Raw genomic sequence first — 72,089 nt, 5'->3', positions numbered from 1 at the left:
TTGTGGCAGATCACCCAATTTTTAGGTGAGCAAGAATATAGGATATAGTCTTAAAGTAAATAATACTTAATATTTGGTTACATATCCCTTGCTTGCAATAACTGCATCAAGCCAATGACCCACTGACATCACCAAACTGATAACACGTGTCATATTCCTCTTTTGATGTCAAATCCAAATATCTTCAATGTATAGCGATAAAAATAGAATTGGCCTTGCTGTTTCAATACTTTCAGAGGGGACTGTATATTAGTGTTGTGATTTGATTGACTGTTAAGTCCAGCTTCATTCTCTGTGCAATACTGGGAGGCCTGAAAAAGGTTCTGCAATGTTTATGCTGAGTGCAGGAAGAAGTGGTTACTCATATTATAATGTCAGCAGGGGAATCCAATCACTACTAAACCTCTTCCTGAAATGGTGGTGTGAGGAATAAATGGGAGAGAAAAAACAAAAACAGACAAAGAGAGGTTTAAGAGGCTAATTTAAAAAATGAATCAACCTTTAAAGGCCAGCCAATGCAGTCAAATGGAAATAATGCTCACCGCAGCAACAGGCAATTAATTGCTATGCAAATTTTGAGCACACTGGGGTACAACATCACCCAGAGCATGAAATAATACCAATGAAAAGAAAAACATATGTATTTGTAAAATACAAACATTTATCATTTACATTGATATGACATCTGTTTTAATGTGTAATGTTCAAAATATAGATCTAATAATAAAATATGAGAGGAGAATAATTAACTGGTGACTAAATGATAGGGCTAATATAGAGTGGAATCAGTGAAATCAATTGAATAACAATGAATGCTAAGGTCAAGCAAGTCTGTGCTTTTATTTGTCTCCAAATAAACAAGACAACATTCTCTTGTTGGCAGAGTGAAATTGTAAATGTGCATTTAATGCCATGCAGATGCCACTAACTAAATTACTAGGTATTGAGTATAGTACAGGCTAAAGTAAGTAGACAGCCAGTAATAAGTCTTTTCTAAAACTCTGCATTACCCTTTAAGCTTGATGAATAATCATATCCTTGACATGCTGAATGTCAAGGTTCAAAATTATTCTTATTAGCTTATCATTCAGTTGTTCATCTTTAAGGATACTATCTAATAACAGCTATAAATTATTCATTAAGTACAGTATAGGAAAGATATATACTTAGATATAAGATTTAGGAAAGTAAGTCTGGTCCTGGTGATGGGTCCTGGCTGTTTTAATAGTCACTCATATTAAGTTCAGAAAGAACACTCCAGTCTTTATCTTCAAATGGAGAAAATGCTGAATGTGTACTGCAGGTCTGCAACTTTTCCACTAATCTCGGATCACAAGCAAGCATTCAGATACCAGAGCACCTGTTTATGAGTGATGCATTACTGTAGCTAAATTTTACTATATCTCCACCTAAACCAAATTCTAGCCTAAAACTTAGTGCTTACAATGATTTTTTTTTTAGCATAGTCCAATATACATATAAATCCAGAGCCATCTATATCCTGTGTCTGTTTCCCATTGCATTATGATGTGTAAAACTAGGAGGAGTTATCTGGAGGTTGAGGAAGGTGTGACTAATATGGCAGGTTGTGGGGTTATGAACATTTTTTCATGTAAAAAAAAAAAGGCATAAAGCATAGCATATGTTTGGTGCTGATTGATTCTATCATTGGGAACCTATAATAATTGAGACACAGAGAGTTTGGTGTAATGCCAATTAACACCAAACAAAGGTGAGTGTTCCAGGAGCTGAAAATAAGTGGAAATAAGTACAAAATTCATGAGACAACTTTGTCACAAGCATTCCACAACAGCATTATATTATAACTTGGCTATCCAGGGAAATTGAAGCAATTGACAATTCAACTAAAATTGAAGAGAACTGATTTTTTGTGGATGTGTAGAGTAAGAAATGTGGTAAGGGTTGGGTAAAAATATGAATCTGAAACATTAAACTGTGTAAAACTTATGAAAGCTTCCAGAGAAAAAACAATTGGAAAGGAAAGTAACCTGGGTAATGAGCACGAGTACTTAGTTATGGTATGGGCCACTCGGTACCAGAAATAAAGAAACAATTGGTGATGGTTGCTTCGTTAACTTCTCTTGTGATACTGCACTGTCGAATGGAAAAGTACTATTAAAGAACTAGTAGTGCTGTGTGTTTGAGTGTTGTGTAATGCAAGAGCAACTTTTTACTTTTGTTCCACACACACACACACACACACACACACACACACACGCACACACACACACACACACACACACACACACACACACACACACACACACACACACACACACACACACACACACACACACTCCTCTCAGATATATGATCCAACAAAGAAGATTGCAGGGTTACTTTTACTTAAAAAAGCATGCATGCAATTTGTATTCAGGCACTGAATGAATATTGAGCCTCAGTCTAATTCCTCAAAGCTTCAGGAGAATGAGAATACAGGCTTTCTGCTGTGACCTACATTTACTGCTATAAGAGACTTCTGCACATTAATTGAGCTTGTGGTACAGGGGTGCTATGGCAGTTTGCTACACATAGAGCATGGTTTGTCAAAGTCGTGTGGGATGTCACTTTTGACTTTAACCTCTGTTACTAAATATAATACTAAAAGCTTTAAACTATTCACGCTGTCCTCTTGACTCATTGTCATTAGAGATGCCCAGTTCAAAAAAATAAAAATAAAACCGGAGAGCAGGTTAACAACAAGCAAGCAGTATAATTATATTGCCATTGCTTTAATATTTTATATTTAGCAAGATAAATGTTACTTTAGTAGTTTCTAAGCCTTATTCAAAAGCAAATGACTGTTGCTAAAGTGCTTAATTGTAGAAAGAGTTATCCCCTGCACTTATTACCATAGGTACTGTATTATATAATGCTAACTGTGCCAACTAAATCTGCATTAATGTAATATAAATTCAAATGGGGATTTTTAGACACTCTAAGAGCTTTTATTCCTTCAATGGTTAAATACAGAAATAATACTTTTTATCAGCTTTTTATTAGTGGACTCTGCTGCTTTCTCCAACATAGTGGCATCTGGCAAATTCCTGGATATTTTTTCAGACTTATTAATTAGCAGCCCTATGAATTTAGCCCAAAGCAATAATCCTGAGCTCTATCCTTTTGTGGTGGTGGTGCACAGCAGTCATCTCCATGCTTTGCAATCTTTCTTTGCTAATTCAAAATAAACCTTTAGAAGAGCAAAGTGACAATCCATTTGGCACAAAGCTGATTATAGAGCTTCAGAGAATATCAATAATAATTCAATAATATCAATAATATCAAAAGTAATGAGACTAAATGTTTTGAAGCTCTGACTGTTTTATTAATGCTATATTATGAACAATGGAATCAAAAGTCTTTTTATATCAGTTAATGAAGTGGTGTAATTTCTGCCATAGCAACTGTCTTTAAGAATAAATGCTTCTCTGAAGTAACTGATTGCCTCAATGAAATTATATTCTGGAAGGAATAGGATGGAGATTAGCATTCACAATTCAGTAGTGATGGACCTCCGCAGCCCCATTCAACATAATGCAGTATTCAGTGAAAGCAGGTCAAAGATTATCATTGTGTGTGATTAACAATGTTACTACTTTACTGAGGGTAGGTGGTTGCTACAGAAAACGTGCATTTTGCATTTCTAAAGTCATCTATCAGCTGTGCCCGCTATAAAAACAAACCTCTGTCTCACTATGGCTGCCTGATCTTGATCTATTGTTTAGTCTGTGACTTACTTCTTGACCCTGCTCCTATGATCTTCTACATGGTTCCTTTCCTTCTAGCAATTTTAAAAGGAAGAATATGTCCTTCGGTGCCTAATGGGAAAAACAAACCATCTGCAGATGCAGATTGCATTCATTCCACTGCTAAAGCAACATTTTGAAAAGAACATAGAGCAATGCACCATGGAAGGAATGACCACGATTATTTCCCTTCTTGCCAAACATTTTGTTTAGCATTTTCATACAGGCTGTGTAAAATGCAAATCCAGGTGACATTAGATACAACCCTACTTCAGCAACACTGTGTTTGGAAATCTAGATTAAAGTAGATGGCACTTAGACACTGTTGCTAGGTTACACTCCACGCAGAGCTGAGGGCCAATCCTTTCTTTCTTTTTTTTTTTTTTTAAATAGTGAGAAATGCCCATCTGCATTTATGTGTTAAAGGGGGTATAAAGTTCACTTTGCAGCTGTGAAAGCTTCTCAAAGCGATGATTAATAAATGGCCTTGTAGAGAAGAAAAAATATTTAAGTAGTGCATTAAACATCATGAACAATATATAGCCTACATCGAGCATATGTTATTTTTAGCATTGTTAAGGTTGCTAGTCATTAGAGAATTCATTTCTCTAACACATCAAAGACATGCCTTCTAGAGAACAAGACAAAATATGTGGATATGTGTCTAGCCTAATAATTTTTGAACATGTTTATGATAATCTGGAGATTTGTTTAGGTGCTTACATGGATATATACAGATGTGTGACAGATTAAAGTCAAATTTCAACACAGAGTGTTTAAGTAAATTGTTGGTTCACCAGAACTGCTTCACTGTGCCTTGGCATAGAATCTACAAGTCTCTCTGACTACTGGAAGGATGAACACAATTCTTCCAAAATGATATTCCCTCAATTATTGTTTTGATATTGGTGGTGGAGACTACTGTCAATTCCTCTTTTTCACAGTTTCCAACAAATAACAGACCAGAAGTTATTTGTTTTCACTGGAGAGTCACATAGAGAAGGTATACTGTAGAGGTGGACCACTGCTTGAAATCTTACTGGGGAGCATACAGTGCTCTACATGGCTTGTTAAGGATTTTTGTAGTCAAAGTGTTTTAAAGGAGTTAATTATCACTATAAATGAAAATGAATGTTCTTAATGAAACACAGATACAGCAGACACAATTACATACTTACTGAATGCAGATTTGTTGTGCCTTATGAAATACAGTACAAAGTAGGCCTACTGATATTTTATTAATTAAAATGTAAAGTAGTATTTCATGAAACATTTTCAGACATTGTTCACTTGCCAAAATATTACATACTTTAACCGATTTAGAAAAGAAAATTGCAATGGGCCATTGGTAAGCAAAAAGAGTCTGCTATTACTGATGAGCTGCACCAAATGATCTGACTCACTGAAAAGAGCTGGAATTGCCATCACTACATCACTGCTGGTGACTATCATTTTCATACTTGTAAAACATTCAGTGGGTCCTCATGCCTAGAAGACACCACACCTATCAGGATAGAAATGATTAATCGTAGGATAAAGGTGATCAGTCTGAATAGCTTTGTATTGCTTTGCAGTGACTTCCCTCTAAGAGGACAAGTGGACCCAAACCATGCACACAAACTGCCCCCACAGCACAACACAGCCACCAGTTCTTCCTTTAATTTTCTCCTGTTCTCCCACTGAAAAGACATCTGTTGATTGAAATGTTCTAAGATCTCTTTCAAAGTAAAACCACAACAACAACAACAACAACCATAACAACAACTGTGGGTAGTAACAGCAGTAAAGTAGTAAAAGCAATGCATCCTGATGCTACATAACAGTCCTAACATGTAAAGCCAAATAGTAAATGAATAGTTTCATCTTTCAAAATAACATTCAGCTGCATTCAAAAACAGAATGTGTTATTTAAGGACCATTAACATGCATTTGGTCCATATGGATCATTACATAACCGACAGCAATGACTCACAATCAAGCTAAACTCAGAGAACTGCCTATTTTGCACATGTTGAATTGCATTTCTAGGTTTTAGTGATCTTTTGCTTTCAAAATTCCTGAATCAACACAGCATTTATCTGCCAAGTCCTTCAAAAGCTGAGTCAGTGTCTGAAAAGAGAGAAAACTAAACCATGCAGTGTTGTGATCCGGCTCAATTGTGATTCGAAGCCACTGGAGTATTTCAACCTTGCTGTATCTCATAATTTGAAATTCATGTGATCATGAGGCAGTCTAAATGCAGAGCCCTGCAGAACATGGTGAGGTCTGACCCTACAGATGTGGCCATTAAAAATGCGCGTCAAAGGAAACGGGATACTACGATTTCTTGTGGCAGAATCACGCACATGCTGCAGGCACATGAAATACAAGACCAGTAGGGGGAAGAGAATGACTTAAGTCACAAAACCATCTGTACAGTGTTCATCTAGGTGTCAGCTATAAAGCACACATTTTAGATTTTTTAATATTTAATAAAATAAACTATGAAATCTGTAAAAATTTATTTTTTAAAAATTGCCATGTATTTCACTACCAAATGGGCTCGTACACAAAATATACCATAAATTAAAGCTCAATAGAATTTGAAGGGAATGACTTACAGTCAAAACCAACTGTAAAGTGTTCCTCTAGGTGTCATCTATGATGCATGTCTTTTTAGATTTTTTATATTTAATAAAATATACTGTCATATCACATGTAAAAAATTTGATGTTTTTATACCGTATAGACTCGTACACAAAATATACCATAATTTAAAGCTCAATAGAAGGGAAAGACTTACAGTCACAAAACCAACTGTAAAGTATTCATGCAGGTGTCAGCTATAATGCACACCATTCAGATTTTTTTATATTTAACCCTACAATGCATGAACCAAAAAATCTACACAAACCGATATTTTAGGTAACTGAGCGCAATTTTTTAAAAACTTTATAGGGAAATGTATACAGATGAATTTATTTATGTACATATTTAGACAGATTGTGGATGGGAGCCAAAGGTATTCAAAATTATTTACATAGGCAGCACTTCCAGGCAACCTTTTGAGCCCTGTTGAACTGCTTCTCTGACATAAAAAAGGCATGCCACATGAAACCACCTGCAGCGGTGACTGTCATATCACAGCAAACCAGTGACTACATTTTCCATCCTGCACTGCAGTCTACAAACATGTCTGTAATGGACCACAATTCTCACCTTCATTCTAATCACGCAAACCTGTAATTCACAGTACATTCACAACCACAGCTTAAAAGGACTTTCTATGCATTCACTCTTTGCGAAGTATACGCTCAGTTGCGTTCTGTCTCTGTCATCACCAAGCCTTGTCACCAAGCCTTGTCACTAATCCTTGTCACCATGTTTGTTTATCCTGGTTTTGACCTTGTTCTCGTTTATGACCTTGTCTTTTTGCCTTGCCTAGTTTGGACTGTTTGCCTTATCGATTGACCCTTGCCTGTCTATGTACCTTGATTTCTGCCTGATCCTTTGAACTTATTGGACTTATTGTTGTTTCATTAAACTGCCATACCTGCATTTGCTTCTGTCTGTGTCTCCAGTATGTGACAGAATACTTCACCGATAACATGGAAGCAGCTGGAAAGTGAAGGAGACATCATGCCAAGGTAATTAGGAACACCATAAGCAGACTCAACTCTGTCAAGCTTCCTCAATGGGTTGCCATGGATCCCCCAGAGCCTTACGATGGATTTTTTTGGCTACCGTGAGTATTATCTGTTTGGCAATTAAATTTTTTGAGCCTGGCGCACCCCAAGCCTGACCAGAGGCAGTGGCTGGGGTTCATACTCTCCCGGCTCATTGGCCAAGACTGCCAGTGGGCGGAGCATCTGGCTTGTATGGAATCCAAGGTTCTTCATAATGTAACTCAGTTTTTGGGACTATTGATAATGGCATTTGGGAGTCCAGAGTACACTGCCAACTTGGATGAGTTTTTGGGGAGGGCCAGTCACATGAATGAACCTGCGAGCACCTACTACTAGATGACCTCATTCCCAGAGCTCCAACCTGAGACCCACGAGGTGGTCTCACCTGCAGAGCTCCTGCCGGAGGTCAACCTGGCGACCTCATCTCCAGAGCTAGATCCTAAGGTCCACGAGGTGGTCTCCACTACAGAGCCCCTGCCAAAGGTCAATGTGGTGACCTCTGCTCCAGAGCTACAGTCTGAGATCCACGAGGTGGTCTCCACTGCAGAGCCCCAGTCGGAGGTCAACATGACGACCTCCACCCCAGAGCTCCAGCACGAGACCCTTGAGGTTGTCTCATCTCCAGAGGTCCAACATAAAGTCAAGTTCCTGCTAGTGGTTGACGAGGTGACCTCCCAAGCCACGTTCCTGTCCGAGGTCGAAAAGGCGGCCTCTCAAGCCATGTTCCTGACTGAGGTCGAAGAGGCGGCTTCCCAAGCAACGTTCCTGACCGAGGTCAACGAGGCGACCTCCCAAGCCACGTTCCTGACCAAGGTGGACCACACCAAGTTCCAGCTAGAGGTCGACGAGGTGACCTCCCACGCTAAGTTCCAGCTAGAGGTCGACGAGACTGCCCCTCAAACCATGTTCACGTCTGCTGACACCGACAACCAAGTTCTGCTCACGCCAGAGTCTGCTGACATGGACAACCAAGTTCTCCTCATGCCTGAAGCAGATGTCATGATGAATCAAATTATGTTCTGTAAATGCTCTCAACTAACAATGTCTGTGTGACCTTAGACTGATGTATGACACTCTCAGACTTTGGTATAAATACGGTCCTTTCCTTTCTAGATCTCACACAGAAACTACAGGCTGATTTAAACTAGGAGACAGAATTTCATTGGAAGTTTAATTTCTGGCAATGTGATTCGATAAATGCGTTACGTGACCTGCTCCGCTAACATTGTTTAATTTATTTAATTATGTATTTTGTTTTACATATTTTTTTCAGTTGAATTATAATCAATGAAATCCACTGTTAAAAAGACAATAAAGAGTTTTTTTTTTAAGTTCAATAAATTATTATTATGATTAAACACGAGTAATTGTGTTTAATAATTGTGATCTCAATATTGACCAAAATAATCGTGATTATGATTTTTGCCATAATCGAGCAGCCCTACTTACTATCCACAGTCTAAGCATTCCAGAGTACCAAAGAGGCTACCACTCAGTGGTGGATCCAATGCTCATGCCATCCACTGGAAAGCCATGCCGCTACTCAATGGCGCTGGGCCGCAGTATCAAGCAGTGCCTGTGGGAGATGCTCAAATGTCCCTCCTTGATGGAGGAGGAGCAGTTACAGGGTAGTAAGCAGATACATTATACTGAGAAACTCAGAACACCAACAATGAAAAGCTCCTCACTTCAACTTGGACACCAGTCAAGAGCCCAAGCCTGTACAGCCAGAGAGGAAGTGGAAAAAGAGATAAATGAAGGCAGGAAGAGAAAAAACAGCTTTATTCTGATCCGGGTCCCGGTGGGTCCAGAGTCAATCCTGGGAATGCTGGGTACGACGCAGGGACACATCCTGTATAGGAAGCCAAAACTTTGCAGGGCACCATGCACGCACACACATTCACACACATTCACACCTAGTGGGTATTTAGGAACAAGTTTTTGGACAGTGGGAGGAAACTGGAGGGTGTAGAGGAAACCTATACAGACATGGGGAGAACAGATGAAACTCTACACAGAAAGAAACCCGAGCTCAGGGTTGAACTAGGAACCAGTGTTGCCACATCTGTCTGAAAAATCTGTCGCTAATTTACCCCTAGGTGTGAATTGGTGTATGAATGTATGTGTCTGTTGATCTGCAATGGACTGCCATCCTTTCAGAGTGAATTCTCCCGCCTTGTGCCTAGTGTTCCCAGGATAAGATCCACCAGGACCTTGAACTAGATAAAGTGCTTACTGAAGATGAATGAAGGAATATCACTCCTATTATGCCATCGATAATACCTCATGATATAATGCATTGCTCAAACTGAGTCATTTTATTATTGCCATACTGATAAATATTAGAGTTTTTTCCAGCCATCTACGTTATCACGACCAGTTGTTACTGGGCTTCTTGGTCCAGTTGGCGAAAAATTTATGTTTTGTCCCAGGCACTGGACATTTACAGTGTATTTCAGGCACTTGATTGACACATAGAAGTAACTGAATCAGTAGTATCAATCAGTAGTATCATATTTTTCACTGTACATGATATTCACATTTCAAGTGAATAACACTCCTATTTGAGTTCATTGGGATGGGGCTTTGTGTATTGATGTGCATGGATATAAAGTGGAGTCAAGTAATAGACATATCATTTCCATACTTTTGTAGCCCCCTCTGTTTTAGCTCAAAGGAGAACCAGCCTACAGAGCATACAGTTCCTCGAATCTACGTGGTGTATTTTATGTATTATGTCCTGGACTGGGAGAGGTACAGTTCAGAGGAGTGTTCCTGGACATTCTTGTTCCTTCTGTTATCACAGACTTTTACAGAGAGCCCTTGGACTGGCTTGCTCCCAGGCCAAGAGGTAGACCAAGTCAGACGGGTAGTTTGGCTTCAGGAGCTGCCCGTTGGGAGTTAGTTAATTATCTCTCTTTTTGAGCTGTACATTTACTTCTGCTGTCTGATTGGATGCTGGTGCCTGATCCTGACACAGTGATGGTCCTGCCTCTGGACCTGCCTGATTCATCCTGTTCATACTGAACACTGTTTGAATTGATTTATATTAAACAGATGTAGAAGAATAATGAGTTTTTATCTGGTGTCTCTCAGTAAAAGATACATTCCCTTTTAAGGTTGGTTTTCTACCACATCATCTCTGAGAAATTTCCTTGCCACCGTTGCCTCTGACATTTTCACACTTTGCCCAAATACTTGAGTCTGCACAAAGAACCGTGTGTATTATTCAAGAAACAAAAAATAAATAAATAAAACAAAACAAGCTATACAAATAAAATCTGAATAAGTTGTGTTGTTCCTGTTTCTTTACTCATTAGCACTTCCTGGTCAAAGACATATACTGTATCTCCATACTACATTTAAACAGTTGAAGGGCTGAAGTATAATCTGAATGGGCTTTATTTATATTTAATAGACATCTCACCATGGAATAAAGTTTACATTTTTGTACCAACCACCAGTTTTGTTGTCACTTTGGTGTCACAACCATTTGGTCTCTTTTCAATCAAATTTGGTCTTTCCAATCACCTTCCATGTGTGAAACAGTAATAAATAAACTAAAAAAAAACCTGCAATAGAAGTTTTACTCCGAAGGGACTATGACATGGTGAGATGAAAATGGGAAATATGTAAGATATTTCACGGTCAAATGCAAATGCACCTTTCTTGTCATGAAGTGAGGCTAGATAATATTCCTCTATCAGAGACATATCCCTGTCATACTAATCAAGGAATGAATTACTGTGTTATCAGGTCTATCCAGTCCTTCTAATCTCAGATCCCTATTGAGAATATGTCAGGAATATGAGATAAAATATTGAACAGAACCTCTATTATGCTCATTCAATGACTCAATAGAGTCCAAATATCACAGTGACTTTGAGACTTAAGATTGAACTGAAGATTGAATTCATCTCCCCTGTCTCTCTGGTTACACATATCCATGAACGTCGATCAATTTTGTTACATTGATAGTAATCAGCAAAGGACACAAAGGAATTGGATTTTAATGTGATTTAGTGCAGCAAAATGACTAGTTATTCTTCAGCACCTCTCTGAAAATACAAACTGTTCTAGCACATCTTGCTCATGTTATAACTCTCATTCAAATGTTTACCCAAACAAACTATTATATGTATTAAGAACAGCAAATAAACAGACTGCAGGCATTATAGTGAAGTCTCAAGGTCAGCTGGGATGGATGTGACTTTATCCATTACAACTAATGTATTCAAAAGATTATTTATTATAGAGTGCTTCAGTTAGTCCCACTAAGGGTACCATTAAACATGTAGAATACCAGACCTACCTTTTATAAAAGGTTCCAGGCCAAAGAACTGCTAAATATACAAAGAACTCTTGTGGAACCCTTTTTCTATTAGTATAATTCCCTAATTAAGCAATATTTAGAGAAGCATCTTCTCATTTAAGAGCTGAGAATCTTTTCTTTGAAACAATAACAAAGTTGATAAACTGATATACTGATAAAACCATTATATTATACACAGAAACTCTAGATGTTATGTATACGGCCTCCTGTGAAACCTGATCATAGATAAACTAGATAACCTTGCAGACTGTAGAAAAATCAAGTTTTATTAAACCAATTTGCAGACTTTGTTTTTGCTTAAATACTTGACAATTTAATCAGAGAGAAAGTTTGGCCTTTGAGGTATGCTTGTGAAAATGCAAGGCTCCTGGTTCAACATCATTTGCTTGAACATGCAAGCACAATAGACAACTGTGGAACAGATGCTTTTACAGAGCTCTTACAGTCTAATAATTGTTGCTGTCGGATTGTGTATTATGGGTTTCAATGTTTTAGTCCTATTAAAAATTCTGCTTACTTGTAATTTAAATGACAGATGGTCTAAAGGGATGGGCATTATATTCTGCACAGAAAAAATATGTGAATTCATGTTCATCTGGGAATGAAAAAAATCTAATTAACAATTTGTGTTACTCAATTTATTCTCTTAAAAGGGGATTTTCAAAGGTATTCACAGGCAGTGAATCAAGAGAAAGTAACAGTATAATAGCACAATTTAAATATATTTTGATCAACAAGCAACACAATAACTTTCTTCTATTCTGTACTATATTCACTAACATCACAATATTGCAGTATCTTGGGTGTTTTCACATACTCAGTCCTGTTAAAGTGGACCAGAAAGAGATGGCCTCAGTGCTTTGGGTGTTCACACGATGCCCTTAGATTGATCTTATGGCCTGAGCAGATCAATCTTATGGCCCGACGATTTCCATACCAATCCTTTCAAAGGGAACCTCAATTAATGGGAGTGGGTGCAATGGCAATTTTTGGGGTGGCTGATGGGTTCATCAGCAGGCCAATAAAAGCAAGCCATGAGCCAGTCCAGTGTTTTCCCTCGCCATTGGATTATGGTGAGCAGATTGAAATAATAATTCTAAACGGCTCCTTGGAACCAACAACTGCATTACTTCTTCATGAGTATGATTGTCCTGCATCACTTGATATAACTTATCCTTAATAATCGAAAAATAGGAGTGGGAGAGTGCAACGATGGGCTGGATAGGCTGACCATTGATTACTCTCACTTCGTTGAAGGCATGACTAAGGGTCTCATCGTGCGACTGATCCAAGGGAAAATTCCCAAGGGGAATCCCTGCCAAGAGGGGAGGAGTGAACCTCCACCCTCTCTCGATGTCTCCCTGACATGGAGCTGTTGACAATGGCTCTAGCACCGCCTGTCCTGCCAATTCCATACTTTTTTTCACTAATGCAGGACCCATCCACAAACATTTCTTTAGCTAAAGCTTGAAACCCAGACCAATTTGTCCTAAAAATTATTGGATGGGTGAGGCAAGGTCTAACTGCTGCCTCCACTATGTATTTTCACCCCTGAAATTTGATGACAGTGGGCACTATTGGGTACACGTGAACATCCCTGTGCACACACCAATGCCTCCCCTTGAGCCTTGGTAAATTGAGGTCTGGTTAGAGCCTGAATCCACCAATGTATGGTGTGTACCCGCCTGAACAATCATAGGAGTGCAGTACTTCCCAGCTTGATCAGGGGCAGCCTGCGGTGCATCGGGGAGCCGGACCACTACTCCCACCTCCATCACGTGGCACTGGTCCTGGAAATTCCCAGGCTTTCCGCACCACCAGCACACTGACCCAGGCATTACTCCTGCACCTACGGCCCCAGATTCACCCACTTCGGGAAAAGAGGAAACACAAGGGGGGGGGGGGGGGGGGGGCACTGGGTCCGTGACTGGAATACTGGTCTATACCAGGCCCTGGAGCACCTGCCGGTCCTCTAACTGGGCGTCGAGTAGGTCTTTAATCCGGTGCTCTTGGTCGCGACACACCTGGAGGAGAGCCTGATGTTGGGTCTGGTGGAGGTTGGCGAGGGGTGTGATGAGATCCACGAGCAGTTAGGGCTCCATAATGTTGGCTTCCTTCTCTCCCGAGTTTCGGCACCAGTGTAACAACCTTTAAAGTCGGGCAAGGAGGAGGCAAGAACTGGTTGAACATCAACATAAACTTTAATAATAAACAGAACGTAAACCACAACAGAAACACACAACAAAACACAAAGTGCACGTGCATCTCTCGCTCTCTCTCTTTCACTGGTTCCTCCAGCTGCTCCATTATCACTATTTCTCCCACTGATTAGCCAAATCAGTGCCAAGTGTGCATCCTCACAACCTGGCTTCTCCGTCCTCCTCGCCACAGTCAGATTTTCCATGAGTCTTATCCCTTCCATTGAAGCATGTGCTCAAATGACACATGTCAATTGATTTGATCTAACATGGATCATCAGGTTTTAAACTAACTTGTGGAGTCTGTGTCAGCTCGAGTGCACACTGTCATTACAGCAAAAAGGGGGACGTACCAAATAATAAAATACTTTGAAATATTTCTAACATTCTACCATTCAAGTTGTTGCTGATAATATAATTTATAATGAAAAACTTTGTGTTAAATTCAGAAAGAATGCCAAACAGAAACATTTTCACTAGTGTTCTCAGACATTTGGACCCCACTGTATATAGTTCTGTATATATTGTGTATATCTCATTCTAAATGTTTTTCAGAAATTAAAACAAAATCTAAGATAAAAACAAAAGCAACCTGAGTAAACAGAAAAATACAGTTTTTAAATGATAGTTATTTATTGAAGCAAAAAAGTTATCCAATACGAACTGGGCCTGTGAAAATGTAGTTGCCCCCATAGTTACTAATTGCCCAAATCTATGAAACTGCATTCATAATGGGGTTCAGCTAGACTAGACGCAACCAGGCCTGATTACTGCAAACCCTGTTCAATCAAAACAGCACTTAAATAGAACTTTTCAACAGCATGAATTTGGTTAAAAGGTCTTACCCAGTAACACACTATGGGAAAAATTTTAAGAAATTCCAGAAATGATGAGGTGATTGAAATACATCAGTCTGGGAAGGGTTACAAAACTACTTCAAAGGCTCTGGGACTCCAGAGAACCACAGTAAGAGCCATTATCTCCAAATGGAAAAACTTGGCACAGAAGTGAACCTTCCCAGAAGTGTCTGACCTTCCAATATTCCTCCAAGAGCACAGCAACAACTCATCGAGGAAGTCACAAAATAGCCAAGGACAACATCTAAGGAACTACAGGCCTCTCTTGCATCAATAAAGGTCACTGTTCATGACTCCACTATCAGAAAGACACTGGGCAAAAATGACATCCATGGAAGAGTGGCGAGGTGAAAACCACTGCTAACCCAGAAGAACATTTAAGGCTCATCTGAAGTTTGCCAAAACACACTTGATGATCCTCAAACATTTTGGGAGAATATTCTGTGGACTGATGAGTCAAAAGTGGAACTGTTTGTAAGACAGGGGTCCAGTTACATCTGACATAATCCACACACAGAATTCCACAAAAAGAACATTATACCTACAATCAAGTATGGTGGTGGAAGTGTGATTGTGGGACGCTTTGCTGTATCAGGGCTTGGGCAACTTTCAATAATTGAGGGAAACATGAATTCTGCTCTCTATCAGAAAATCCTAAAGGAGAATGTCCGGTCTTCAGTTCCTAAATTGAAACTTAAGCGCAACTGGATTATGCAGCAAGACAATAATCCAAAGCATAGGAGTAAGTCCTAGTCCTAGTAGTAAGTGAAAGACTGATCTCCAGTTATCAGATGCGTTTGATTGCAGTTATTGCTGCTCAAGGTGGCACAACCAGATTTTAATTTTAAGGGGGCAATTACTTTTTCACATTGATGATACAGTGCCCTTCACTAATATTGGCACCCTTGATAAAAATGAGCAAAGAAGGCTGTGAAAAATTGTCTTTATTGTTTAACCTTTTGATCTTTTGTTCAAAGAATTCACAAAAAATACTCTCATGGATATCAAACAATTGCAAACAAAACACAGGTTTATCAAAAAAATGCTTTGTTAAATATAGACATGCACTATTATTGGCACCCTTTTAGTCAATACTTTGTGCTAGCTCCCTTTGCCAAGGTAACACTTCTGAGTCTTCTCCTATAATGCCTGATGAGGTTAGAGAAATAATGGCAAGGGATCTGAGACCATTCCTCCATACAGAATCTCTCCAGATGCTTCAGATTTTGAGGTTCACACTGGTGGACTCTCCTCTTCAGTTCATCCCACAGGTTTTCCATGGGTTTCAAGTCATGGGACTGGGATGGCCATGGCAGGACCTTGATTTTGTGGTCAGTAAACCATTTTCGTGTTGATTTTGATGTATGTTTTGAATCATTGTCCTGCTGACGACCTCTCAAAAAACCACCTCTGGTGTTTATTGGCAAAAAGCTCTATTTTGGTTACCATAGAACCCGATCCCATCTGAAGTTCCAGTAGTGTCTGGCAAACTGAAGATGCTTGAGTTTGTTTTTGGATGAGAGTAGAGACTTTTTTTCTTGACACCCTTCCAAACAACTTGTGGTGATGTAGGGGACTTTGGATTGTAGTTTTGGAGACTTTCTGACCCAAAGACGCAACTAACATCTGCAATTCTCCAGCTGTGATCCTTGGAGATTTTTTGGCTGCTCAAACCATCCTCTTCACAGTGAGTTGGGACAATATAGACACACCTCTAATTCCAGGTTGATTCATAACATTTCTGGTTGACTAGAACTTCTTAATTATTGTCCTGATAGTGGAAATGGGCATTTTCAATTTTTGTGCTATTTTCTTATAGCCACTATAGCTCAACAACCTTTTGCCCCACATCACAGCTATATTCCTTCCTCTTACCCATTGTTATGAGTAACTAAGGGAATTTGGCCTATGTGTTACCTCATATTTATACCCTTGTGAAACAGAAAGTCATGGTTGAACAAGTTCCTGTTCCTTGTCACCCAGGTGTACTAAATAAATGAAAATATCAAAGGGAAAATACTTCGAATAAATTTTTCTCATATGAATTCATAGGGATGCCAATAATTGTTGCACATCTATATTTAACATATATATATATATATATATATATATATATATATATATATATATATATATATATATATATATATATATATATATATAGAGAGAGAGAGAGAGAGAGAGAGAGAGATAAACCTGTGCTGTGTTCGCAATTGTTTGATAGCAGTAAGAGCAGAGTATTTTTGTGATTTTTTTAAAACAAAATATCAAAAGGTTAATCATTTTTTCACAGCCTTCTTTGCTCATATTTAGCAAGGGTGCCAGTATTAGTGGAGGGTGCTCTTGGTGTTGGATAACTTTTTTTTTTTTTGCTTCAATAAATAAATAAATAAAAAGTGTATTGTGTGTTTAGTCAGGTTGTCTTTGTTTTATGCTGTAATTCCTTTGAAGATCTAAAACTATTTAGTATGAGATATTCACAAAAACAGAAGAAATCAGGATTTCACAGCATTGTATAGATATCTATATTAGTTTATCTATATAAAGCAAAATGTGAAGCAGACTGAGACCAATTTGTTTTCACAATGCACAAATCAAGAGGACCAAATATGAACACAACAAATTCACTCAGAACCCTCTAAAGTAACCCACAAGCTAACGGTACTTAAAATACCTTCAAAGATGGTCTGAGTACAGTTCACCATGTGATCTTGTGCACAAGACACATTTTTCAGCTAACTGGCCTAAAATTTTACTATTCAGTCTTGTGTCACATGCTCATGGGCATTGCCTCCATACAGCTCTGTGAAGTGTTTAGCCAGCATGCACCATGTGATGATTACTGACAGACAGGCGCTATTAACCCAGTCTAAAACCATCCCTGTCTGACACCTATCACAGAATGTGGTATACTGCATATCCAAAAGCATTCAATACACAAGATTATACTGACCTCAGAAATTGCTTCAGCATTACAACACACTATCACCTATTTTTCTATCATATAAGCTCACAAAATAACAAAAAATGTCAGTGCTCCACAGCACGTATATAGAATATCCACCAGCACCCATTTACATTTTTGCTACTACTACTACTGCCAGTAATTATACAAAATATAATAATAAACACATTGACCTTTTATATTCATAAATATTGCTCAGAAATGTACACCATAAATGATGTGAAAACAATCCCTCTTCAGACTCATGAAACTATCGTACAATCAGAAGGAGTGAGGATTTCAGTGAGACTGATGAATCAGGCATAGAATTGTATTAGCAGCATGAGAAAAGTCAGGAAAAGTCCTAAGCAGAATCCCTACAGGTAGCCCCTTAACCATCCAAAGGACTCCTGAGAAATCAGTATAACACCACAATTTACTGCACAGGCACAAAATTTAATATAGGCACAAATTTACTAAATATACATTTAGTAGTAGTATATTTATTTGACGAGACTACACTCTCCCAGTATTTCATAGGCTTGTCCAAATGAGTTGTAGCAAACTTTAAACGAGCTTAGACGTGCCTTTTCTTTAGTAATGGAGTCTTGTGGGTTGAGCGTGAGCAGTGGAGTGCATTGCCTATTGTTTTCTTTGTGACGATGGTACCTGCTGCCTCCAAGTGTTTCTGGAGCTCTTTCTGAGTGGTCCTTGGCTCTTGGGCTTCTCTTCTGACTATTCTTCTGACTCCCTGCTCAGAAATCTTGCGAGGAGCTCCTGTGTGGGGCCGGTTGATGACGGAGGGATATTATTTCCACTTGCGGATAATGTCCCCAATGGTGTATCTGATTCCATCAACATGTTTCGCAACAATAAGGTTGGGATGGTCTTAGGAGAGATCTTTGCTTTTACCCATCATGATATGTTTCTTGTGTGACATCTTGGAAACGAAAAGCCTTTTTATAGACCATCAATTTACTAACCCAGCTGATATGAATTTGCACAGATAGGAGGTATAATTACTTTCTAACTACTTACAGATTTCAGCTGGTTCCTTGCCTTACCTTGTCTTGGAGAACTGCCTTTTCTTAGCATGTTCAATACTTTTTCCTGTGTCATTCCACTTTATTACACATAACTTAATTTATGGACTTTAATGTTGTGAATACTTTATATTTGCACTGAAAAAATGTTGATACGTTCAATACTTAGTTCAATAGTTATATGTGAATAGAACAGTCTTATTTTATATCAAAATAAGAACTCTGTCAGATTTGGTCAAGGTATGCGTGAACATTTTGATTTTTGCAAATAAAAAATTGCAGGGAAATTTCTACATTTCTGGGAATTGGGAGCTCCCCTTTTCTCTCCCTCATCTTTGTACTGATACCCTCATACTACCAATTTATGCTTGTAATAATCTTAGGACTTTATTGAGTTTTAGACTTTCTATATTTAATTATTATGACTTTATTCGGTGAGTATTAAAATGAATGAATTATTAAACGGTGCAATTAAAACAGCCTATATACAGTTTTGCATCTGTGAAATTAAAGAGTGATGCTCACATTGATCACACACATCTTTGATAAATAAGGGTCAGTGTGTATCTATGTTCTATAATAAAAGAGCTATCCACGCTGAGGCTCAAATTCAGGCTGTTACACTCATAAATACTTAAAGGACTATGAATCAAAATTCGATCTATCTATTTATCAGAAGTTTAGGAATGTAGAATATTTCTCCACAGTATGAGATGAATAAGAATTCCTTGTAATGTCAACAACTGCACTTCTGTGTCCTGAATAATTGTATTCTTTTCCACAGTCACTGCGGTTTCCTGTACTGTCTTAACACTTCCAGTGTTGTGACAGGTTGTGAGACCAAGGTTTAAATATGACATCTAATAATATCGGATCTAATAATATGCAACTGTGAGGAAAAATGTGAAACATGTGTCACATTGCAACATGTCTCTGTCTAGCCACAATTAAATTATATTTGTCATATTCATAGCAGGTAAGCTAAGAAAAACGAAAAATGATAAATAAATAACATAGAATAATATCCACACCTTAAGGCCAAGAAATATGCAATAGTGCAGTTAAAGCTAAATATATTTCCTATACAATATTTCAGTTGCAGTCTGAAAATGAAAACAACTCTTCTTCCTGACACATACATACCAATCACATACATTTGTGATTTTATGGTATTTGTGACGTCTGTTATAGTGTATGTCTGTTATAGTGAAGTATTTAAATAACAATGAGTGATACTGGTAAGAGCTACACTAAAGTATGACCTAATTGTCCTTAACAGTATTAGGATTTTGAATACTGTGCCAGGATCAGCATTAAAATGAGTATAAAAGCCCCTGAATAGGCGATGAAGCAGCTGAGAAACAACAGATGGATTTTGGTGGCAGGGGGTTCAGTGCGAATGCTCTGGTGAGCCTTGTCTTCTCTCATATGAGGACATGGCTACACGCTCTTCAGCAATGGTAATCCAATTTATGCTGAAGTGGACAGGCAGAGGTTTAATTATGACCAGACAAGAGCATGCAAGAGGAGCAAGCACATGAGGAATTGGCCATGGCTGGACACAGTTCCAACCTTTGGAAAGCAGGAAACATGACATGTTTGACAGTTAAACACTAGCTTTGCAGCTGAAATGCTAAGATTAGAGTTAAACTGGAATGCCGAATATATATATATATATATATATATATATATATATATATATATATATATATATATATATATATATATACACACACACACACATACATACCGAATATATTTTTTATATATATATATATATATATATATATATATATATATATATATATATATATATATATACACACACACACACATACATACCGAATATATTATATATATATATATATATATATATATATATATATATATATATATATATAATTTCAATCACCAGACTATCATCCCATTAAACTTTCATCACACTCATAAAACTGAGGAATGACAGCATAACTAAAATAGGATTAATACAATCTAAAGATGTTGTAATCTGAAAATGTAGCCAATACTCTCTTATTTTAGACTAAAATTATTTAACTTGTGTAAGTAAAGAACTTAAGATGTGTGTGTGAAATTTACACACAAAGCCACTGGATCTAAATTATGAATCCGAATCTATAGTTTTCACAGGCATCATTTTCTCTGCTAAATAATTGATATTTCTGTATCCAAGATCTGCCAGCAATAAAGATTACCTGACTGACACAGGAGAGTCAAACACGTTATTTCCCATGCGGCAGAAAATTACAGCGACTACACAGCGCCACCTGCCGGACACAAATGTAAATACTACAACATACAAGCGTAATGGCTGTAGGCCGTTTAATAAACCATGCTGACAAAAGATAAATAGCAACAACAATCAGTGACAGCAGAGGCGACTCAAACACGTTCACAAACACGTTCACAAACTTTCTGACTGAAAAGTAAATGACCTCAGAAAAGAAAAGAAAAGGAAAAAAAAAACTGTTATAAAGGTCATATTGCTGCTGGTTCCACAAACTTTCCCTGTGTGACTGAGGTGATTTCCAACCAGCAAGCATTTTAGAATTGTGGGAAGTTGCTTTTCTGGAGCTAACTACAGTTCTCCCCCATAGTTTCTTCACCAGCCAACTCTCTTGACTGCAACCAATGTTACAATATAATTAGAATTTAATTTATGAGAGGTTTACTTATTGGTCAGACAAGCTGTTTAGTGGAGGCTTACAGAGAGAGAGAGAGAGAGAGAGAGAGAGAGAGAGTCTACATACTCTTTGAACACAGGATGTGTGGGAAAGCACAAGGGGTCCCTTCAGAGTCTACATATTAAACTCTAGTTTCAGTCACTTCTCTAATTGATGGTCTCTGTGACGTTCACACAAATGGCAATAAAAAAAAGAATAATTAATCAGTATAGAAATGTAAACACATTACAGGTTTAGTTAAGTAATTAGCCAGGATCATTTGCATTTTTTCCCCTTTTCATAGTTGCTTTTTTTGTAGTGTAGTGAGCTGTAGTGACCATTGAAACTAATTAATATCCTGTGAGAGCTAAAACACTTAGTCTCACAGGATATTACTTAATTAAATTCACCGTTGTTTGTTGTTTAGTCTAAGTGGAACATTCTAGCCGTGGTGTGGGTAAGCCGGTTGGGGGACTGCATCAGTTATGTTAAGGTGGTTGAAGTGTTGCTCCACAGGAAGTAGCTGAGCAAAGCTGAGAGAACTTGCACAGCCATGGACGCTTGTTATCATCTGCTTCTAGTCTTTCTACTGGCTGGGTTTTGTTCATCTGGTAAGAAATACATAAATATACTGCAGCCTTTTCATTATTGAGTTTATTATGAGTTTTTATGATTAAGAGCCTATAATATTGAAACAGCCCTGCTTTGCCTTTGAAAGCTGTATTGTCTGCTTTTCAACAAAGCTAGTAAGCATCAAGAACTTGCCTGTAAAGTGTTCCACTGTAAAATCTATGCCTTTAAAAGCATGTGTATTTGATGCTTTACACCAGTGGTCTTCAACCTTTTTGAGCACAAGCTCACTCTGGACTTTGGAAGTCAAAATTTGAACAAGATTTACCACACTACATGGTGCCAAAAGAAACAAAATACCAACAGGATTATATAATCTATAGTCCCACTATCTATAGTAACACAGGCACCTGTGCAGCTTGTACCTTAGACAATTTCTGTCTTCTTGATAAAATGACAGGGTGTGTATTATGAGAGAGAGAGAGAGAGTGAGGTTAATATTTTTGTCTAATTTAATCACTGTGATGGCTGTACTCTCTGTCAGTACAGTGCAATGTGGAGTATAGGTTGAGAATAATGCAGTTGTTCAGGTGTCATATGTGTGAGTTACTTAGGGTTAGAAAATGCATGTGTAAATCTTTTGAGAATCTGATCAGAAATGTCCTCAGATAACAAATCTACTCTTCTCTTTACCGTTGCTGGACCAAGAAGCACACTGTTAATTGCCATTTTGTATGTCTTTGTTTTTAAAGTGCATGAATGGGGTCAGTAAGCAGTGACTGTCAACACTTTAAAAAAAACAAAAACCAAAAAACCTCACCATCATGAAAGGGGCTTGTTGTGCTTCATCAGGAAATACAATGGTGCTTGAATGTTTGTGAACCTTTTAGATTTGTCTATATTTCTGCATAAATATGACTTAAAACATCATCAGATTTTCAATCCTGAAAGTAGACAAAGAGAACCCAATTAAACAAATGACACAAAATTATTGTACTTGGTCATTTATTTTTTGAGGAAAATAATCCAATATTATGTATCTGTGAGTGGCAAAAATATGTGAACCTTTTGCTTTCACTATCTGTTATGCAGCAATAACCACAACTGAACGTTTCCAGTATCTGTTGATTTAAGGTCAGGACTTTGACTTGGCCATTCCAAAACATCGCTGCATAGCCCACTTTCTCTTGAGATTCAATTCATGAACAGATGTTTTCCTTTAGTATTCTCTGGTATACTTCAGACTTCATTGTCCCATCAAAGATGGCAAGCCATCCTGGCCCAGATGCAGCACAACAGGTCCAAACCATGATACTTTAGCCAAAATTAGCCAGAGGTGAGAGAGGCCTTTAGTTGTTTAGAAGTTACCAAGGGTTCCTTTGTGACCTCATAGACTATTACACGTCTTGCTCTTAGAGTGATCTTTGTGGGTCAGCCACTCCTGGGGAGGGGAACAATGGTCTTGGAGTTCCTTTATTTGTACACAATCTATCTGACTGTGGATTGGTGGAGTCCAAACTCTTTAGAGATGGTTTTGTAAACTTTTCCACCCTGATGAGCATCAACAACTCTCTTTATGAGGTCCTCAAAAATCTCTCGTTCATGCCATGACTCACTTCCACGAACATATGTTATGAAGATCAGACTATGATAGATCCCTGTTCCTCAAATAAAACAGGGTGCTCACTCACACCTGATTGTCATCCCATTGATTGAAAACATCTGACTCTAATTTCACCTTCAAATTAACTGCTAAACCTACAGGTTCGTATACCTTTGCCACTCACATATGAGATATTGGATAATTCTCCTCAATAAATAAATGAATATTGTAGAATATTTGTCTCATTATTTAATTGGGCTTTGTATACTTTTTGGACTTGTAAAAATCTGATTTAGTTCATATTTATGTAAAAATTCTAACAGTTTCTTTCAAGCTCCACTGTAGATAACACAGACTGAAGAAAGCCTCAGAAGCAGCTTTAGCTCTCTTGATGAGTTTTGTGAAAAGTGATTGCTGGGCTTTTTGAACCAATTTTAACCCTTGAATACTTTTCTCTCATATATTTCACTCTTGGGTGGGAATGAATCCTTGAATTTCGGATAGTATGTGATGTCTTGGCGCTCCTGATTTACCCCTTTTCAAAAATGATGAAGCCTGGTGACAAATCAGTCTTTTCTTTCACCACTGTAAAAGCACTGTAAGTTTTCCCATTATACATGGAAATGCTATTATTTTCACCTTCTTTCATTGCTCTGCAATGGTTTCCTGAACAGAGTTTGCTCATTGACCGTACAAATATGGAGAGTAAACTTTCTATTCTATTGGAAATTAGTTGGTTTCCACTAAAAATACAATTACAAACCATCTGCTGTTAACCATTAAAACTATTATCATTACCATTGTTGGTCCTTAATGGCATCCACTAGACATAACATGCCATCAATAGAAGGCAACAAACTACCAGTAGAGGAACCATTACACTTTCCATTAAAACCAAAACAATTCCCATTAAAACCATTACAAATTCTATGAGTTTCTACTGTTTTTATTTTTCAACAGGATAATTTCATAACTGTACATTATTGAAACTCTTTCAGAAAAATCTCCAGTTCGTATCTTTGCTAATGGGCCAGCTCCAGGCAAACCACAAAATGTCAGTAAGAATGATACAGAAGTTCAAATGGCTGTCCTTACTGCAACCTACTCCTTCAACAATAAGTCCAATGATGCCTTCTTTTTTAAGGCTTCAGCCATTGATAAGGCACAAAGACAAGTAAGACCTCCAATCTACCTCTTGTATAAGTCTTCAGGTGTGAAATATACTAAAAGTAACATCACACTGCCCATACTACCCTATTTGTTTTCTTTATCACAGATTGTCAAAGGTATAAAGTACATTCTCAAAATTGAGATATCTCGGACTATGTGTAAGAAGAGAGAGGCTAATGCTGACCTTGCTAAATGTGACTTCCAGCCAAAAGATGATGCATTGCAACAGGTGAAACGTGTTTTCTGCTTAAAAATGTGTTGGAAATCAAGAGGGAAGAGTGTGAAAATATTAAATACAGTTCTAATAATTATGGCATACACAACTTGATGCCTAGATAGTCTTTGGATAGTCTTTAGATAAAGTTCACTGCAGTTCATTTCATTAAGTTTTATTCAATATTCAATCTTTTATCATTAGTATCAAATGCTGCTATTTCTAAACATATTAGGACAAACGTTTTGTGTTTATATATTTCAGACTTTTCGCTGTAACTTTGAAGTGTGGGCCATACCATGGCAGAAGACGATGAAGACCACATATTTCCTTTGCCTTCCTTCAAACAAGTATTACTAATAACTATGCATCTGAATGTGCTTTGAATTTGAGTTAATTGGCTAAGAATAAAATACTCAATTGGTATGTATAATTGAAACGTACCTTCAATGATCATGCATAATGCCTAGTTATTGTCTGTCCTGATCATATAGCTGGAATATATAGTCTGGTTGTAATCTTCTGTAAGAGAAAAGCTTATGCTAGAGCTATGTTGGGTACTACTATGTTGGGTAATAAAGATCAGTCCGTACAGTTTTTTTTTGTGATTGTTGAGGCCAAAGATGCTTGATTGTGATGTTTTTTGAAGAAAACTTCTTGAATTGGCTAAATTGCAATGGCACGAAATTGTTTTGCATGGACTTTCACAGTGATGAAATGAGAAATTTTAGCTGTATTCATGTTCGACACGTGAATTGAAGACTGCTTTTTGCTGAATGTGTGTTGTGATGGTATCACGTGGTGTCTTGGCCCAAATCTGTGGAAAATCTGCTGTAATTTTGAGAAATGACAAGCTCCCCTGAATATTGCAGAGTTTGCTTGATTTTGCGTTAATTTCTGCCATTGCAAAAGTCCTGGAGGGACTGAAAGAGGTTGCTTTAAGATTCAGTCATGCAGCTGTTTTTGAAATGCACTGCATCCATCTTTCATATTAAGCCAGATCTTGTGTAGTCTCTAGCTTTAGCACCACAATACTGTTCAGCGGAAGATATGGACGTGTTTGTACAACAGGTACATTTATTTATTTATGTATGTATGTATGTATGTATGTATGTATGTTGTACACGCTATGTAGTAGCTGCTATGAATGCTACCACAGACAGTTAAAACAATTCACTAATTGGCATAAGCATTCAACAGGAAATTATTGCTAATTGCTAGTTCCTTATTCAGAGCTGAAATGATCGGAAGCTCAAACGGAAAGCTTTGCAAACTGAAGCTCAGAGATGCTCAAACATATCTAATGTCAATTTTGTAAGGTAAAGCAATGGATTTGTAAAATACTGTTTCTTCATTCCACAGTTACATTTCAGTCCTGCAACTAGAAGTTATGAATTTCACAAGTCATCATCTGCACTGATACTTCTGTGGCAAAGTTTTCAAGTAAATCAGCAGCTCTATTTTAAGGGTCAGATGACAGTCCAATGTAAAATAAAAGATCACAGTGCAAACACTGTGCACCTCCTGTCATAGGAGCAAAACAAATATAGAAATGGCACCTCTTTTAAATAAAGCAAGCTGACATCTGCAGGCATGCTTATATACATATATACACATCATTCAACATAAAAAGGGAGAATTAAAATAGTCACATGGCTCAGCAGAACAAAAACCTAAACATGAGTCAAAGCTGAATGACAGCATCTGTATTAAATGCAGGAATGGGTGTGAAGGACTCAGGATCCTCAATTCAGCAGAGGATTATGGGAGAGGGCACAAAAAGGGTTTACTGACTCTTGAGGATATGTAACACAACTGATAAAGAAGCCCCAGGAAATACCTGTGACATATAGTCCTATGTTACTGTAGGACTGTTTTACACTTTGCTCAAGTCAAGTTTACACAGGTAAGGAGAGCGGAAAGATCCCAGGTAAAGGTGACCATTATGCTCATGGGCTTCACTGATGTAGGCCGCCACAGTGCCATGAGGGTCATGGAAACTCCGCACACACGTTCCTCCATCCTGCAGCTCCACCACCAGACTGTAGCGTGGCACAAACTTCATTAGTGTTTCTTGGCTGAAGAGCTGAAAACGCACAGACAAACTGAGAATGAGCTAGCACCAAGGACCCTGCTACTATCTTACAAATTCCCACCACATCATATAAAAGTGATTTTAACATCCCTGGATGTGAGAACCATGCTTCATAAATGTTCTCAGTTCCAGAGTAAATATTTAGTGTGCTGAATAATTGAACAGTCATCAACGTGAAAGCTAGAACAAAAAACACCTAGCATCACTGATATGAAAATGCTACAGTAGCCTTCAGAATTGTTAGCATCCTTGGTAGAGATGGGCAAAACAGGAAATGGGGGAAATTAAAATACCACTGCTATTTATAAACTAAAAATATGAGAGGAATACATTATTTCAGTGAAGTAAAACAATCAATTACTAGAACCCAGAAAATTGTTTTGATACACCAACAATGATTGACATTAATATTTAATCTTTTTAAGGAAAAATGAACCATTAGGAACACTTTTGTGGTCACCATGGCATCTTATTTCACTGGGGTATAAATATGAGATGACAGACGGACTAGACATTGTGTTATCAATCAGCTTGGCAAAAAATCAGAGAATACCCAAAATGAGAAAGGATGCTGACCTTCACAAATGAGACAATGGCTCTATATATATATATATATATATATATATATATATATATATATATAAAAAAAAAGCTTCACACCTTAAATAACCATTTACACTAAAAGGGCGATGAATGACTTGTGAAAAAGTAAGTACACCCCATGGAAATTGTTGGCCTTTTTGACATCCTCTTTCAAACAGTGCCTATTAATAAAGTTGATATCAAATGACACACAAAATTGACATCTTGTGGTAATTTTCATAATTTAAATTAACAAAAAACAGATCAGTCACATGGAAAAAGTACGTACACCCCTACATTTATCACACCTTCAAATCCAAAAAATTTGAATCAGGTGTTTAAGATTGGGTACCAGTGATTAGAGTCTGCTTAGGAAATGCAGGTGGAACCTGTCTTATTTATATCCCTCTCATATCTAGTGTGTGGTGTTCACTTTTTTTATTGAGGTGTGGTGTCATCATGCCAAGATCTAGAGTTCTATAAGGTGTTCAGAAAAAAAGGTTGTGGATGCCTATGAGTCTGGCAAAGGATTTAAAAAGAGCTCCAAATTATTTGAAATACATCATTTCACCCTAAAGAAAATCATCTACAAATGGCACAGATTTCAAACGATTGCCAATCTGTCCAGGACTGGCCGTACAAGCAAATTCAGCCCAAGAGCAGATGATGCAAAAAGAAGTCTCCATGAACCGCAAAATTTCATCACAGTATCTGTTATTAAGTCTTGCAGCTGTCAAAGTGCATGCTTCTACAATCAGGAAGAGATTGCACAAATTTGACTTGCATGGGAGGTGTGCCAGGAAAAAGCTTTGCAAGATTAGAATGTGCCAATGAGCATATAGGCAAAGAGGGGCAATACTAGCTTCTGAGGCCAAGGGGGTACTTACTTTTTCCACAGAAGAATATCACATTGATATTTCTGTTGAATAAATGATTGAAAAACCTAATTTTCCTTGTGTTTTTTCCCCAAGTATACTAACTTCATTAATAGGCAATGATTTAAAGAGGATCAAATGTTTGCTTGTCCAAATATGTCAAAAACGCCTACAATTTCCATAGGGTATACTCATAGGGTATACTCTTTCACATGACTGTAACTCTGAGGTCATAACTGAAATAGAGTGTTTATGAAATGTGTCAAGTACCCTAGAGTTAACCGACGTCCACATGTAATCCCAGGTCATATGTATGTGTACAGCCCCTTCCAAAAAAGTACAGCCCCTTCTTTTTTTAAAAGATTTTTTTTGGCTTAAAATAATGACTGTCTTATGTTCCCAAGGGACATCTACTTCGCTTTCTGTTCTGAATTACAGCCAGCACTGGAGAGATCATCATGCGAACATCATGCAATCCCTATGAACCTATCTAACAAGGCACTGACAATTTTGAGATATTTGCAATGTGAACTTTTCAACAAGGGCTGATGAGGTCTGGCATAACAGTCATCCCTGACCCATATCGTGCCAGCCATATAGGAAGGTATAAATGTTTTCTCACCCACATATCAAACAGGCCAATATCCAAATGCAAGTGGCAACATTTGCTGATTTTCTGAAGCATAATCAGGAAAATTGAATGCACGCAGGTTCTGTCAGAGAATTACTTTTTTTTTTTTTTTTTTTTTTTAAAGGAGAAACTACTATAACTCCATAAATGTGCATGTGATTTGATGATTAATTGGCTTGGATTAACCTAGTTGACTGAATGGGCCAGTACATCTAGACATTTTATTTAATAGTGAGATTAGATTATTCACATTCCAAAATGCTCCTGTTTTGATATTGATTCAACTAGTGTTTGTACAAACAGTCATAAAAGAACACAAATCCACCCTATTTATATGCTTATTGTGTATTAATAAACAATTATTCTTTTCTGGGGACCTAAATATTAGCTTTCCAAAGTTTTATAAATGAGGCCTTAGATGATTTTTTTCCAAATTAAAATCTCACTGTCTCTTCCAGGACACTAAAACTCATGGTTAGCTCTTCCAGTAGGACAACAATCCAAACACATTTTTAAACATTGGGGCAATGAAGCAAACAGATAAAATAAAGTTGTTGTGGTTTTATATTTATATTTATATTTTTATATATATATATATATATATATATATATATATATATATATATATATATATATATATATATATATATATATATAAATAAATAAAATTTTCCTTTAAATTTCATTGTGGCTATTTATTGAGGGTGCTAATAATTTTGTAAGGCAGCATGCATGGGTAATTCACTTACCTTAAATATGACATTTTTAATCCAGGGTCTTTGTGACAAGAAGTCGAGCATGGAGAAGCCAGGGTTTGGCCGGATGGCAGACATGGCCACCCAGTAACCACCAGAGGAGCTGCGGCGGATGTTATCAGGGAAGCCAGGCAAGTTTTCTATAAAAGTGTCCATGCCTCCCTTATTGAGACCAGCCACGTGAATTCTTTGGGCAATACAGAAAATGAAAATCACCCACAATCTTGGAGAGTAAAGACTGAAGTTATTAAAACTGCTGTAGTTATACTAGTCATGTTATAATATATAGTATGTAATAACCGTATACTTCTGTTCTTTATTCATAAAAAGGAAAGTGCTGTTTAATGTGAAGTCATGACCTTAATATGACATGGTCTTATATGACTGTCTATGTTCACTTAGACAGTACCTTATAAACTGAACTGTTTCTCTGATTACTGATCCCATGTAGCTGACCAGAAACATGAATTCTCAATCATAGCTCACCAGGGACCTTTTACAAGGATCTAATTTAATCTTCTAAATTCACAAACAATGTAAAAAGTCTCCCCAGTAATGTGGTTAACTATCAATAAAAACTTCATAATTTAGTGTGTGATTGGGTTCCTTCAGCCCTATTTGAATCAAATACTGACTAACATTAATCATTCCAGTTCCCCATGTAACAAACTTTATCTTACCCACAACATTAAATTTGCATCTACACAAGAGCATTTCCTACATTTCCCCTTGTTATGCCCAAACTAGCTTCACTAATAGAACAAACGTGCCATTTGTCTCTCAGCTCTGGACGCTTAATGAAGGATTCTGTTACCTAGGCAACAGCAAGCTTGCATCATTCATCCAGGTAAAGCTTGTGTGTGTGTGTGTGTGTGTGTGTGTGTGTGGTCAGGAGACTCACACTGCCTCCAGCAGACGTGAGCAGTATGAGATCAGCGAGAGGGGCGGAGCAAAACTACATAGAGAACTCATCTCTAAGTGATAAAGTAGGAAAGTAGTAAGGTTGACAGGATAGAATTTTAGACGACATTCAATCGACTGCAGGCGAACAAGGGAACCTCTGAAATAAACGTGTGAATAACATACAAGCGTGAGGAAAAATGGGAAAGGGAAAGCAGAAGGCAAAGCTAATTTAATCTGGTAAATTCAGTAAGAATATGAGAACTCTCCCTAGTTTATCAGTGCTTTAGGGAAGAGTAAGAAAAAATAAGAACAAATTCTTACAAAGCATTTCAAGCATTTGCCACAAACTGCAGATTTAAAAACCAAACATGAAACACATCTCAAGCTGCTTAAATGACATCTTTGCCTTTCCTACCTTTCCAGCTTAAAGACCATTTTCCATGACCTGCCCCATTAATTTTCATAAAGCAGACCCCAAATGTTCATTAACATTCATTAGTTTGCATTGCATATTGCAAATCATGTTGCAAGACACCTACAGATTAGTGTTTTGAAATCAGTAATTTGCAGACTGTCGCTGTTTCTAACCTATGCAAGAATATACTGATTCATTCTTTAAGGTCATTAAGCCCCAAGCTAAGTCAGCTATGTGCAGTCATACTGACCTGTAAGCTGTTCTGAGTGAATTGAGCCATGTTGTGAACATAAGGAGTTTGAAAAGCAGTTGGAGAATAACTGAAAATGTATTTAACCCATTGGTAACTGATGTTTACATTTGGGAGGATTAATACGCTGCTTTGCAGCAGCAATGCTACATTTCTCTAGGCTAGTTTCACTAGTCATTTGGAGTGTCACTGCACACACTAAACATACAGCTGGGTGTACTGACCCAAATCACATGCTAGCAAACTAAATACTATATTAAAATAGTATATGCATCACCTGCTAGTGGAGTAGCCTACTATTTAGTATTCAGTTTTGGGACATAATCGGTTTTTTGATTGTGCTGTATACAGTGCTGTGAAAAAGTATTTCATTTCTGCTATTTTTGTGTATATCTGATACTAAATTGTTTCAGAAATTAAACAAAATCTAAGATAACGATAATGAGTCTTTATTGGTCACAGCACAGTGAAATTCTTTTCTTTGCATACCCAATCATGCCAGGAAGTTGGAGTTAGAGACATGTTACGGCACCACTGGAGCAGAGAGGGTTAAGGGCCTTACTCAAGGACCCAACAGTGGCAGCTTGGTAGTGCCGGGGCTTGAACCCCCAAGCCACTACTGCAAGCAACATAAAACAAAGGCAACCTGAGTAATCACAAAATTCAGTTTTTAAATGATAAAAACTATCAAAATATATCAATATATAAAATACTATAAAATATATCACCTGTAATGATAATGTGAAAATATGTTTGCCCCTGTAGTTACTAATTCCCCAAATCTATAAAACTGCATTCATAATGGGGTTCAGCTGGACTAGAAGCAACCAGGCCTGATTACTGCAAACCCTTTTCAATCAAATCAAAACTTAAATAGAACTTTTTCAACAGTATGAATTTGGTTAAAAGGTCTTACCCAGTAACACACTATGCCAAAATTGAAAGAAATTCCAGAAACGATGAGGAAGAAGGTGATTGAAATACATCAGTCTGGTAATGCTGATGCTATAAAGCTATTTCAAAAGCTCTGGGACTCCAAAGAACCACAGTGAGAGCCATTATCTCCAAATGGAGAAACAGACATAGTAGTGAAATTTCCCAAAGGTGGCAGACCTTCCAAAATTCCTCCAAGAGTACACCAACTATTCATCCAGGAAGTCAAGAAAGAGCCAAGGACAACATCAAAGGACCGATAGGCCTCTTGCATCAATAAATGTCACTGTCTCCACTATCAGAAAGATAATGGGAAAAAATGGCATCCATGAAAGAATGGCGAGGTGAAAACCACTGCTAACCCAGAAGAACATTAAGGCTTGTCTGAATTTTGCCAAAACACATCTTGATAATCCTCAAACCTTTTGGGAGAATATTCTGTGGACTGATGAGTCGAAAGTGGAACTGTTTGGAAAACAGGGGTCCAGTTACATCTGGCATAAACCAACACAGAATTCCACAAAAAGTACATCATACCTAAGGTCAAGCATGATAGTGGAAGTGTGATGGTGTGGGGATGCTTTGCTGCATCAGAGCCTGGGCAACTTGTAATAATTGAGGGAAACATAAATTCTGCTCTTTACCAGAAAATTCTAAAGGAGAATGTCTGGTCTTCAGGCCGTAAGTTGAAACTCAAGCACAACTGGATTATGCAGCAAGACAATGATTCAAATCATAGGAGTAAGTCCACCTCTGAATGGCTCAAAAAAACAAAATTTGTTCTTTCTTCTCAAAAAAACAAAAGTTCTTGAGTGGCATTGTCAAAGTCCTGACTTGAACCAATTGAGATGCTGTGGCAGGACCTTAACGTTTAAGGTCAGTTCATACTTGAAAACCCTCCAGTATGGCTGAACTAAAGCAGTTCTGCAAAGAACAGTGGGCCAATATTCCACACTGTGAAACACTAATCTCCAGTTATCGGAAACATTTGGTTGCAGTTATTGCTGCTAAAGATCACACAACCAGATTTTAAGTTTAAGGAATCAAATAGTGTTGGATAACTTTTTTTCGCTTCAATAAAAAAAATAATAAAAACTGTATTATTTGTTTAATCAGATTGCCTTTGTTTTATCTTGTATTTCATTTGAAGATCTAAAACTATTTAGTATGAGTTATAATACAAAACCAGAAGAAATCAGGATGGTGAAAATACTTTTTCACAACACTGTATGTTGGTCAACGTACAATTAAACTGCATTATTCAAAAGCATCATCTGAAATATTTGCTAGCACTGTTCGTTAATTTCAGCCATTGGCTAATCACAGTTATTCAGATGAATACCTCACGTGACAGAGATATAGCCAGTTGAGTTAAATAACATAGTAATATAGTGAGGCTTTTGTCACTGTTGAACTAAAGAAATGGCATTGAGTTCACATTTTTCAAACTTGCTGCAAAAACACATCAAAAACAAAGTCCATTTTTACAATATAGCCCACACACCCACCAAACAGTAAGATGGAAACCTACCTCCTTATTCTTGCCATCGTAGTTTCAGCAACAAGAACAGACTCTTCATCTGGAAGGAGTTGAATACCATTAGGGAAGCGCAAGTTCTCCATCATAACAGCAACCTCTTTAGTCTCAGTATCATACTCCAGAACCCTAAAAAAACAAATTAGTATCAGCAACCATAATAACCAAAATAATAATAAAATAATAATAACCAAAATAATATATTTTATATATATATATATATATATATATATATATATATATATATATATATATATATATATATATATATATATAAATTAATATTACATACACACATACACACACACAGTGGCAAGAAAAAGTATGTGAACCTTTTGGAATTTCATGGTTTTCTGCATAAATTTGTCATAAAATGTGATCTGATGTTCATCAAGTCAAGGGTATTGACAAATATAATGTGTCTAAAATAATACACCCAATAATACACACCATGGAGGTGTGGACCACAGCTACTTTGACTGATAAAAACCCCTCAAACTTTTGGAGTTTGCTCTGCACAAGAAGCACATGCTTATGTGAGCCATGCCTCGCCAAAAAGAGCTTTCAGAGGATCTACGATCAAGAATGGTTGATTTACATTAAGCTGGCAAGGGTCACAAAGTGATTTCAAAGACTTTAGAAATTCACCAGTCTACACTTAGGCAAACATTTTACAAATGGAGACACTTTGGGTCTGTTGTTACTCTACCAAGAATTGGGAGCCTAGTCAAAATGACACCAAGAGCACATCGAAGACTCATCAATGAGGTAAAGAAACAACCCTGAATGGCAGCCAAAGATTTGAAGGCATCATTGGAACTGGCTAACATCTCTGTTCATGAGTGTACAATACGTAAAACATTGAACAAGCAGGGTATCTACGGCAGGACACCACAAAGGAAGCCACTGCTTACTAAAAAGAACATTGCTGCACGCCTGAAGTTTGCAAAAGAGCACACTGACGCTCCACAGCAGTATTGGCAAAATGTTTTGTGGCCTGATGAAACTAAGATTGAACTGTTTGGAAACACCACACAGCACTACATCTGGCATAGAAAGGGCACAGCATATCATGATGAAAACATCATCCCAACCATAAAGTATGGTCGAGGAAACATCATGATTTGGGCCTGCTTTGCTGCATCAGGGCCTGGCCAGCTTGCAATCATTGAGGGGAAGATGAAATCCCAAGTATATCAGACAAATCTTCAGGATAATGTGAGAATGTCTGTACGTCAGCTGAAACTGTGTAGAAGTTGGATGATGCAACAGGACAACGACCCAAAACACCGGAGCAAGTCCACAACAGAATGGCTTCAGAAAAAAAAAATCCACCTATGGAGTGGCAAAGTCAGAGCCCAGACCTCAAGCCTATAGAGGTGCTATGGAATGACTTGAAGAAAGCCATACACCTGAGAAGTCCAAAGAATATGACAGAGCAGTTCTGCCAGGAAGAATGGGCAAAAATTCCTCCTGAACGATATGCAGGTCTGATCCACAGCTGCAGGAAGCGCCTGGTTGAGGTTATTGCTGCCGGGGGGGGGGGGGGGACCAGTTATTAATTCTAAGGGTTCACTTACTTTTTCCACTGCCATTTTGAATGTTGAATGAGTGTGTTCAATAAAGACATGAGGGATCAGAATTTATTTTGTGTTATTATTTTAGGCACATTATATTTGTCAATACCCTTGACTTAGATGAAGATCAGATCACATTTTATGACAAATTTATGCAGAAAACCATGAAATTCCAAAAGGTTCACATACTTTTTCTTGCCACTAATATATATAAATAATGAGTCTTTATTGGTCACATATACAGTAATACGGTAGAGCACAGTGAAATTGTTTTCTTCGCATACCCCAGCCTGTCAATAAGCTGGGGTCTGAGCGCAGGGTCAGCCATGATACAGCGCCCCTGGAGCAGAGAGGGTTAATGGCTTTGCTCAAGGACCAAACAGTGGCAGCTTGACAGTGCTGGGGCTAGAACCCCCGACCTTCCGATCAGTAACCCAGAGCCTTAACCGCCAAGGCACCAGTGCCCCATATACACATATACATACACATTATTAACTGTAGCAGCAAAGTGCATTAAAAACAATATTACCTGAATCTACAGTAAAATCAAAGCTGTAAACTCACTGGAGTCAGTAGGGAATTTTTAAATCACACTTACCTGCCATCTGCTGTGGCCTCCATGATGAGTTTCATGAAGTCCCTACGCTGCCACCTGCTGCTGGAGTCAGTGAAATACACCTTCTTCCCATCCTGTGTCACATCCAGGTCATTGACAAATGAGAGACGTCGACCCCCGACCATCATCTTGGTGCTCACTAGAAGTGTTGTCTCACCTGAAGGCAAAAGGCAGAGGAGTAGGACATGGAGACATTAATACAGGGACTTTAACAAGGCAACAGTATGATCCTTTGAGGAAAGTGAGAAAGAAGGATTCTACTATACTGTATATTCTCCAGAATAAAGTGAGGCTGCATATGGTTGGGCTCATTAAAATAATGTGTCAGTGCACAGAATGTCACTTATCTAGTTTGTGTGATATTGAAGATTAAGACTTAAAATTTAGGAGATTGTTTGACAGTATTGATTAACATATAAACATAATATAAACAAAATGTTGGGTGTCTCTTTGGGTGGATTTGGCTGATATTAATTGTCACATTTGAGTATTGTTTGGTGATGATCAGACTATGGCTGTTATTTATATGTATTCATTTAGCAGACGCTTTAATCCAAAATGACTTATAAATGAGGAGATTACAAATTATTTTTATTTTATTTCCCTGTAAAATATCAGTAGAAATGTCTTTTTTCTTTGACCTTGTTGGAAGTGCTCAGGATAAAAAAATTAAAAAAAAAAAAAAAGATTAAGCTTGATTAAAACTCTAGAGAAATGGGATGGGAAAAGAGAAAAACTACAAAAGAAAGATTTTTTAAATATTTTTTTTTAAAATCTAACCTGTGACAGGATTAACCTCAAATAGACCCAGGTAGGCATCAGCCACAAACAAGGTGCCATTCGGACCCACTCTGATTCCAAGCGGCCGTCCACAAACATGCTCCTGCTCAGGAGACCCTTTACAGAAAGGAAAGAAAAGTGAAACAACTGTTGGCTGCTTGTTTACTGTACATCACATGTTGAAAATACGGTTCATTAAGCAAGCTGCTTTTATTGAGGAAGTTGTTAGGGGTGTAATGCAGCACTCACAGCATGGACTGTGAATTCTCCTCATTCAGTACTTCTCACTTCATCACTCGAGTTCATAATTGGTCTCAACTAGAGATGTGCATGGAACTATTATTATTATAGTTATTATTTTTAGTTGGTACCTGCCCACAATGTTTTCTAATGGATTTAGTTGGTTCCATTTCCCAAAACATAACCAAGCTAGTAGTCTAATATAAACCACAATAACCCTGACCAGGCAGTTACCACAGGCAGCTGGATGTTAATTTGAGCTTCATACCAGACAGCCCACATGAAATTACACCAACACAACCATATATGAGTTTTCCCCAAAGCTGTTGCCACAACCCAATTGTATAGAAACTCTTTGTATGCTGTAGTATTACACTTTGCCTTCACTGGAATTAAGAGGCCCAAACCTGTTCCAATGTTTCAAGCAAGGTCCATGAAGACATGGCTTGCTAAGGCTGGAGTGGAAGAACTCAAATGGACACAAAGCTGCACAGAGCCCTGACCCCAACCCTTCTGAACACCTTTGGGATGAATTTGAACGCCAACGGCGCACCAGGCCTCCTCACCTAACATCGGTGCAAGTCTCACTAATGCTCTTGTGGCTGAATGAGTACAAATCCCCACAGACACTCTCCAAAATCTAGTGGAAAGCCTTCCCAGAAGAGTGGAAGCTGTTGTAACAGCAAAAGGAGACTAGCTGTGGGATGGGATGTTCAAAAAACACATATGGGTGTTATGGTGTGAGGTGTCCACAAACTACTGGCCATATAGCGTATGTGCGATACCAGTACCGATACATACCTCTGTGAACTTTTCTGACAAGCTTTCTAAAAAAAAAACAAATAAAGCACTTCCTATTTATATCAATATTTGTTTCTGTTTAAAAAACATTATCTGTTCAATTTACATAATGTATTCTTATTTGGGTATGATCCTTGTGTTTTGGTAAAGATCTCAATATTTTACAGTATTTATATTTTATAGTAGCTCTCAATCTCACATGACATTACAGGCATGAAAAAACAGACATGCATCCTCAAGGACCTACCTTTCAGGACAAACAACCTTCAAACCTATTCAGCTATAAAGTGATTCATTTTAGGAGTGTGAGTGAGAAATCTAATTATGACAGTGAATGACAAATAATTTCTCTATGCTGTATCAGTTGGAAATTGTCCATTAACATTCTCAGATCTATTGACAAAGACTTGCTCCATAGTAAAATGTTGCAACGCGGCCAGTGAGGAAACAGTTAAATTTGTCCTTTTCGCTTACCACATGGAGGCTTGCCCAGAGTTGCCACAACATTGATTTTCCTCCCATCAATTTTCACAATCCTTCCATCTGCAGTACCAGTGTACAGAATATCTGCAAGGGGAAAAAAAATCTGCTGTAAAACGTTGAACATTAAAAACGGTCATTCAAGAAAAAAAACATTAGACATGAGCATATGACTGAATACAAGCAGTAAAAATACAGACAAAACAGCCTGCCAAAGAATGAGACATTATAGTTTAACCAGACAGACATCACAGGCAGGTGACCTCTGCCCCACTTGGCTGTTACTACTAATGTAGCACTGCTCCTTACACAAGGACAAAATGGGTGAAAGACAATGAATGACAGATCACACTGTACTGACCTCCAATATTAGCAATGGATTCAGGGCCAATGAGCTGGTCCTCAAACAGTCTTTCTGCTTGTCTAAGCTTTAGGTTGGGTTCAAAGCAACCAGTCATGAGCGGTGGCTCATTGAGACTATTTAAAAACAACAAACAAACAAAACAAAAGTGCATAAAAAGGAGAGAACATTAGTTAAGGCTTGGTTTCTTGGGGAAAACAATTCCCAGCACAAGCAATAACATTGGTGGAGGCATACTGCAGTGTCCAACAGGAGCAGGAACAAGATCAATCGTTAAGCACTGACACAGAACTGAGAGATGAATGTGGATCGGTCTGACATAAATATGCAGCAGTGCTTCTGGGGTTCAGCCAGAAAACAAGCAGTATGAGGCAGTTAATGCAGGAAGCTCTAGACTATCACAGAAAAAAAAGACACATTTACTACATTAATGTCATCTATTAAAAGCAAAGAACTATATCTAAGCTCTGAAATGCATGTATAGGGAAAATGTGCATCTTAAGTACTACAGTGATCAAATAAAAAGCCGGTCAGACACGTTTAAATATGGTGCATTATTAAATGGAGGAAGTACTCTGAAACTGTGCAGTTTGACATTTTGAAACATCCACAACATGTCAGTGCATTAAAGAAAACTTTAAACAACTGATTCAGTCTTTTGAAAATGAGAAAAGCTCTCTTTGCTAAACACCCACAAAGAACCAAACAAAAGTCAAGGAAACATTACAAGTTATTGCTTATGTGACATTTCTGAACAAGACTGATCATGTCATGTCATGTCCTACATATAAGCATATAACAGAACAGAGCTGAAATGACAGTATGTTGAGTAAGATCTTACACATACAGAACAATTTGATGATTTCCCTACTTTAGTTTTAACCAAATTCCTCCTCAATTTGTTTGACAATAATCTCCCACTAGCTAGCTCTTGCCTACCATATGGCAGCAACTATCCAAGGAGGATAGCATGTGCTTCCTCCCTGCTGAAAAAGACAATAGAAACCATCACAGAAATGCTAATGGTTTTCAATACAAATATCATTACAGACCATTAACATTACTGGTCCTTAATGGTTTCCACTAGACAAAACATGCCACCAATAGAAGGCAACAAATTACCAGTAGAGACCCAGAGGGACCATTACAGTTTCCATTAAAACCAACACAATTCCGATTATAACCATTAAAACCATTACAAATTCTACGAGTGTTTCTATTGGGGTTTATTTTCAGCAGGGCTCCAAGCCATGTGAAACTAAAAACAAACAAACAAACAAAAACAAATGTGTATGTATTTTCTGAATTCATCTCCATTAACTTCATAGTATACCTGAATGCTTCTGGCTGAATGGGGGAGTCCAGGAGAAAAGTGACCACCAGGACTGGGAGAATCAGGAACACAGCCAGAGACAGCAGAGTGACACGGAAAACCTTCCCACTGTATGTGCTGAAATTTATATGATGTATGCACTTAAACAATTACAATGATATATAATATGATATATGACCTAGATTGAAAACACGCACAATCAGATCTCCTAGCAATGACTTGGGAGCTGAAATGAGCTGCCAGAACAGCTTCAGTGTGCCTTTGACAGAGCTTCTCAAGATATTCCCTCAATGTGTGTGTGCACGCGTGTGTGTGATGAAGTGAGCAATCACACTGCTCCAAGATGTTCCATCATCTGATCATCTGAAGAAGATTCTCGTCCTAACTAATAACCGTAGAGATAGTCAAAGAAACAAGTTCCTACAAAATAGTTAAACAACTATGAAGCCAAATACATACAGCTAGTAAATGTAAACTATATACAGCTAGTAAATGTAAAATATACAGTTAGTAAATGTAAACTATATACAGCTAATGAATGTAAACTATATACAGCTAATGAATGTAAACTATATACAGACGTCGAACTTTCTTAGCTGGATGTTTTATTCCTTCTCTACAATGGTAACATATGTAAACCAATTCCAATCACCTTTAGGGTTTTAACTCTAGCTTAAGACAAAGAAAAAAAAATCTAACTACTTTAATAGTAAAGCTAGCAACCGGCTCACCTCGTGCTTTTGTTCTGAGGTTCACGCGAATCGTCTGTTAAAATCTGAGGTCTATTCAGCTTCCTGAAGCGCAGTCCTTCGGTCTCATTCATACTGAAATGTCTGAGCTTTCAGTAGTTCTTACTGTTCTGTTCAGAATAAGTGCAGAGAGCTTCCTTTACAGTAGATAGAGTACTGCAGTGTACAACAGCTCGTGTCTGCTTCTCTTTATCACGTCAATACACACTGTGACTGTGTGTGTGTGTGTGTGTGTGAAGTCAGCAGCAACACTCATACTGCAATCAGTTATTTAACGAAACCGCTCTAAAATATTTTCTCAGTGAGATTTTGTTGGTTACAAAATGTTCTAATTTGGACATTTTAATATTTCGCACAATTTTTCTACAATGAAATATAGCGAAACATTACGAGTTTACACTGACCAATGTCTTGTCCTTACCTAGTAAAATACCAAGGTATTTCCGCATTTATTTATTTGTTTGTTTATTCTATCTATCTATTATCTCTTTATCTATCAATTTGTATCTCTGTCTGTCTTTTTTTAAACTGTCCCAATAATCTAAGTATTTTGCTGATTAAAAAAAAGAAAGAAAGTTGATCATAGATATTTTTGTTTACATTAGGATCCCTGTGTAATATGATTATGGATGCTGTAAGTGAATGTTTCCAAAGTTACTTTGACAATAGGGTTATTTTTTGTTCGTTTGTTTGGTGTTGTTGTGGTTTTTATATGTTTTCTCAATTTACATATTTTCTGGGAGTCTGTAAATGAGTGGACTTTCATAGCCTGTTTGTGTTTTCACAAAAATATAATTTTTTTAGCAGCACATACGCATCTCCCCATCAAAATAAAAGCGTAAAAAGGTTCAAATAAATAAATAAACAAATAAAAATATAGATTTATAAATTATATTATATATAATTTATATAAATACATATTAAAATTGATAAATATGTTTTTATTTGAATTTTTAATTATTATTTACTCTTTTTTTACGCTTTAATTTTGAGAGAAGATGTACTTCCGCTCAGCAGACCCTCTGTTATCGAGTTCACACTGCTGCCCTGTTGTTTCAGTCTGAGATCAGTCTGCAGATATGAGTGGTCCAGTGGCTCATGTGGAAAATGCACATGTGGCAGTATGGATTGCATTGAAGAGGCTTGACCTTAATGGTTTGTAATGATTTCCAGTAATTTTGTTATTATTATTAAACATTTTTCTCAGTTTGATTGAAAACGGAGGACGGTTGTGCTTGAGCATCTTGGTTACCATAGCAACACCCAGTCTATGCTTGGTAGATGAGTTCAAAATGACGCTTTTATTTATGGCTCTGTGCTCTTTCGACTCACTTCAGTAACTAGTTGAGCTATAAAATATATTCTTGTCTCGATGTTGGACGCTAGCAGTGGCTGAAAGAGGCTTAAAGAGCACTCAACTATTGACAGGTGCAGCTGACAAAGAGGCAACAATGCGAGTGAGCTGTGCAGCTTAGGTTAGTTAGCGAGGATTTCTTTTTTTCTTTTCTTCATTTAATGGCCTTGAATTAATGATACGCATAAATCAGTGCAATAAAGCTAGATCAGTGGTTCTCAACAGGGTGGGGCACAAATTGTTTTCAATAAATAAACACAGACAGGGCATCATTTGGGTTCTCGGTGTATTTGGTTGCTTTTCAAATAAAACCCTGCGTTCTGTCTCCCTCTGCATTTTCTCTTTCCTTGTGAGAGGCGGAGCTTAGCCTGCCTTTTATCTAGTTGTCAGTGTAGACCAGGTTGCCAACTTCGCGACCTTTCAGACCCCTTTAGCCCCCCCCCCCTTTTTTTTTTGCAGAAAAAGAAAGCGGCTAGTAACAAATCTAGTGACTTTTTGGACAAACCTTAGAAACTTCCAAATGTTGCCAGTACTGTCCTTTAAGCGTGAGGTGTTGCTTTCCCGCTGCACTCTCACCTCTCTCTGCGCCTGCTCTGTTCAGTGAGAGGCTGAGAGCCGGAGATTTAACAACCTCATGGATAATGAGACGCGCCCTTTGTCCAAATTTACATCATTCATATCCATCCATCCATCCATCCATTCATTCTAGATTAGGTTATATATAGATAAATTTTATATAGAATAGATAATCATTATACGTGGTCTCCTCCTATATGGGGGGGTGCCACATGAAAGGGAAGGCGTGGGGGGGTCTTTAGTTACAAAAGGTTGAGAAGCTCTGAGCTAGATATTGAGTTTTCTGCAGTAGTGAGTGGTGACTGGTTTTTTTGTTTGTTTGTTTGTTTGTTTGTTTGTTTTGGTAGATGACAGAGTTATAGCTCTGAGAGAAGTTCACATTCCCAGAGGGACAAAAATGGCCACAGTGAAACAGGTATGCTTCTTCTTCTTCTTCTTCTTCTTCTTCTTCTTCTTCTTCTTCGTGTCTAAGACTGCTGAAGTAATCTGTTTTTCCATTTCTTCAAAGATTGTAGCTCATTCTTTCAGACTGGATGTTGCTCAGGTCACCTTCAAGGTATTTATGTAGACATGATGTGTCTGATGAGTACTGATTAATATAAACTGGTTAACAAAAGCCTCTTATTTTTAACAGTATTGTATAAGCTCACAAAGTAATTGTGTATGAAATTCTGATGAAAGAATAAAATGTCTCATCACAGATACGAAACAGTCAAGGATTTTTAATCCCTTTGAATGGCCGCATACCAGTGAACACCAAACAAATGTAAGTTCCAAAACTATTTACACCAAAAAAGAAGTAAGCATTTTTTTTTTTTTATTTGCATTTTATCCATTAGGATTTAAATATGCATAGTCTTAAAGAATGTATAATGTCTCTCATTCAGGTACACATCCCCACTGTACTAACAGTACTTAATAGTGCTTAGTCTGTGTGCAAGATAAAGAATATGACTTTTCCTGTTTCAACATGCTGTATTAAATTACCTATAATGTACAAGGTCATTTATCAGTTTCATTTAATAAGATTTTGTCTCTTAGGCCTTATGTCTTGGAGGTGACAAGATATTTTCAGCATGGTATGATAAAGGTTTTGTTGCGTTTGAGTTATAAGTTGTGAAAATGAAATGTGTTTTCGTAAAACCTGTTTTGTTTGTCACTGTATAAATGCAGTTAATGCAAAATCCAGAGACATTGCCATGACGGTGATAAGTAGAAGCTTCAAGTCAAGACTACAGAGTATTGTGAGAAGGGTAAGAGTGCTATTGTCACATTTACTTAATACATAATGGGGGAAAACATTACATTATCTTTACTACCCAAATCTCCATTCACTCTATATAAGTACACATGGTGCAGTACAGATATTTTGCAGCTTGATTGTATCACGAATGCTTTCATTTTAGATTGAAAGACTGGAAGAACTCCTGCCTCAAATCAAGCAAAAGCAGAATGAGAAGATGGTGAAGGTAAAAGAAGCTCACCACTGAACATTACTGAATTAACCTGAACTTCTTAATTTCAGAAACAAATAATGACATCCTTAATACTAGTCTAACACCTTTCTTTGCAGGATGTTGAACTGTTGAACCAGAAGCTGATATTCCTACACAAAAGAATGCAGGTGAGTGGTGTTTCCTGTACCAACATACCACTTATTTTGGCAGTTCACATTTGATTCAGCACGTCTATGCCAAACACCTTTTTATATGTGCATATTTAATGCCTTATATGTTTCAACAGATGGCAGAGTCATACTGCTGGGAGGGAATGTTTAAACGAGCACCACTCTGGTGATAATTCTTTTTTTTTTTTTGTTCTCCACTCCAACCTCCTGGGTAAACAGCAGGGAATTTTAGCGTTTTTCAAACAGTTAAACTATGTGCTCAACTCGTTTACTTACTAAAATAGTAATGCTGAAAAACACTTACCAAAGCATTGTGTCACTGGCCATTTATCAGATTCATACATTTATTCATTGCATTACTGCATAATGTACAACCTATCTATACTTTCAGCAATAAGCAGTTCGACAAGTGTTAATGATAACATTGTCTATGTTTACATGCACATCAAATTCCATTTAAGGGCTATATTCGTGTTGCGGTCATGCTTCTTTCCTACAGCTAAGCATATGTTAGCACCCACAATTCCTTGTGGACTGAGCATGCACATATATCTCCTTTCAGTGGATTTTCTGAATAAGGTGTTTAGATTCGGCACATTTCAGATTAAAACAGGCATATTCAGAATTTGGGGTATCAGAATATTGTCCTTATCTGAATTGGGTAATTGGACTGCAGTTTATCTGACTCATTTCTATTCGGAATATTGATTTGCATGTAAACATTGCCATTGACAACATGATGTAATAAGGACTTTTCTTCACCTGTATTGAAAATGGGTTCACAAGGCTTTTCAGCACTATGCACTTTTGTGGCATACAAGTGCATTACTATTTCTTAAAACAAATACTAATATTAAAAGTAAAAAGCAACAGCATCTCAGTGAGATGCTGGGTCACCAGATTGCCTTGGATTTACACCATTTCATATTCATCAAACCATTAAGTAAGTCCTTAGAAGAGACTGTATCCATGAGGATAGAAAATGTTCATCATAGACATGATCACTTTGTACTGATTTGCGTTCCATCTAAAGGGAAGAGTGGACCCAAACCATGTCAGCAAAATGACCTTCTCAACTTAACAGCCACAAATATTTAAATTTGTTACCCGTTTATATATTGTGATAGTGAACCTAAAGTAGGTATTTTGTATTATAAAGTGTAACTGCTGACACACACATGCATTGACATTTAACAGTGTCCTCCTTTTTCAAATTTTTTCACAGGGAAGAATTTTGTTGGTTTTGTTATTCCCATTAAGAGGTTTGACCATGTTTAAAACAAGCAACAGATCAGCAGAATACTATCTAGGTCTATAATCAGTAGTCTCACACCCTATTGAGTATAGATTTGCCCAGTCTTTTTGATAGAGTAAAGAAAAGCATGTGACTAGTTTGTCTCCACTTGTTTATTGTTTCAGGAAAATGTCAGCCTAAGCAAATGTTCACTGTCTCAGAACTCCCAAAGATGCTAAAAAGTACCAAAATATATTTTCCAAAATTCCATGTATAGAAACCTTATTGAGCTGCATGAGGGAGACAGAAGACATATGTAGATGACTGGCTCTCACTGAGGACTCCAACCTTACAGCTGCACTACTGAACCTCTGCAGACATCAAGTCACCCTCAGCCATTGCATGTAGTTTGCACATCCACAACTGAAAAACTAGTCATTACACTTTGAGCCTCAAGAAGATGGATAAAATACAAATTATTTGTTGACACATACCAAAAGCAGAGGAATGATATTAATGTTTCAAATTTAGATTGTATGTCTTTGATTTTAACCCTTCTTATCAGGAAAGTTAAATGGCTTTTGCAAAGCTGCTTGTTTTTACTTTCAAATTTAAAACAATTGCATCAATCACATAATTTACAAAAAGAAATGTATTTGAATACAATTACATTGGTGTTCAGAAAGTTACAGATACTCATGATGAAGAAAAAAAAGTTCCTGGAAAATTATGTACAAAGGTATGAGCACATAAAAGTTCACAAATTTTAATTGATGTGACTACTGTCCTTTGAGTGACAGCTCCACTCATTCATGTAGATATGTTAATGAGGGCCTCTAAACAAATTCTTTACAAAAAATGTGGACAAATGGTTGGTGTACAGTTCAATTTTCTTGCATCTTCAAATTATTTCAAACTAAAACATTTTCATAGGGAGTCATCCATAAAAAAGGTGTAGTAGAGTTGTGAGAAAACCAATGTCTGATTCAACTTCATCGGAAGAGTGTTAAAAGTGTATAGTGACCACTGATGGTAGCTCTATTCTGTTTTGGATTTTTTGCTGTCGTTGCCGTTCTCCTCAGACACTTGCTCCTCCGGCTTGCGTTTCTTGGTGTTCTCGTCCATGTAGGTACCTGTGTGGGGGCTGAATCTGACGATCATACAAGTCATGTTGTCACACCCTGTGCCATCCCCAGATGTGTCTGGTGCCAAGCAGTGGTCAAGCAGCTGGAATGCCAACACATTTCCATTAGTTAATGTTTAACTGTGGACACATGCAGTGGAAAAACATTCCCAAGCAAGTGTTTCAAACGAGTATGACTGCATGAACACCAAGTTTTTTGGTTGCATTGATGAATGAATTAAATGCATCAAGAAATCATATACATGTATTTATTTCTAAATATAATAGCTGACTTGAGTCCTAAATAAGACTGACTGATCCAATCACTTGATCACATTTTTATCTAATATAAACTGACCAGCAGAGAATTTATTTATATATAAAATAAATCTTTTCATGATTTGTTTCTTATGGTAAAATGAGCTCCTCTGATTATTGTATTTTCTTTACTAGTTTGAGAAAAAGCCTTACAATAAAGCAAATCATGCTCACCTCTTCAATAACAGCAGACAGAGGCTTGTTTTCATTTCCTTCTGCTTTCAATTTCTCATTTACAAAATCCACAACCTCCTGGCTACTCATGACATTCCTGTAATAATCACATTTGTGACAAGCATAAATACCATGTTGGTTATTTTACAGAGGAAGAAATATGCTTGAAATATGGTCCATTAATCTGACGTCACTGCCATATTTAATATGCCAGGACATCGGACATTCACTGTGAATGCCAAAAATTTTGACCTCGTGTTTGGCCCCATGCTTATTAATACTAAAAAGACATTTACAGCACTAGTGAGGGAAATGGTGAAGGGGATTGGTGCACTTTTAATCAGGTTGCAATTATGGCAGGCATTCAGTAAAAGCTCTGAATCTTGAAAAGCTAACTTGGCTGATGTAACTCATTTTAATACGCAGAGTGACTCTATTACATACTGGGATACATTACGTAGATCCTTGATAACCCAAGCCCTAAAATAATAAAACAAAAGACGAGAAAACTTTATGCAGAATGTGACCATTTAAAGGGCTATGCAATTTCATTTATAATCCTCACCAGATTCCATCACAAGCAACCACCATGAATTCATGCTCTTCATTTAGAGTCAGTACTTTGACATCTGGTAAAGCAGAAATCATCTGCTCCTCAGGTGGGAGGTTCTTATTCCTCTTGTAAAAGTGGTCCCCTAAACCCAAGAAAAGAGTCAAAGGAATCCTTTATTCCATACCAAAATCAAAATACAAAAATCTAAAACAGTAAATAAATAAATAAATAAAAGAAGCAGGAGAGCGTGTACACACCAATGGCCCTGGAGAGGTTTAGACCGCCGTTGACACGACCGTCCATGGTCACTTTGCCTCCTGCGTTCTTTATTCTGGCCAGCTCCAGTTCATCTTCTGGTTTGTGATCGTAGGACATGTCCACTGCTTTTCCCCTCTCTGAGACGACACAGCGAGAGTCTCCAGCATTAGCTACTATGAGCTGTTTACCACGGATCAGAGCCACTACAGCTGTTGTCCCGCTGTCTGATCCAGGCTGAAAAACCAAGTAAAAGAAAGTCGAAAACATGATGAACCAATCCCATTTTAGGTCCCATTTCAAAACAATGCAGGTATCAAACTCATCTGTCAGTACTAAAACATAACACCCCACAATAAGCAGGCCAAACTGCCCTGTCGTTCAATCAATAACAGGTTTTCAACATTAAAATAATCAGTGAATCGGATTGGGAATTTCTGGTGTTCGATTGGTGCATCCCTATTTACAATCATACATCGATGAAAACAATTGCATTAATAATCAAATAACTCAAATGTTTAGATCAGAGGTTCTCAACCTTTTGTAACTAAAGCCCCCCCCCAAGCCTTCCCCATCATGTGGCATGCCCCCCCCCAATATTGGAGGAGACCAGGTATAATGATGAACTATTCTTTATAAAATCTATCTTCTGTTTTTGATAGATAGATGTTTTTTTTGCTTTTGTACCATTTAAAATTATTTTTCATAACTTATGATTTAAAAAAATAAATAAATAAAAAAACTTTTATAAAACTATCTACCAGATAGGTTTGGAACATAAAATGTTTCTGAACACTATAACTACTTTGAACAAGAGAACTAGGCTGGAATAATGTGGACTATTTTACATGTAAACATGTTGAATTACATTTGTCTTGCGTTCTAAAAACATTCGCATACGAATGATGTAAATTGGGAGGAAGGTCTGCGTCTCATTATCCATGACATTGTTAAATCTCCGGCTCTCAGCCTCTCACTGAAGAGGCCTGCGGGAAAGCAAGACCTCATGCTTGCAGGACAGTACTGGTGATATATGGAAAGTTGCTAAGGCTTGTCCAAAAACTCACTAGGTGCTTTTTTTTGTAGCCAAAAAAAAAAAAAAAAAAAAAAAAAAAAAAACCTGTAGGGGTCTGAAAAGTTGGCACCACTGGTCAACTTTTAGAAATAAAATAAATAAAAGGCAGCTAATCTCTGCCTCTCCCCAGCAAAAAGAGAATACAGAGGGAGAGGGAACGCAGGGGTTTTCATTTACACACATTCTATTTGAAAAGCAATAAAATACAGAGAACCCAAATGATGCACCCCCCTTCCGATCTCACATCCCCCCGGTAGAGAACCACTGGTTTAGATGGTTTCAATTACAAAATAAAAATAAATAAGTTAATAAAAATAATAATAAAAGACATCATTGTGCATTCTCTTCAACTTTTAATTTAAAGTAACGTCCTAGGAGTGTGACTAAATGGGACATATCCGACTTTTTTTTTTTTTTTTTTTAAATCTGGCTGGAAAACCTTTCAGTGGAAATCTGTCAAGAGGAGGAAAACTCAGTGTGACACTTCACTGACTACAACAGGTAGCCTACCGCTACTACATTGTCTCTTGTGCCAATGTATGCCATCAGATTTTGAACTGCAACTTCTGGGCAACAGCCAACAATTTCACATCATCTGTACAAGTTAGTATACAGCTACTACCAACACTGCTGTTTGCTAGCAACAACTTTCCTCTGTCAACCAGGCTGAATGCCAAATTAACATTTTTTTCAATTATAGTAATGGGTTATACAATGACAGTATTGATGGTTGGCATTTAACAAATTACTTAAAGATAACTTGATGCAGCCATACATGCAGCATTACTAGTACACAATTCTTTGCAAACAGATTACTGAAAGAAAATATTTTGTTTCCCCTCAACCCCCACATGCTTTGATTAGCAGTTGATCAGATTCAATAAGATTAAAGAAGACAGCACTGGCTTCTTCAAACTGTTTTTTAAATGGAGAGATATGACAAAAATAAAATCCAACTGCATGTGCAGTTAGAAAAATGATTTTTTCCCCCACTTACATCTGTATTAACATTTATAGATCCACTCAAAACACTGGCACAATTACCTCTTCTTTCCCATCCATCCCAGGCAAACACATTTCTTCTTCTTCTTCGGTGTCCTCTTCCTCCTCCTCATCTGTGTCATCCTCTTCATTTTCACTGCTGTCCTCTCCTTCCTGCTCACTGCAGTCCTAGCAGACCATGAACAGGAAATAAAAAGGCATGTTATTCATTTACTTCTGCACATCTTTTCTGCTCCATATTGGCAGATGCTACCGAGTTCAATTAAATTAACGTTATCCAGCAGCAAAAAATATGCAAAAGAATTAGCCTATTATTCCAGTAATTTTATATCACACACATCATCAAAGACTTGAGAGAATAAACCTAATTTCATTCATGCATCCACTCAAACATACCCTCCGCCTCACCTCTTCATCACTGCCCTCCTCTTCGTCCTCCCCTTCGTCTGACTCGTCACTGTCTTCAAAGAATTTTGATTTGGCACTTCCTTGGGTGGGAGCTGCAGAGGAGGAACAGGAAGGACCAGCATCTGCTGTGGCTCCTGCTTTCTCGTGTTCAGAAGAGTGTCCGGCTGCAGAGCTCCCAGAGGAGGCTGCCGCTCTCCTGCATGCCCTCATTTTAGAGCCTCCAGCTGTCTCTTCCAACTTTGCTTTTCCATTGCTGTCTGTTTCAGACGCTCCACATTCCGTCTCACCATTGATCCCTTTATCTGCATGGGCGTTATCTTTGTCTTCCAGCTCTTTTGGGGCATCCTGTCCAGGCTTTTTGGAAGATTTATTCAGGTTCTGCCCGTAACGGACAAGCAGCTCCTCGATCGTCATCGTGGCCTCTTCATGCAGAAGAGCTGTTTCCTCGTTATCCACTAAGGGGAGAGATGATACAAAGCATAATGAGCTATAGCTCAAGCTTTAACGTTACATATAGTAAGGTGATTTAGAAAAAATTCTCACCATCATCTTCATATGCTACTTTTTCTGGTGCTGCCTCCTCTTGTGGGCGGCCAGCGATCTGAACAAGCTCCTTGATAACCTCTGCTGAGGTGATGAGGCTGTCTATAGCCAGGAAAGCATCTTCCAGTGCCTGCAATCAGTGAGTACAGAAATTAGACAGTCAATGTATTTTTAAGGTTCAACATGACCATTCCCTAGAGATCATCAAATGGTCATCCACCCTTTTCTCTCATAGCACAAATCTGGATACAGCAGTCCCAAGAAACATCACTGTGAAAGACCGTTCAAAATTGCAAAAATAATAATAATAAAAAAAAGGCTTTAAAAAAACCCTCTGCAAATTGCATCACAAATTTGGAATAAAGCTGCAGAAAAATCAAGCAATTACCAAAAAAAAAAAAAAAAAAAAAAAATCAATCTGCAAAATCTTGTACAGAATGATACAGACCTCTCTCTCTGTACTCTGGTTGAGTAGCACCGTATAATTGTGTAATGGTTATACAGGGTTGTAAAAGGATATGTTCTCTGGAGGTTGTGTGGTGGTTAGTGAAGCTCCTATTGAGCATAAGTCTGACGTTTGCAGTAATGGCTGTAAATGCACCCAAACAAAGACTTATGATAAAAATATCATATTACCCAACTGCACTGTCCTGTGGAAAAGCAGTGGAACTTTTAAACAAAGGCATCATGTCAGATATTAATGTTATAACTGAACGACACAATGCCACAACAACTCATTTTATATGAACCAACAACCAGGGTATGGATGGGCTATATAGACTTAAAACGATATCACAGTATTTAATGGAATTTTTCGGGGTAACGATATAAATGAAGATATGAAAATAGTAATATTCAACATTATCTTTTTGGCCTCAAGTCACATTAGCATACAATGGTTGGTGATTTTGCTTGAGGTGTTGGAACAAATTTGATGCGTTTCCACCCTTCATTGATACGGGGTTTTGAAACACTTTATAAAATCACAAACATTTGATTTGCATCCAAACTATTTCTATATTAAGGAGGAAGTTCCTTTTTTGGGGGTTAATTCTTCCTTGTCTAGGGTTGGCGCTCCGCCTTCCGCCATGCTTGTTCTCGTTCACGTACCCACACTGAGGTGCGAAAACATGTCATCAAGTAAATCGTCAATATCGCGGGACGACGAATTGTCCCGGTATATCATGGACAATACGATATGGCACAGCCCTAAACCGGGGGTATATGAAATGGCTGTATGTGACTGATGAATCTTTACATTTTATTAACTAATTTGAGATGTCAGAAGACCTGAGGTAAAACCCACTGCAACAGCCAAGCAACCCCCATTTTGTGTCTAGCAACCAGAACACAACGGTGAACGTCACGGTGTGCAAATGCATCAAAGGTGGTGCGAGGGTTTGGGGCTCCACAGCTGGAGAGGAAATTTCCAATAGGTTGCGTAAATACATTTAAAGCTTATGACATTAAAGAGTTTTGGGGTCGAAAGACCTCATATTGGGTGGTGTAGAATTCCTAGCTGGTTAGGATTATAGCATTTAAAGGAGGTCAAAGATATTCTGTGTTTGGACGTTTGCTTCAGCACGTGTCTGTGTCTGTATAAAGTGCAGTCCAGCTTACCTTTTGCAGTTTACCATCCTTATATGCTTTCTGCTCTTTTATGATGTCTGGTAAATATTTGGAGCAGTACAAAGCAACTTCTTCACCTGGCAGTAACGAGAAATTCACACTGAAAAGCTCGATATATATACACTTCTCTGTTGTGTTTACGTTAAAGTCTGACTTGTACAGAAGCTCTAAATTCTATATTTCTACTATCTCTAACTTATTTTAGGTTAGTGTTTAGTGGGATTTCTCGATAAACTAGTTAAAGTAGCTATGGCTACTTTAGGTTAAAGTCTGATTAGCGGTCGTGTTTACCTCCATGTCCATCATACACGGCGAACATCGCAGTCTCTTCGTCCAGCTCTGGGATGCAATTGTGAGCGTCCTGAAAACATGAACGGAAATAAAGGGGAGGTCAAGTTAAAGGCCACAGAAGACCGCCATGAAGTACATCAAGTACCGAGCTAATGGCGCGAAAAGCTGCACATTGTTGGCGCACACTGCCTGCGCACAGCTCTGTTTCAGTACACAAAACTGCAGGGAAGATTTAAAAATGAATATATCTTCAACTTCGCAAATCACACCATGAAGCACTCTCTTCACTTTACACAACATTCACGTGGCATATAAACGTCTGCGTGCTAGTTATCCAGCCAGCAATAACCAATCCTGAGCAGCTAATAGCAAATGGCTAAGCTAAAACATTTTTTTGTACCTCCATGGAAACGCGCCATCCCTGCATGGCCGCGAATCCATAGCTCAGTTTCTGGTTTCCCCCGTCGGCTGTGCTTTTCTCCGTACTGGGCTTAGATAGGTACGCCCCCATGCTGTCCTATAGACACCAATCAGGTTAAATGTCTCAAAAACAGCGAGCGGCACAAATGAAACCCGTTACAGGGTGAAGAGTATTTAAAACGTCTCAGAAGTGTGCTGTGTATCCGTGCACAATGGATCCTTCACACATTTCACTCGGATCTCTGCTGCTTGCTAAGTGAAAGCGAAGGAAACCTGGCTGTACAGCCGCGTTATGTGGCTACCCGGTACTTTTAGCCGGCTAGCTGACCGATTGCTAACACAAGAGATGCTGCGGGACTTTTTTAACAAGCGTACCCGGACCCGTAAGGAGTCAGAAATAAATCCTCCAACAACCGAGCAGAACTCAAACCGCGCTTCAGTTCAAACGCCGATGCAAATGAAGTCTCTGGCAAAATACGCGAGTAATATAACACGTGTGAGAGCTAACATAATCAACAGCCCATCAGATCCATTTTACAGAGGGCTGACTGAGATTCTGCCCGGAAGTGGAAGCGCGAGCTTTTTTGCGCATGACAAATAGGCTCAGGGGAAACTCGCGCTCGTGAAAATACTATCTGCGTCACATTTGCGCAGGAACACAAGAACGAAGCGGCGAGCGTGAGACTCACCAGCGCTACATCTCAGTTCGCACCCTGTTCGTACTAAATAGTATCCGAGATGAGAATTAGTGCGCGACAAATTGTAGTAGGTTGAAATGAGTATCCCCAAGGTACCCGGATGGTCTACCGTAGATTTTCGAAGTGTGGATCCGTGAACACTTTTTCAACTCCTTGCGCGAGGGAATTAGCCTTTTGACACATTTCAGAGAGGTATAAATTAAATTAAACTATATGGTATAAATAATATAAGGAATAATGAATGAAGAAACGTTGAAATGAAGTGTTCTCTTCAGTTACATGAGATGTTAGTATGTCCCAGTACTTGCATACTCCTTTACTACACACTTCAAAGTAGAGTGACGTTGCACACTTGAAGGAGATAACAAGCGTGTAATTTGGTTGGGTTTTTTTATTCAGCCAGCACCATTTCCTACAGTTCCGTACCACACAGCGCAATACAATACAGATAGTCTCGTAAAACATCGCGTGAACGACTGCTAACTCTTCTTTTTCTCTTCTCTTCCGTCTACTCTGGGGTTCTCTGCCAACTGACTACTGCCATCCACTGGTCACCCATCACATAGCTGTAAATATACTACAAATATTCATGCATGTACTGAATAATTAAACAACAGTTATTAATAACAGAGCAGAAATAAAAAAAAAATAATAAAAAATGGTGGGGGGGCTGACCCTGCACTCTGACCCCAGCTTCCTAACATGCTGGGGTATGCGAAGAAAATAATTTCACTGTGCATATGTATATGTGACCAATAAAGATTCTTTAAACAACAACAACAACAACAACATTGTTGTGGGCATGGTCCAGTTTCAAAATCTACCTGGTATCATAAAGAGCTTGGTAAGTCCACTGACAAATTAGAATGGTCTTCTTAAACATAGGCCTCTATAAAGAATAGAAATCATCAAAAAAAAAAAGAGGTATTATTAAATGATTCTTGGATGGTCAATTACAAAAATGATGTATTGTTGCAAAATTCACATTTAATTCTTTGTGAATGTGTGTTTTAAGTACCGTCCCACTTTATCTAATGTCTCAGATAAAGTGGGACGGTAGTTTTCAGGTAATGTGGGACACTTTTTAAAGCAAATATGAGGGATTATTAGTTTGTTGAAGATAATGTGGACAAGCCAGAAGGGTATTGGAAAAAGGTTTTGTGGACAGATGAGACCAACGTATAACTTTTTGGTTTGAATGAGAAGCATTATGTTTGGAGAAAGGAAAACACTGCATTCCAGCATAAGAACCTTATCCCATCTGTGAAACATGGTGGTGATAGTATCATGGTTTGGGACTGTTTTGCTGCATCTGGGCCAGGACGACTTGCCATCATTGATGGAACAATGAATTGTGAAGTGCACAAGCAAATTCTAAAGGAAATTGTCAGGACATCTGTCTGTGAGCTGAATCTCAAGAGAAAATTGGGTCATGCAGCAAGACAACGACCCTAAGCACACAAGTCATTCTACCAAAGAATGGTTAAAGATGAATAAAGTTAATGTTTTGGAATGGCCAAGTCAAAGTCCTGACCTCAGTGCAATAGAAATGTTGTGGAAGGACCTGAAGCAAGCAGTTCAAGTTAGGAAACCCACCAACATCCCAGAGTTGAAGCTGTCCTGTACTAAGGAATGGGTTAAAATTCCTCCAAGCTGATGTATAGGACTGAGCTACAGTTACTGGACATGTTTAGTTGCAGTTATTGCTGCACAAAGAGATCACACCAGATACTGAAAGCAAAGGTTCACATACTTTTGCCACCCACTCACAGATATGTAATATTGGATCATTTTTCTCAATTTGTTTGGGTTATCTTTATCTACTTTTATATTATGTAGAAATATAGAAAATTCTTTACGGCAGGGCCCTGGGTTGAACTCCCGCAGCTCACCCCCGCCAATGTCCAGGGTGGTGAGTGCTCACTTGAGGCCCTCTAACATCTCTCAGGGGTTGTTGGCACCTCACATCCCCATGGCTTTCCGCTCTTTGGGCTTCAGAGCCCGCAGAAAATGGTCCATTACCACCCGCTCGAGGACCTCGTTGGCAGTGTGCAGTTCTGGCTGTAGCCACCGCTTAGCAATGTGGAACAGCGAGTCCATCTGGGCTCTGCCACCACGTTGACAAGGGACAGGCGACAATGGGCAAGAATTTCTCCTTTCAGAGTCTTGCAATCGACTGCGTCTGCCGCTGGGAGGGAGTAGTAGGCTCGCTGCGCCTCCCCCGAGAGAAATGGAGTGAGGACTTGGGCCCAGGTCTCTTCCTCCCACTGCTCACGAAGGGCGATTCGCTCGAAGGTCTGGATGTAGGTTTCGACGTCATCTCTTTCCACTTGATATATCCGCTTTGCTTGTATTTCCTCATTTGTAAGTCGCTTCTGATAAAAGCGTCTGCTAAATGAATAAATGTAAATGTAATGTATTGTTGCTGCAGAGTTTTGTGAGCAGATGCTGGGCCTCCCTGCCTAGGTGAGGGAGAGGAACTGAGGCGGCAGAGCATGGCCTCATATTGAGGTTCAATAGTTCCTGGGTAGCGGTGCGGAGGCTCTGAGCCAGCACCTGGGTCCAGCTGCTGGATGTTAGTCTCCAACAGGTGCTGTAGCATGGGGTTCATGGTGAGGTGTACCTGGGTCTGTGTTCCTATGACCTCATTCTCCACCAGTGTAGCTACTCAGCGTTTGAGGCAAGGCAGAACACACAAGAGGCAGATGTGGGGAAAACATGCTCTTTTATTTAAAGTGAGTGAAAATTGGTAGGCAATGAGATGTTGAGGTGTGTAGTAACTCAGTGTGAGCTTTTCAGCATGGGAAGGCGCGTTCAGGCTGCAGCAGCATTGAGGTGGAGAGCATGGTGCAGCCGGGGAACACTGTCTTCTTTGTCGGCATCGTAGTCAGCCTCTGTGTGCGAGAGAGAGAGCTATGGGTTAGGAGACAAAGCGTAGAAAACTTTGCTAACCTCTGCAGTGTGGATGCACCCTTTTATACTCTCCTAGCTTCTCCTGGATGGTGAAGACCTGCCTCTCCACTTATTGGCTACCAGCCATGTGTATTTCTGCTGCCCCACATTGTAGCCACACTCTTCCGTGCCGGACGTATGATGCTGGATATGACGCTGAGAACGTGCACTCAACTTCTTTGGTCAACCATGGTGAGGCCTGTTCTGAGTGGAATCTGTCCTGTTAAACCGCTGTATGGTCTTGGCCACCATGCTGCAGCTCAGTGTCAGGGTCTTGGCAATCTTCTTATAGCCTAGGCCATCTCTATGTAGAGCAACAATTCTTTTTTCAGATCCTCAAAGAGTTCTTTGCCATGAGGTGCCATGTTGAACTTCCAGTGACCAGTATGAGGGAGTGTGAGGGCGATGACACCAAATTTAACACACCTGCTCCCCATTCACACCTGAGACCTTGTAACACTAACAAGTCACATGACACCGGGGAGGGAAAATGGCTAATTGGGCCCAATTTGGACATTTTCACTTAGGGGTGTACTCACTTATGTTGCCAGTGGTTTAGACATTAATGGCTGTGTGTTGAGTTATTTTGAGGGGACAGCAAATTTACACTGTTATAAAAGCTGTACACTCACTACTTTACATTGTAGCAAAGTGTCGTTTCTTCAGGGTTGTCACATGAAAAGATATAATCAAATATTTACAAAAATGTGAGGGGTGTACTCACTTTTGTGAGATATTGTATTATTATTATTATTATTATTATTATTATTATTATAAATCTTTTGGCATTTTTGGGATGTTAATAGTGCATTTTGGCATTTTTCTTCAATATGGTCATCCACCTTTACCTGCAGTGTTATTTACTTTAAGGTCTGTTCCTATAATTTTGCTCACCTAAAAAATGTGCAATGTTCTATGTTGTTTAACACATCTATATGTAAATAACAGGAACTTAAAGCTGAAATTATTATCTGTCGTTTCATATTAATCTTTCAAACCCAAATATCTTTGGTGTACAGCAACACAGATATAGTTTTGTATCACATATACTTCTCTTTCAGGGTATGTAAGGGTAATAACACAGTCAAAATTATATCAATATATCAGTGATCTTTAATTGAGAAGGGACAATCGGTTGTTGAAATCTGGAACAGAAAATCCATGGTGAGGAGATCAATTAACAGTGCAACAAGTGTCGCATAATTCCACCGTAAATCGTGCAACATGGCTCAAATTTCACATGTATGTTTAAATTTCACATTCTAATTCTGGCTGTTGTAACAGATAATGCTGTGCCCTTGGTGCTTGGGCCCATCAATTGCTGCTTGCAGCTATGTATTTTAAAAAAATTGTATCATCAACAACAAGAAGTTTATTTTGCCTTATTTGGTTCTTGGGCTAGACTTTGCATGCCCATGCATTATGGAGAGAATTTATGGAGAGTCTGTTGGGGGATGGACATTACAGGGCACTCACACAGATTGAATGACCGCCATCTAATGGTGAAGCGCGTGATGACACTATGAGCTGCTTGGGATGATTTTCCTCGAGGAGCTGAGTTTTCACATTGACAGAATTTTGCTCTGTAGTCTTTAGTGAAAATGTGGGAGTGCACAAACCATGTGAGAATGTAAGCAAATCTGCTTACAGCAGGGGTGTCGAACTCATTTTTGGTACATTACACAGTCTAATGTAATGAAAAAATTATGTTTAGTGACCAGTAACACACTACCAACTCCTCTTATTATTACCGGCATTTATCTCAAAGGTACATTTTAAAACAGATAAAATGTAGGCCTATATTACCTCCACAACAAACCAACAGTGTGATACATTTTTTAAAATCCAAATTTTGCCATATACTGTATTACACAGAGGCTTGCATAAGTATTTACCCCCTTCAACTGTGAATATGTATCATGAATTATCTACACAATGTTGACGTAGGGAAAAAGAAATAGGTTATAATAAATAAATGATTTACCTAATAAATACACAAATAAAAAAAATAAATGTGTGATTGCATAAGTTTTCACTCCCATTACTGTTACTCCTAAACTATTTCTTTTGAAGGAGACGTGATTACCTACATCAGGGGTTCCCAAACTTTTCCAGGGCAAGGCCCCCCAAATGGCATTTACATTTGACCGAGGCCCCACTTTTGCAAGATGTCTTTAAAACACATTAAAAATACAGATATCTGAATATATCCCCCTTTTTTTTATTAATAATTACATTTTACATTTCATTAGGAATTGATTGTGTGTGTGTGTGTGTGTGTGTGTGTGTGTGTGTGTGTGTGTGTGTGGTTGTCTGAGAGTAAGAAAGAGAAAACATACTAGTGGGAGGGATGGGCACACCAAATCGTTGAGGTCCCCTGGGTGCCCCCTGGGTGACCCCCACTTTGAAAACCACTGACCTACATTGTCATACAGCCTGCCAATGAAATGAAGATTATTGCTTTATTTTGCCACCTACTGGAATAACAGACAAATTCCCCCTACCCCACTAAATAGTCTCACATTTTCACATTTTTTAGTGTAAGACAGTGAAAATACCTTTGTGAGACAGCAACTTTTCCTTCAGGTTCTCTAACACCACCAAGAACATTTTCAGAAACAAATTAGGATATATTCTGAGAATTGCTATGTCCATTTGTGTACAACATCTTCCAAACCTTCCATAGCTTTCCAGTTCAGAGTGACCTCAGGAGACAATGGTTAGTAAACATATGTCACACTGGTATATACCAAATATTTCACAATAGATGAGATTGTTGAACCAGTTATCTGTGTGGGCTAACATTAGACACAATATTTGCTTTAGTTGTTATGTTAATAGTTTAATTATTATGATTATTATGATTATTATGATTATGATTTTTATTATTATTATTATTATTATTATTATTATTATTATTAATATTAATAATATTATTATTATTATTTAAAAAACTTAAATTTTACATTATTTAAACTTTTACAACTAAAGGGTAGTTTTCTAAGTAGGCAGATATTAATTTAGCTAGACAGCGCTGTCATATCACAGCAAACCAGCAACTCCATTTCCCAGGAAAAACCACAAACATGGCCGAAGAGGACTACACTTCTCGCACACGCTCGCCTTCTCCGGAGTTCTAAATACACACAACTGCACCACATCTTATGCGCAATCACAAACACAGCATAAAAGAGACTTTGTGAACATTTAGACTTTGCGAAGTATACATTTAGCTGCCTGGTCTCTGTTGTTGTCCAAGCTTTATATTTTTGTTTGCCATTCTGATATTTGACCTTTGTTTACCCTATTGATTTGATTCTCTGCCCATTCTAGTTTTGTCTGTTTGCATACCCTCTGCCTGTCTTTTGACTACTGATTTCTGCCTTATCCTTGGACTTTGTTTTTATTAAACTGCCAAACCTGCACTTGCTTCCACTTGATTTCGTGACTAGCGCCGTTTATCCAACAACATAACACAGTATCTCACAAAAGTGAGTACACCCCTCACATTTTTGTAAATATTTGATTATATCTTTTCATGTGACAACACTGAAGAAATGAAACTTTGCTACAATGTAAAGTAGTGAGTGTACAGCTTATATAACAGTGTAAATTTGCTGTCCCCTCAAAATAACTCAACACACAGCCATTAATGTCTAAACTGCTGGCAACAAAAGTGAGTACACCCCTAAGTGAAAATGTCCAATTTGGGCCCAATTAGACATTTTCCCTCCCTGGTGTCATGTGAGTTGTTAGTGTTACAAGGTCTCAGGTGTGAATGGGGAGCAGGTGTGTTAAGTTTGGTGTCATCACTCTCACACTCCCTCATACTGGTCACTGGAAGTTCAACATGGCACCTCATGGCAAAGAACTCTCTGAGGATCTGAAAAAAAGAATTGTTGCTCTATATAAAGATGGCCTAGGCTATAAGAAGATTGCCAAAACCCTGACACTGAGCTGCAGCACGGTGGCCAAGACCATACAGCGGTTTAACAGGACAGGTTCCACTCAGAACAGGTGCCATGGTCGACCAAAGAAGTTGAGTACCTGTGCTGAGCGTCAACCCAGAGGTTGTCTTTGGGAAATAGACATATGAGTGCTGCCAGCATTGCTGCAGAGGTTGAAGGGGTGGGGGGTCAGCCTGTCAGTGCTCAGACCATACGCTGCACACTGCATCAAATTGGTCTGCATGGCTGTAGTCCCAGAAGGAAGCCTCTTCTAAAGATGATGCACAAGAAAGCCTGCAAAAAGTTTGCTGAAGACAAGCAGTCTAAGGACGTGGATTACTGGAACCATGTCCTGTGGTCTGATGAGTCCAAAATAACCTAATTTGTTCAGATGGCGTCAAGCGTGTGTGGCGGGAACCAGGTGAGGAGTACAAAGACAAGTGTGTCTTGCCTACAGTCAAGCATGGTGGTGGGAGTGTCATGGTCTGGGGCTGCATGAGTGCTGCCGGCACTGGGGAGCTACAGTTCATTGAGGGAACCATGAATGCCAGCATGTACTGTGACATACTGAAGCAGTGCATGATCAGTATGCAGTATTCAAGCATGATAATGACCCCAAACACACCTCCAAGACGACCACTGCCTTGCTAAAGAAGCTGAGGGTGAAGGTGATGTACTGGCCAAGCATGTCTCCAGACCTAAACCCTATTGAGCATCTGTGGGGCATCCTCAAACGGAAGGTGGAGGAGCACAAGGTCTCTAACATCCACCAGCTCCGTGATGTCGTCATGGAGGAGTGGAAGAGGACTCCAGTGGCAACCTGTGAAGCTCTGGTGAACTCCACGCCCAAGAGGGTTAAGGCAGTGCTGGAAAATAATGGTGGCCACACAATACAACCGTAGGTCATAACATGATGCTAAAACATGCTACCATGATACTACAACATGCTAGCATGATGCTAACACATGATAGCATGATGCTAAAACATGGTAGCATGATGCTGAAACATGATAGCATGATGCTACCACATGTTAACATCATGCTAGCACGTGTTAGCATGATGTTAAAACGTGCTAGGGTGATGCTAAAATGTGCTAGCGTGATGCTAACACATGGTAGCGTGATGCTAACACGTGCTAGCATCATGCTAAAACATGTGTTAGCATCATGCTAGCATGTTTTAGCATCATGGTAGCATGTTTTAGCATCATGTTATGACCTACACTTGTATAGTCATTATAATGACCTACAGGTGTATAGTCATTATAATGAACTACAGTTTTTTATAGTCTCACATTATATGTAATATACACTATTTGTATATAGTATATGTATATATCGGAATGCCGGAATTCCCGCTACGGAAGCTCGAATTTGGAAAATTTCACATTTCCCATAGACTTGCATTGAGTTTCAAAATTTTTTTGTCAGAATTCGACGGGTGAGGTGTCAAATCGATCAGCTTATTGAGGAGAGGTGTGCTATAGTATTGGCACCCTATCTGGCCAGCTCTCAGAAGTATTGGCACCCCGCACACCCAGCTTTAAAAGTATTACCTCCGTACAGATTCGACACTGAAATGTATTGCCGCTTGATCTGTCTGCCTCTAAAAAGTATTAAGGCCCTATCTGGCCAGCTCTCAAAAGTATTGGCATCCCACACGGACGGCTCTCAAAAGTATTGGCACCCTGCACGGCCAGCTCTAAAAGTATTGCCTCCGTACACATTCGGCTCTAAAATGTATTGCCACCTGATCTGTCTGCCTCTAAAAAGTATTGGGGCCCTATCGTCCGGCTATATGCCCTGCTGGCACCCCGCATGGCCAGCTCTCAAAAGTATTGGCACGCCGGATGGCCGGCTCTCAAAAGTATTGGCACGCTGCATGGCCATCTCAAAAACTATTGCCGCACTACACGGCCAGCTCTAACAGTGCTGGTTCCCTATCTGTCTGGCTCTCGATAGCATTGGCACCCTATCTGCTTGGCTCTCAAAAGTATTGGCGCTGTTCGATAAAAAGTATCTCAGATTATGTCTTTCAGTCGTCCTCCGTCAGCCTTCGGCCTTTACTTCTCTTAACTCTTAGTTCTGTGCTAGGAGCGAGAAAGTGTGGTTGACCGCAGAGCGTTCAGGCTTGGAGAGTCTGAATGAACACACACTGACACATGCTGTTCACAGAGACATCTGAGTCTATTCATGCAGAACAGGAGTATTTATACACATAGATAAACAGCAGTGCGTGGGCAGTTTCTACTTGTGCAAGGTGCTAGAAAGGTTCAGACAGTTACGCCAAGGCATACCACAAAAATAAGTCTCTCAAGGTATGGAAAATACATGTGTCAGCTCTAATAAAGGATGGCAGTTGATCAGATTATCAGAAGAGGTAATTAAGTGAATACATTCATCATAGGTATTTGACAGCACAGAGACACACCTGTTTACAATAATTCCCTTAGGCTGGGAGTTCACTAAATAACATGTTTACCAGAAGCATTGATCCTTATCCAGGCATTACAACATGGAAATCCCTTAATACCCAAACAGAAACTATAACCCAGTATGTACCGTATCCAAGGTGTCTTAATAGCAGTTCAATAATATAAGAGAGTACATGATATAAGAGAATCTCCTTCAGCTCTCAAAAGTATTGGTGCCCTACATGGTCAGCTCTTAAAAGTAATGGCGGACTGTAAGGCAAACTCAAACAATATCGGTGCCCTTTGCTGTCGGCTCTCAAAAGTATTGCCGGCTTACACTGTCGGCTCTCAAAAGAATTGGTGCCCTTTGCTGTCGGCTCTCAAAAGTATTGGTGCCCTATGCTGCCGGCTCTCAAAAGTATTGCCGGCTTACACTGTCGGCTCTCAAAAGAATTGGCGCCCTACGCTGTCGGCTCTCGAAAGTATTGACGCCCCGTCCCGGTTTCGCCCCGGCAAGCACCACTCACATTTTCTTCAGGAAATGTACCGGTCTAGTTACTTTTACTGTTACTTCAGAAATTATTTTGGCTACTCTACCCACCTCTGCTCCTTTGTCACACAATTTAATCATATGAAAACAACTTACATGAACACACTAACATCAAGATACTTGTTTTCAATAAGATAAAACAACAACAACAACAACAAAAGCCCAGAAAATTGTTATTTTATTGTTAAAACTTAGGTAAACTTACGAGTTCTGCTTCCTTTTCGAATGATCCTCCCTAGTGTTTCTGTCAGGTGTCCCTTATTGCGTTTCTGATTTTGCATGTGTTTTCTCCATTTGCAGTGTGTTTCTATATGCAATCTGTGTGTTCTCAAATTAGTCAATGTCTTTACCGTTTTGTAGCACTGGGAGAATTTTGCAACCGTTTCTGAATTATCGTGTGTGTGTTGTCAGTTTGATCCCTCCATTTTCTGTATTTGCAGTGCGTTGGCCCTTGTCAAACCCTGTATTTTTCACTATATCTGTCATTATCTCACATATCCGGCAGTGGGCACTAAACCATAAGTCACTCCGTGATTTTCTGTATAGGTGGACGAGAAAGATCTATGTGGAAATCTATTTACAGATCACTAGGGGGCGCGCAAATACCAGTGCCAACAGACTTAGACGTGCATTGTATTGAGCAACAGCTAGGGGGCTACTGCTTCATGCTTAGAACTAGTCAAGCTGCTTCTGCACCAGTCTGCGTTTCATGAAAACTGAACCAACGTTGTGGTGATACAAGTAGTCCAAAAAGGTTCATAATGAACCCTTTGTTCTGTTTTATTTAATTTAATTTACTCTGATTTACAGATCACATTTCATAAGACATGTGCACTCGTTACTGGAATAGTCTCTTTATTTTGAATGGATATTTTTACTATTGCCTGCATTCTAGTGCTCTTAATTAGATTTTTTTTCATCCACATGAATAATTCTAAGGCTAAAGCTCTTGTAATGCGGTGTAAAGATTGTTCAGATTAACTCAAGAAATGTAGTGGCATGCATGTAATGGTACAGAATGGGGAGGCCTGGTTCTGAGCCTTTCTTCATGCCTACAGAAAGCATGGCAGGACAGACGACAGTGTGATCTTCTCAAACACTCTAAGCAAAAATCAACCATCACTGACTTTCCACCAGATTGCCCAGAGAGGGTCATCCCCCAGTGCGGACAGAAAAATGGGAGTCCCTGCTGTGATTGACATTTCGAAAGAAGCCCGTCCAGATGGAGAGGTGTGAGAAAGTCTCTCTCAGCAATAGAACCTAAGGGGGCATTGGGGGAAGCTGCTGAGTCACATGAGTCCCCTTTGTTTGGACTGGAGCAGCTGATATGTACAAACACACACAGCTAGAGCGTGGGATCACTGTGGCACTTGCCCACCTAAACAAACAATGAGCAAAATGAGCGGTCATGTATGAAATTAAAGATAATGGCACTACTAAGCACAAGCTACTCACGAGCTATAAAGTTACCACTCTTTTTACCATTTATCTCTTGTGTGATGATGAATGATGCGCAGAAATATATTTTTATTTCTGTTAATTAGGAATTGTATAATGTAGAATCTGTATAGTAAAATTTTTATAGCATATTATTGGTGACTCCCGGAAGCCCTGACACTGATGGGATAAATATTTAATTAGGCTTTTTCCAGGCGTATCTGTGCCTTCTTTCTCCTGAGCTGAAATGAAACGTATTTGCTTAATTTAAGGAGGGGGATTATGGGTGGAGGGATGCAGCCTCTTCTCTGTGTCCTACTCTCTCCCCCCTTTTTTTTTTTTTTACTTGATGTGAACAACTGATGACCCGGGAATGCAAGATCCCCCGGGGATTAAGGCGTGCGTGAGTCTATGGTTATGGGACACTGCCATCTGCCACTGGGCACATTCATATCCTCGACAGAAGGCTGCATCATTTGTTGATTTAAATGGAGAACTTAACTTTCCCAGGACAGTATGACCCCAGCAGTGCCACCTTTAAAGCAATACTGTCTGTGAAGGAGCAGGCCATGCAGAAGAATGAGGCGTATGTTAAGGCATCCCTATTTCCAAGCCGATGATGGATCTTCCCACTTCACAATATGGCAGTGTAGCTATGGGCGGAGGGGCTGAACTGGGATTTGGGGGGGTGTGACTGGTAGAATGCTAATACTGCTGTGGATGAGATGATATGTGGTAACCATGGCAGGAGCTGGGTTGTCAGAAGAGTGTCATTCTAGCACCATATCAAATCATACATCCAAAGTCATCCAATATAGGAAGAACACTGAATGGTTAATTAAGGCATTTCATCATTAACCAACAGAATGTCTTATTAACCTGTTGATGTTAAAAGATAAAAGCACACATACAGACGTGACAAATCACAAAAATATTGTCCTTGTTAAGTTAAATGGTGTACCCAAAGTCTGAATTATGACAAAAATAGTTCAAAAACAGACAACCTGGGGTTAATGATTTGTTCTAAATGTTAAAAGTACAAATCTAAATACTTGTGGATCACTATACAGTGCATCCAGAAAGTATTCACAGTGCTTCACTTTTTCCACATTTTGTTATGTTACAGCCTTATTCCAAAATGGATTAAATTCATTATCCATCCATCCATCCATCCATCCATCTTCTATACCGCTTTATCCTTTTCAGTGTCACGGGGAAACCTGGAGCCTATCCCAGGGAGCATTGGGCACAAGGCAGGGTACACCCTAGACAAGGTGCCAATCCATTGCAGGGCACTTAAATTCATTATTTTCCTCAAAATTATACAAACAATACCCCATAATGACAACATGAAAGAAGTTTGTTTGAAATCTTTGCAAATTTATTAAAAATAAAAAACAAAAAAAGCACATGTACATAAGTATTCACAGCCTTTGCCATGACACTCAAAATTGAGCTCAGGTGCATCCTGTTTCCACTGATCCTCCTTGAGATGTTTCTACAACTTGATTGGAGTCCACCTGTGGTAAATTCAGTTGATTGGACATGATTTGGAAATGCACACACCTGTCTATATAAGGTCCCACAGTTAACAATGCATGTGAGAGCACAGACCATGCCATGAAGTCCAAGGAATTGTCTGTAGACCTCCGAGACAGGATTGTATCGAGGCACAGATCTGGGGAAGGGTACAGAAACATTTCTGCAGCATTGAAGGTCCCAATGAGCACAGTGGCCTCCATCATCTGTAAATGGAAGAAGAATGGAACCACCAGGACTCTTCCTAGAGCTGGCCGCCCGGCTAAACTGAGCGATCAGGGGAGAAGGGCCTTAGTCAGGGAGGTAACCAAAAACCCGATGGTCACTCTGACAGAGCTCCAGCGTGTCTCTGCGGAGAGAGGAGAACCTTCCAGAAGAACAACCATCTCTGCAGCACTCCACCAATCAGGCCTGTATGGTAGAGTGGCCAGATGGAAGCCACTCCTCAGTAAAAGGCACATGACAGCCCACCTGGAGTTTGCCAAAAGGCACCTGAAGGAGTCTCAGACCATGATGAAACAAAGGTTGAACTCTTTGGCCTGAATGGCAAAAATCATGCCTGGAGGAAACCAGTCACCAGTCTTCACCTGGCCAATACCATCCCTACAGTAAAGCATGGTGGTGGCAGCATCACGCTGTGGGGATGGTTTTCAGCGGCAGGAACTGGGAAACTAGTCAGGATCGAGGGAAAGATGAAAGCAGCAATGTACAGAGACATCCTTGATGAAAAGCTGCTCCAGAGTGCTCTGGACCTCAGACTGGGGCGAAGGTTCATCTTCCAACAGGACAACGACCCTAAGCACACAGCCAAGATAACAAAGGAGTGGCTACAAGACAACTCTGTGAATGTCCTTGAGTGGCCAAGCCAGAGCCCAGACTTGAACCCGAATGAACATCTCTGGAAAGATCTGAAAATGGCTGTGCACCGACACTCCCCATCCAACCTGATGAAGCTTGAGAGGTCCTGCAAAGAAGAATGGGAGAAACTGCCCAAAAATAGGTATGCCAAGCTTATAGCATCATTCTCAAAAAGACATGAGGCTGTAATTGGTGCCAAAGGTGCTTCAACAAAGGCTGTGAATATTTATGTAGATGTGCTTTTTTTGTATTTTATTTTTTAATAAATTTGCAAAGATTTCAAACAAACTTCTTTCATGTTGTCATTATGGGGTATTCTTTGTAGAATTTTGAGGAAAATAATGAATTTAATCCATTTTGGAATAAGGCTGTAACATAACAAAATGTGGAAAAAAAAAGTGAAGCGCTGTGAATACTTTCCGGATGCACTGCAGGTGCCATTACATAGCAGTTTGGTCTAAACTCAGACTTCTAATCACAATCATGATGCTGACTATGTAAAAGCTGAGAACTACTTATTTGGGAAACATATACTGTTTTGCTCTTTAAACAAATGTGGGTAGTTAAGTGTTGAATTTTCAGTCACATTCACCTTAAATAGTTCAGGAAGACCTTAGGCTTAAAGTTTAGAGTGCACAGTATGTCTGGAATTTTAATATGTGAATTACTTCTATGTGAAGATAAGTATCAAAATGGAGATCTCTAAGAGATATAAAATCTAGCTAAATGTCAATGACAAAAAGATACACTCAGAGTAAATAGTAATAAAGTAAAAAAAAAAAAATGAAACACAAGAATTACTCTCTTTGCTTTTATACATTATGGACACAGTTGGAAATATTTGATTTGTTGGTTGTTTGATCTGATCTATGCAGTATAACATACATAGTTTAATATCATAATGCATTACTATGCTGATGTATTACATACATAAGTAATTTAAATGAGAAATTTAAAGAAACATTTAAAAGAATGTGAAAGCTATCGACTATAGTGTTTATTTCTCATTAGATATATAGTATTTGCTTCACATTGTTTTATTTAGAAAGTCACTTATGTATAAGCCTCTGTGTCAGATGATTTTGTACATCAGTGCAGAATCATTCAAGAAGGAATCACAATGAGTCGATGAATCAAGTTCTTTTTTACATTGAACATTAAAAACCTTAAAAGATATCTCTCTACATCCTTTTATATGTCCACGATCAGAACATAATTTCTGTATTCTATTTGGCCAATTATACTTATCCCTGATACTGATACTTATCCCATTCCACCTGTGCTAATTAACATAGATCTTCCTCATACTGTATGTACTACTGTTGTTTTCATTTCAGTGCAGGGTTATATACTGTATATAATTATGCATGTGACAAAAAAAATTGAATTAAACAACTACAAGGAGCTATTTAGATATTGGGCTTTTTCAAACCAACATTAAGGTTAGTCTTCAAACATCCTTTTCTTTCTTTCTTTCTTTCTTTCTTTCTTTCTTTCTTTCTTTTTTATTATTATGCACCTAAGTTACATCATGATATAACAAGTGATAACCTATGAAGCTGAGTTCCAAGTAATAATGTTTGTTTGGCAGTAGAGTGTCTATTATTTCTCGGTCCACAGCTCTGTTCTCACCTGGTGTAGCTGTTTCACCAACGTGACAAATGAATGTTTCTTTACCTTTGTGAAAACTTTACCAAGGGGTGTGAGACCATTTGGAACAGGGAGAGAGTTTGTATGAACCAAGATTCCATCACCGGACTGGAGACAGATTCTGAAGCATTTGTTTGTTTTTTCACCTCTAAGTGTTGTTGCTGGTTGTGAAAAGTGGCAGGTCAGGCGTTTTCCTCCAGTCCACACAATGGCTCATTCCTCCATTTGCCACAGAAATCCACATGGCTTTACCTTGCTTCAAAATCACCATCAAAAACTTTTCTGACATTATTGCATGACACTAACATTCTTTTACATTATTATATACAATGTGTATATATGTACCATGTCAACAGCACAACTATCACCATTTGAAATCTTATATGATTATTATAATATTCCGGATGAGTTGTGTAGCATTTGTAGCATGGATAACACTAAGGGGGAAGGACCTAAAAACACATGGAGAATTTATGAGTGTCCATAAGAACTGTTTCTTTTTATTTCCACCCCTGATGTTGTTTAGATGTTTCTCTCTTCCTTATTCATTACTCAACAAAGTAAACAGCCACAATTAGACATTTACAAATATAAAATGGATGTAGCTTTCCAAAAAAAAAAAAATTAGTTTGATTGAATTTTTATGAACTAACAGGCACACAATGAAAGCTTGCACATTTTGTACCTTAATGCTAACACTGCATTATTCTATACTATGAAATGCTAACAGTTTATTATTGTTTAATACTCATTCTTGTGTACCACACACACTTGGCCTCACAATAAATCAGATCTGCAGTTCAATTCATTAAAATTTTATTTGTATAGCACTTTAAAATTGTTTTTTTTTTTCCACAAAGCAGCTTTACAGAAATCCGATTGTAGATTTAGATTCCTAACGAACAAACCAGAGGTGACAGTGGCAACGAAAACTCCCTGAGATGACATGGGGAAGACACCTTGAGGGGAAACCAACTCAAAAGTGAACCCATCCTCTTCTGGGTCACATTATATTAATTACAGTCATATAGAGTCATGTAGTACATTTCAGGTCTCCAATCTATTCATTCTTATTCTTTAAAAATTAAACAGTTATTTACACTAGTTTCCACAATTTAATAAACTCCGCTGCTTTGACTACATTTTCAAGCAAACAGACAGTTCAAATTAGCAATGTACACATAAATAAAAGTTTATGCTTTATTTGTGTGTACTAAAGCTTTGAAAGTTATGAGTTTAAATGCACTGTGTTCCACCACAGAGGGGAATTTAATAGGTTTCACTCTTTTAAAGCTTGTGTATAAGTGAAGGGCAAATATTTACAAAGGTATGGTTTAGGAGTGACTTGAGGATTAACGCTCATACATATAACAACAAATAGACAGGGTGATTGATATTTATATAATGAGTTGAACAAACAAATATAATCTTGTCACCTTCAATGCAGTTTAGACATTATCTTGTTTATTAACTCTCACTCAAAGTTAATTACGTTTAAGGCCTAAGTGGTCCTTGAAGATGTCATGCTGCACACTTGGGCCTTTTGAAAAATTTTCAAACTTTAATTAATGACTAAATGATAAACATGTGTTAAGTGCATGTGTAACTTAGACAGTTCATTCAAGAACAATGTATGAGCTTACCAGAATGTAAAAAAAGTTATTTGAAATGGAAATGTTTTTTTGTTTTTTGTTTTTTAATCAGAAAGGCTCACTACATTCAGTAAGTTGCTCTGGATATGGTAGTCGGTTGTAAATGTAAATGCACTACATTTTGCTGTAGCCTCATAAATGACCAACTACCATTTCATTCTTCAGGATGTGCCTTCAAGTAGCTGCTGTGAGAAACATGGGTAGGAAAACTTGAAAACAAGATAACAATCTTTGTTAGCTACTGAAACTAGTGATTCATATTTGTTTGAGCTTTCAGTATAATCAACCTTTGTGATTAAACCACTCAGGCAACCCTGGCCTTAGCGTCTCCTCAGCTAGACTAACAGGTAGGTGCTAATTCTAATCAAACCCCTGGAGAGTGCTCTTTGATCTGCAATAACTGGGCATGTAACACACCCCTACACCCAGACCCACTTCTCTTACTCAACTTCCTCTGCTTCAGAGTCAGATCTTAAATTTCATCCTAGTTTTCACACTATACCCCATTAAAGACACAGGATGCAACAGAGAAGATACACACAAAGACACACACATGTAAAGATGCATGTGGAGAGGCACTGCCATTGGGGTGTGAGATTGCAGTTCAGTTCCAGTCTATGTGGTCTCATGGTATGTCTCAGCAGTGTGCTGGTTGTTATGTGTCCTGCCCTACATCTCCCACATCTCCATTGCTCGTAATTGACACATGGTGACATCCATCAGCATGTGGGACTCCAGGCTGCAGACATAAGCAAAGGTCTGTGCAAATGCGGAAACCCTAATCCAAAAGATTGATTGATCACTATAGTTCTTCACCATGACAGGCCTGGTTTCTCACACTGAACTCTAAAG

At 38.5% G+C, this 72,089-nt stretch overlaps 4 protein-coding genes across 6 annotated transcripts; 2 read left to right on the top strand and 2 right to left on the bottom strand.

The window, feature by feature from the left end:
- Positions 1 to 21,663: 21,663 nt before the first annotated feature.
- LOC108263311 (cystatin-F) lies at positions 21,664 to 25,639 on the top strand. The gene is made up of 4 exons (XM_017463982.3): positions 21,664 to 22,099; positions 24,660 to 24,835; positions 24,938 to 25,060; positions 25,310 to 25,639. Exons 1-4 carry the CDS (start codon positions 22,042 to 22,044, stop codon positions 25,403 to 25,405), a joined length of 453 nt encoding a protein of 150 aa, XP_017319471.1. The 5' UTR covers positions 21,664 to 22,041; the 3' UTR covers positions 25,406 to 25,639.
- On the bottom strand, positions 24,692 to 41,200 carry apmap (adipocyte plasma membrane associated protein). The gene is made up of 9 exons (XM_017463977.3): positions 40,941 to 41,200; positions 40,210 to 40,326; positions 38,877 to 38,992; positions 38,510 to 38,602; positions 36,995 to 37,111; positions 36,197 to 36,371; positions 34,016 to 34,150; positions 29,978 to 30,170; positions 24,692 to 27,131 (listed from the first exon to the last, which is right to left on the bottom strand). The coding sequence occupies exons 1-9, from the start codon at positions 41,030 to 41,032 to the stop codon at positions 26,922 to 26,924; spliced, it is 1,248 nt and encodes a 415-aa protein (XP_017319466.1). The 5' UTR covers positions 41,033 to 41,200; the 3' UTR covers positions 24,692 to 26,921.
- A 33-nt stretch (positions 41,201 to 41,233) lies between these two features.
- Positions 41,234 to 46,581, top strand: si:zfos-1056e6.1 (uncharacterized protein LOC107988029 homolog). Of its 2 annotated transcripts, XM_017463979.3 has the most exons (10): positions 41,264 to 41,395; positions 42,018 to 42,113; positions 43,236 to 43,303; positions 43,397 to 43,444; positions 43,590 to 43,654; positions 43,930 to 43,967; positions 44,062 to 44,141; positions 44,295 to 44,357; positions 44,462 to 44,512; positions 44,632 to 46,581. In XM_017463979.3, the coding sequence occupies exons 2-10, from the start codon at positions 42,038 to 42,040 to the stop codon at positions 44,683 to 44,685; spliced, it is 543 nt and encodes a 180-aa protein (XP_017319468.1). In that variant the 5' UTR covers positions 41,264 to 41,395; positions 42,018 to 42,037; the 3' UTR covers positions 44,686 to 46,581. The 2 variants fall into 2 exon arrangements, with proteins under 2 accessions (XP_053535560.1, XP_017319468.1); XM_053679585.1 differs by lacking the exon at positions 42,018 to 42,113 and having other exon boundaries at positions 41,234 to 41,395.
- Positions 45,905 to 64,531, bottom strand: ppm1g (protein phosphatase, Mg2+/Mn2+ dependent, 1G). 2 transcript variants are annotated; one of them, XM_017463976.3, is made up of 10 exons: positions 64,307 to 64,531; positions 53,121 to 53,190; positions 52,821 to 52,906; positions 51,201 to 51,330; positions 50,658 to 51,112; positions 50,292 to 50,417; positions 48,175 to 48,409; positions 47,930 to 48,059; positions 47,365 to 47,461; positions 45,905 to 46,976 (listed from the first exon to the last, which is right to left on the bottom strand). In XM_017463976.3, exons 2-10 carry the CDS (start codon positions 53,146 to 53,148, stop codon positions 46,788 to 46,790), a joined length of 1,476 nt encoding a protein of 491 aa, XP_017319465.1. In that variant the 5' UTR covers positions 53,149 to 53,190; positions 64,307 to 64,531; the 3' UTR covers positions 45,905 to 46,787. The 2 variants fall into 2 exon arrangements, with proteins under 2 accessions (XP_017319465.1, XP_017319464.1); XM_017463975.3 differs by lacking the exon at positions 64,307 to 64,531 and adding an exon at positions 53,521 to 54,125.
- Between the last annotated feature and the right edge of the window lie 7,558 nt (positions 64,532 to 72,089).

The sequence above is a fragment of the Ictalurus punctatus genome, chromosome 3 (genome assembly GCF_001660625.3).
Source record: "Ictalurus punctatus breed USDA103 chromosome 3, Coco_2.0, whole genome shotgun sequence".
Taxonomy (NCBI): domain Eukaryota; kingdom Metazoa; phylum Chordata; class Actinopteri; order Siluriformes; family Ictaluridae; genus Ictalurus; species Ictalurus punctatus.
Note: the sequence above shows the minus strand (reverse complement) of the source record. Positions and strands in the feature narration are given on the sequence as shown.

Bases quoted from the DNA above. Each gene is read 5' to 3' on its own strand.
- apmap (XM_017463977.3), bottom strand. From the start codon at position 41,032: ATGAATGAGACCGAAGGACTGCGCTTCAGGAAGCTGAATAGACCTCAG. The intron at 37,112-38,509 runs GTAAGCGAAAAG...CTTTCTGTAAAG, and splicing joins TCTGGGCAAGCCTCCATGTG to GGTCTCCTGAGCAGGAGCAT. The intron at 27,132-29,977 runs GTAAGTGAATTA...GTGCGTTTTCAG, and splicing joins TTAAAAATGTCATATTTAAG to CTCTTCAGCCAAGAAACACT.
- si:zfos-1056e6.1 (XM_017463979.3), top strand. From the start codon at position 42,038: ATGAGTGGTCCAGTGGCTCATGTGGAAAATGCACATGTGGCAGTATGG. The intron at 44,142-44,294 runs GTAAGAGTGCTA...CTTTCATTTTAG, and splicing joins TACAGAGTATTGTGAGAAGG to ATTGAAAGACTGGAAGAACT. The intron at 44,358-44,461 runs GTAAAAGAAGCT...CTTTCTTTGCAG, and splicing joins AGAATGAGAAGATGGTGAAG to GATGTTGAACTGTTGAACCA.
- ppm1g (XM_017463975.3), bottom strand. From the start codon at position 53,631: ATGGGGGCGTACCTATCTAAGCCCAGTACGGAGAAAAGCACAGCCGAC. The intron at 48,410-50,291 runs GTAATTGTGCCA...TTGGTTTTTCAG, and splicing joins GGATGGATGGGAAAGAAGAG to CCTGGATCAGACAGCGGGAC. The intron at 48,060-48,174 runs GTGTGTACACGC...TCTTGGGTTTAG, and splicing joins AAACCTCTCCAGGGCCATTG to GGGACCACTTTTACAAGAGG.
- LOC108263311 (XM_017463982.3), top strand. From the start codon at position 22,042: ATGGACGCTTGTTATCATCTGCTTCTAGTCTTTCTACTGGCTGGGTTT. The intron at 22,100-24,659 runs GTAAGAAATACA...AAACTCTTTCAG, and splicing joins GGCTGGGTTTTGTTCATCTG to AAAAATCTCCAGTTCGTATC. The intron at 25,061-25,309 runs GTGAAACGTGTT...TATATATTTCAG, and splicing joins AAGATGATGCATTGCAACAG to ACTTTTCGCTGTAACTTTGA.